General features: G+C 48.2%; 1 protein-coding gene across 1 annotated transcript; it reads left to right on the forward strand.

Annotated features, from left to right (window-relative positions):
• Positions 1-8302: 8302 nt before the first annotated feature.
• LOC136611042 (cyclic AMP-responsive element-binding protein 3-like protein 2) lies at positions 8303-57037 on the forward strand. The gene is made up of 12 exons (XM_066590294.1): positions 8303-8739; positions 36483-36699; positions 39897-40072; positions 40645-40732; positions 40812-40999; positions 43856-44002; positions 46672-46730; positions 47152-47220; positions 47417-47516; positions 54324-54453; positions 54533-54746; positions 55453-57037. The coding sequence occupies exons 1-12, from the start codon at positions 8644-8646 to the stop codon at positions 55526-55528; spliced, it is 1560 nt and encodes a 519-aa protein (XP_066446391.1). The 5' UTR covers positions 8303-8643; the 3' UTR covers positions 55529-57037.
• The last annotated feature ends 15052 nt before the right edge of the window (positions 57038-72089 follow it).

Here is a 72089-nt window from a genome sequence, read left to right on the forward strand (position 1 = left end):
GGCGTACAGGACAATGACATGCTGATACTTGGGGTACAGGACGACGACATGCTGATACTTGGCGTACAGGACAATGACATGCTGATACTTGGGGTACAGGAGAATGACTTGATGACATTTGGGATACAAGATAACGACACACTGACACTTGGTGTAAGGGATAATGACAAATAATAATTGGGGTACCAAATGACATGACACTTGGGGTACAGGACAAAGATACACTGAGATGTGGGGTACAGGCTAATGAGATGCTGATTCTTAGGGCCTCTTTCACACGGGCTACAAAACCTTTGCTACAAATCGCATGTATGTGAAGCTTCGGGTTTCCAATGGGTTCTCTCACATGAGATGTCTTGCAGCCCCTGTGGCTGCGGCCTAATTATAACAGTTCGTTACATTGTATCAATCCAGCCTGTTTAGATCACAGAGGGTTGTCTAGACTGAATACAATTGTAGCAAACGCTCAGCTGTGAGAAGTTACTCGTTTAGCTCAGAGTTGTGGATGAAAACACCAATGCCCTCCTTTCACTGACAGCAAGCAGAATTTTGGTGACTGAAGAGGCATTATGCTGGTGGATCCCGCTAATATCTGATCTCCTGGCATTAAGGGACGCCACCTGAGCTAATCCGGGTGTAATATGTCTCCGCAGATTCCAGGCCAGATTGCGGAGTATCACAAAGGATCTGATAATAGACACAACCGTCTGGTCTGACCTGGTAGACGGGTTATTAGTGCCTTGCAGGATGCCTTTGAAGAACAGCTGACGAGGCAGACACTTACCTTCCTATTGTATGCCCGGCACTATCACTTGCTTGTACTTGTGTGTTTATGTAATTTCCCCTTCACTCTGCTGGGATTATAAGGGACCGGATCACACTGCAGGGCCGGCGAGCTTTACGATTTATCGTGCGGCAAAGTTCGCTCGTGCAGCGTTTCTATACAGGCTGGTAAGTCGTTCGCTCGCAAATCCTTCACCTGCATCGTACCGGCGAATGAGGACGGCGGGACGATTGTATTTAAACCTGAAGATCAGCGAACGGGCAATGATGATTTTCATTCTTCCATGAAATGAACCATAAGCGAATGCTCCTCGTTTGTTCATTCGCTGCGTTCCTACTGAGCGATTGGCATTCAAATTCGAATCATCCAGTAATTTTTTGATAATCGTTTCGTGTAAAAGCACCCTAACCGCGGATTGTGATGCAGAATTGCAGGCAGGTTTTAAGCCATTTTCAATTCCGCCGGAATGATTATCGCTGGGACGTGTAAAAGGACCTTAAAGGGGATTTTACGGGCAGAAACTATTGATGACCTTAGGGATAAGTCATCAATACTTCACCCAATCCCCAGCGGGTAGGACATGCATCATGGGGGACGAGGGAGGAAGTGGCCTCGCTGGCTTCACACCTATTAAAGTCAATGGGAGGTGAAGCGGCCGGCCCGGGTGTAACAATGAGAGGCGAAGGAGCGCCAATCAGCCATAACCATCAACCACCTGTCGACCACGACATCAGATGGGCCAGATCAGACTCTATTAGAGGACAAATGATCAGCCGTACAATGGTTTGTCCCCCATACAGCAGTCCCCCCGTAGGAGAGGGGCGGCGGAAATAATTTTTGTGCTGTACAAGGGTGCTTTCATCCGGGTGATTTTACACACGATATCTGACCGACTGCGATATGGTCATATATTGCGCATCAAAATGATCAATTGATTTCAAATATGTAATTCACATGAGCAAGTTTACCATTTGACCGATGGTCCGTGGTAAAAAAAATCAGTGCGGGTCCTATTTTTGAGTGATTGCTGTTTAACCCTTTAACCCCTTCCCGCTCCATGACGTAAAGGTACGTCATGGACCGTCGGAGTATGTATGAAGAGTGGTCCCAGGGCGACCTCTCTTCATACAGCGTGGGCGCCAGCTGTTTATTACAGCTGACACCCGCAGGCAATAGCCGCTATTGTCTGTTTGTCCGATCACGGCTACTAACCATTTAAATGCCCCGAACTATGTTCGGGGGTCCCGTAGGGCCCCCCCTACGGTGAGAACGGGGGAGTTGTGCAGGTGTCATGGCAGCCGGGGGCCTTCTGAAAGGCCCCAGGGCTGCCTTAGCAGACTGCCTATCAAGCCATCCCTGTGGGGTGGCTTGATAGGCTGCTTGTGAAATTGCAGTATGCCGTAATGTTGTAGCATAACGTCATACTGCAGAAGCGATCGAAGCATCGCTGGTTGTAGTCCCCCAGGGGGACTTTAAACTAAAGTAAAAAAAAAATCAATAAAGTTTTTTTAATTGTAAAAAAAAAAAAAAGTTATAAAAGTTTAAATCACCCCCCTTTTGCCATATCTATTATTAAAAATCTAAATCATAAAATAAAAATACATATTTGGTATCGCCGCGTCCGTAAAAGTCCGATCTATCAAAGTAGTGCATTATTTTTCCCGCACGGTGAACGTCGTCCGAAAAAAAAAAAAATAAAGAATGCACTTTTTTAGTCACCCTGTCTCCCAGAAAAAAGGCAATGAAAAGCGATCAAAAAGTCGTATGTATTCCAAATTTATACTATCGGAAACTACAGGACATTCCGCAAAAAATGAGCCCTTGCTCAACTACGTCGATGGAAAAATAAAAAAGTTATTGTGCGCACAAAATGACTGCAGAAAATAATTTAAAAAAAATTAAATGTCTTTGAAAAATAAAAAGAGGAGTATAGTAAAAAAAACCTCTACAAGTTTGGTATCATATTAATCGTACCGACCCGTAGAATAAAGTTATCAGGTCATTTTTGTTGCCGTTTGTGCGCCGTAGAAACAAGACGCACTGAAAGATGGCGAAATGTCGTTTTTTTTCATTTTACTCCACTTACAATTTTGTAAAACTTTTTCAGTAAATTATATGGTACATTAAATAGCACCATTGAAAAATACAACTCGTCCCGCAAAAAACAACCCGCAGACAGCAACGTCGATGGATAAATAAAGGAGTTACGATTTTTTTGAAGGGGGGAGGAAAAAACGAAAATGGAAAAAGAAAAAGGGGCCGTGTCATGAAGGGGTTAAGGACCATGCGCCGTAAATTTATCATCGCTTGGTCCTGGGCTTTAATCCTGGCCAATAACAAAAGTAAAATGCGAGATTAAAGCTCCTGCAATCAAGCAGAAGCAGGTCGGGTCCTCGGCTGTTAGGACTCGTTCACACGAGCGCTGTTTGCGCGCACAAATAGCTGGTCTAAAAGATCGCATCGCGCTCATGCAAAAATTGTGTGAACGGGTGATTTCCAGTGATTAAGTCCCGAGCTTAATTAGCAGTGAAATTACCCATTCACACGCTCGGGAGCTGCGTGGTATGTGTTATCCAGCTCCCATAGGAGTCTATGGAGACTCCTGCGCATCACACACCAAAGATAGGTCAGGGCCCATCTGTTCACGCAGCACGGACCTTAGGGTGGATTCACACGAACATATATCGGCTCGGTTTTCATGCCGAGCCGATATACGGTGTCCTCATCTGCAGAGGGGGGGATGGAAGAGCGAGGAGCAGGAACTGAGCTCCCGCCCCCTCTCTGCCTCCTCTCCGCCCCTCTGCACTATTTGCAATGAAAGGAGGCGGGGCTAGTTCTGAGAATTAGCCCTGCCTCCGTCCCGCCTCTCCTCGTTTCAAATAGTGCAGAGGGGCGGAGAGGAGGCAGAGAGGAGGCGGGAGCTCAGTTCCTGCTCCTGGCTCTTCCATCCTCCCCCCTCCCCTGCAATTGAGGACGACGTATATCGGCTCGGCGTGAAAACCGAGACGATATCCAGTCATCTGAATCCAGCCTCAGATACGAGCTTTGCAGATCAGCTCTATTAGTGACTATTCTCACTACAGGGGACGTCCCAGCTGCAGTGGGAAAATGTGCAATAAAAAAAAGACAGTGTGAATGACCCCCAGAGGTCTTCTATGACGTCATGGGGGACACGGATGTAAAAAAAATAGTTACAGGAAATAGTAAGAAAAAACTTACAAAATGAAAAAAATATATATACATAAAAGAAAAAAAAACAGCTGATGCAAACCAAAACTGTCGCCGTATGCGCCCTGTAATATAATATAACTATACATATCATATTTCAGAACGTCCAAAACAAAACAAAAAACTCATTCCTGTACCTTTTTTTTTACATATCTATTTTTTTTTTTTTTTTTTAAATTGGTATATTAATGCTGAAATAATCTCGTGTCCCCCCCTCCCCCGCACCATACAATCTCCTCCTCCCGGCGCCCACAGCCAGGAGCACAGGAGACCCCCACCAACCAGAGTCTTATCGCTTGGCCTATGCACAGGTGATAAAACCTATTTGTGACACACAGATACAGAACAAGGGGCATCTTTGTAGGTAAGGTGGGCTCCTCCTCTCCACTAGAGGGCGGTGTCTATTATCTTTGACCTCCTTACACAAGGACGGCTGGCGGACTCCCAGCAGGTTGCTGAGCCAGAAAGCAGCGGTATTTTAATATAAATGATAATCAATAGATGCTAATTGTGACCTGGATGCTGGGTTCACACCTGCAATACCGTGTAGAATGCGGCCCACGCCCGTCCGCCCGCCTCGCCAAGGGCTTACGGGGATTTTACGTGTAACAATGTAAACAGGCAGACAAACTCTCGCAAATCCTTCAGTCCAGCGAATGAGACGAATGAACGATCGGTATTCAAATCGAACGATCAACGATGATTTTCATGCTTGCATGCACCGGACGATAAGTGAGTGATTTATCGTTAATTGTTCGATCGCTGGCCGCGTTTACACGGAACCATTATTGCTAAATTCAAATCACCCAGCAATTTTTCGAAGGATACTCGTTCCGTGTAAACGCACCTTTAGAAATCCTATGAAGCCTTTTCTCTGTTGTATCTGCCAGCATCCAATATGGCCGCTATTTTCCAGACTCCCAGACACGTATCACGTCCACCGCACTGTAGCTAGTTTGGGGGCGAAGAATCATAATAAGTCTGTATCACTTCCAGAAGGTTCCCAACCCGAGAGGTAGCTCCCTGTGTAATAGTCAGGACACCCCACGAAGACTGATGGGGACAGGGAGGGTATTATTGTACCTTGAAGCCACCAGGAACTAGGGGTTTGACAGGAGAAACGCCCCTCTCACACCCCCAGCTCCCGATAGGCTGATGTCGGCAAGGTCCTTGAAGCACAGGGTCTATAGCTATGTGTGTGCTGTGGACGATTACGGATTATGTTACTGTTAGCCTTGTATCAGCAGTTGTACATACTGTTTGTTACTCCTGTAACATGGAAGCATTAACAGTATAAAAAGTAAAGCTAACAGAAAAAAAATCCAAAATGTTAACCATCCAGGGCGGCTAAAAAAGCATACAGACGATGCTGCAAGACGTTGCTTCGCCTGTGTGTCACCTTGCACCCCCACCATTCCGTCCTTCTGCAGGTGCCACTACTACGGAGAAAAGCCACAGAACAGCAGGGATCTGCAACAGCAAGGTGGAAGGGGCACAGAAGAAGCATACAGTGGGGGCAAAAGTTTACTGCCGCCGAAGACAAGGAAAGCACTGGCACAGCGGGAGCTGCAGCAGCGCCAAAGGACATTGAGAGTGGCAGCAGCAGGGAAGGGCTGGGAACAGTTACTGCAGCAGCGGGGGGAGCTCAGAGCCGGGACACAAGTAAAATTGTGCAGTCACAGCATGGCGCAGCGGCAGCAGTAGTAGCGGGGAAGGCCAACGACACTTACAGCACCAGCAGCGGGGGACGCATATATCTATATTACTCCGCAAATCCACACCATTTGCAACCTGATTGGTTGTTTGGATTTACTCATTCCCGGTGATTGGTTATTTGGGTTGCCTCCTTCACGGTGATTGGTTGTTTAGGTTGGTTCATGTAGAAGAGCGGAGTAAAAGGCTAATATGCACGGGGGAGCCTGCCATCACGGGCGCATGGAAAACCAAGAGCTGAATACTGGGCTGCAAGGACCTGCAGGGGAGCCATCAAAGCATCCAATCACGTACAGAGGGCATCACCCAGCTGTCACTCTTGGCTCCACCAGTACTTCCTGGTGGCATCAAGATACAATAATACCGACAGAGAGAAGAACCGGACAGCGCTCCTAGGTGAGTTAACTTTTTTCTTTTCTACAGCTCGGGATGATTTTCGGGGAAGAGCTTATATTTCAAGCACCCCTCCCTCCCCCGAAAATCATTGCTGCGGGGGTTGCTTTCATCGCCTTGCTTTCAATGGGATAGCATCACTGTCCTCTGCCACAGCCGTCACAGAGAAGCGCATCTTCTCCCTATGTTTTCAATGGGGCCAACGCTGCTGCATATGGTGCTGGGCGATGAGCTGATCGCTCAGTGTAAGTAGCAGCCAGTCAGTACTGAACGGCCGCTGTGTTATGTCAATGGATAGGAGCGGGGGAGCGCGAGGAGAGAAATCTGCTGCAGCCGCCCCGCTGTGAGCCAGCGATACCAGCTCCCGTGCGATTTCCGCTTGCAGAGGAAATATCGAAGCACGCTCCATTTTTCTGTGGGTTCCGCACGGACGGTTTTTGTTGAAGTCAATGGACGCCGTCCGACCTGCGGCCCGTCCGCAAATAACACTGCGAAAGATCGCAGGATCCGTGTCATCGCCTAGCGATGGTGCAGGAGAATCTGTACTGCGCATGTGCGATAACAAGCCGGCCGGACCACCCGCAATACAGATAAAAGACAAGTAAGCGGGGCCGCCGGCCGCGGTCAGGGACGGATTCCATGCTAGATTCTGCAGCCGGAGTCCGGGCGTGCCGCGTGCATGCGGCCTAACGGAGGTCCGTCCCAGTGTTTGGGCTGCCAGCCGAATATACAGGTAGATGCCCACTGATATCGCCAGATATAGCCCGGTCTGTGGGCCGCATTATAACTAAGGGTGGCGCCATCTGATGGGTTCCCTGCTGTGCCTGCCCTCCGGCTGCATCTATTCCCATCGCAGATGAAACCCAATGAGATCAGTGATCCCCGCTGTTAACCCCTAACTGTTGTCCCGGCCTGCCATTGCCTATGAAGTCCTGCAGTACATCATCACAGCGATCAGAGCTGGCACGGTTCAAGTCCCCCACAGGGCCATAAAAAACGTTAAAAAAAAAAACAGTGTAAAAAGAACACGGAAAAAACTTTCTTGCACACTTTTGTATAAATAAAATGAAAAATAAGAAAAAAACCCCACATATTTGGTATCATCGTATCCATGACGACCCGCACTAGCTATCCTGCACAGCAAAAAACGCTAAAAAAACACCTCGTCGCTTGTTTTGTTTATTTTGCTCCCAAAAAAATACAAAAGTGTAAAAACCTAAAATAAATAGTAATAATTGTGGTATCACCGTCATCGGAGCGACCGGCAGAAAGAATATATTATATGTGTGATTAACGCTGTAAACAAACAACGGCGGAATGAATTATATTATTGTTTTATCCCGGTTCTAAAAAAATTACTAAAAGTTATACAATACACTAAATGCACCCAAAAATGGTGCCACTAAAACTTCAGCTCGCCGCGCAGCACCCCCCCTCGTGCGGCCGCGCAGCACACCCCCCCTCGTGCGGACGCGCAGCACACCCCCCCTCGAGCGGACGCGCAGCACCCCCCCCTCGTGCGGCCGCACAGCACCCCCCCCCCTCGTGCGGCCGCACAGCACCCCCCCCCCCCTCGTGCGGCCGCACAGCACCCCCCCCCCCTCGTGCGGCCGCACAGCACACCCCCCCTCGTGAGGACGCGCAGCACCCCCCCCCCCCTTATGGCTCTTGAAAAAGTGCACATAAAAATCCCCAAAGAATGGTTGCGTCCTTGTACATGTTTTATACGCAAGGACGCAGGATACGTTTTTTTCCCCCCAGACTGCTGAAATAAACGCCTGCTGTATAACGGCAGCTGCGTTATTGGATAAAACGCCACAACAAACCGCCGTGTGTGCGGGGAGAAGCAGCTGAGCGTGTGGGCGGAGCCTCCTCTGTGTTGGCTGCATAGATATTCTTGTCCTTATCTGATTGGTCGCTCCATCTGACCTCTCTTTCCTGTTGGTCCTTCAGGACGTCAGTCAAGTTTTCGTCGCCGGCTCTAACGCTCATCGCAGCCTCCGATTGGTCGGCGGAGTTATCAAACAAACGACGCCCCGCCCACATTCCTGTGAGCTCTGGCTGCGTTCTCCCTCAGGGCATAGAGCGCTCGCTGATTGGCTGAGAGTAAACTCGTTGGGAGTATAACGAATAGTGATTGGACGAGATGAAGATGAGGCGTGTTTTGTGTTCAGGTGGGCGGGTGAAGGGTGAGTGAGGCTGTCAGACTGATCCTGGACGTTGCCGCTGGAGGATCTGTGCACTGACTGTCATCCCCCTGACCTCCCACTGGACCCTCACCCTGGACTGAAGCCACTGTAGTCACCTAGAGTTCACCATAGCAACACTGCCAGCACTGCACTGCACCCAGACCCCGGAGGCTCCTCCACTGCCACAAACTAAACTTCTCTCCCTGCAGTCCCTTTAAACTGATCAGCTGATCTCCCTCCTCACTGCTGAGATCTGCAGGATTCCAGAGCCTATTAACCCCAAAAGTCCCAGAGCCTCCTTGCAATTAACCCTTCGTGTTGATCATCGCTCAGATCATGGAGATACTGGAGAGCGGAGACCCCGTCATACAATGGGACCGTAAGCTGAGCGAGCTGTCCGAGGGGGCCGACGGCGAATCGCTGTATAATACGGTAAGAAAGCCACATTGTTCATAAAGTTTACTTTATTTTTGCCCATCGCTTCAGTGATGCGATGTCTGACGGTGCCAGGAAGTGTTACAGTGGGGTCAGGTAGTTACTTAATTTTTTTTTAAATGCTCCATTTAATTAAAAAAAAGTTTGTTTATTTTGCGGGTTCGTATTTGCATTTCGGGTCGTATTCGCCTCCGCTGGCTTCTCAAATTCTTCCCGTTCTCTAAGCCTAAATCCTTAAAGGGGCAGACGCGCTCTGTACAGATGTTAACTCTCTGCAGCTGGATAGCGGCCAACATATGAGTGCAGCTGTGTCCATGAGACGGGATGAAGGAGGGGGGGGGGGGGGGGGTAAATATGAAACCATTCAAAAAACTTTTTCAAAACTTTTTTTTTTTTTCCCCCAAGAAGTTTCCTTTCAACTTTGTCAACTTTTTTCCTCCAGTTTTTTTCCCCTCTGCTGCCAACCCTGAGATCGATGAACGATTTTGTAGGGGTCCGGTTTCTGAAGTGGCAGCTACTTGCGAGCAGATATATAGGTGACAATGGCGCAGTATGTCAGGATGCTGCCGCCAAATGATATATATTAAAGGAAGACTCCATGAATCTATAGTGGATTTAGATCAGTAGAAGTCAATGTCAAAGGTCAAATCAATTCTGCCTTATTTTGGGCTTCAAAAAGGAACGAGGGACGTAAATCTGACTCGCATCTTGACAGCAACACGTAACCTAGCAACCATGACGGGCCGCAGGACGGAGGGTACGATGCTTGCTTCGCATTGCACCTTCACGTATCCAACCTCGTAGATGTTCCTAGAGATGAACATCTGATCTACTTTATGTATGAATTCTTGATCCTTTTCAAGATCTCTGCTTGCTGTCAGTGACTGTGGCTTCTGCACAGACCTAATGCTGATTGTTGGTATTCAGTCTAGACAATCCTTTGCATCAGGCCGTATATACATAGTGAATTGCGGCCAAGATTCTCGGCGCAACTGGCATCGCAGGGCACCGAACATGGCAAGAATGGCACGAAAACCGGAGCTGCGTCAGTATTTCCGTATCACGGTGGTCCGTGCGAGAGAAGAAACACCCGTGTAAATGAACACATTGGAAATGATGGGTTACTCCAATCCACGGGTTCTGTGCGTTGCGCAATTACCCAGAACCCCCCCTGATTGGCTGTGTGACTAAGCCCTTAGATATATCAACAGCTGCTCTTCTGCTACAATGTATCAGACTGAGGATTGTCTAGACTGGATACATTTGTAGCAAACTGTACGGCTGCAGTCGCATCGTTGTGTCATTCCTCCTCTATTATTGCAACCCGCTACTAGATCCGTCTTGGGGTCGCTTACACGCAGCGTTTTTATGCCGATCCGCAGTAGAATTTGCAGTGCAGATTTTGGTGAGGACCCTTATGCCGGGCAACGCAGAACGGACCCATGTGACTAGAACCGGGTTCATTGGGTTCCCATCCAGCTGTCTTGAGATTATAGTGCAGCATGCTGCGCTATTTCATCCGGATGCTCCTTTGGTCCGAGTGGAGCCTCGGCCGTGAGGAGTATTGGGCTGCGTCCGCAGCGGGCGTTCTGCTGCAGATCAGCCGCAGAAACTTGGTGCGGGTTTATTGCGAATTCCTATGTGGATTCACCCCCCTCGTTGAGAGGATGTGAGGTCCGCAGTGGGGACGGCGCTAAAATTGACATGCTGGGGAATCAAATGCGTCTTATTTCCCGGCGGGTTATTTCCGCAGCTTGTTAACTTTGCTCTTGCTGCGGAGGGTCCGCATGGAAATTCCACGGCAATTCTGCCCCGTGTGAACCCCACCATAGGTTTGTACAGGCTGTCATCATCTGGAGGTAAACAAGAAAGCTCCCAGTCACTGACTGCAAACAGAGATCTTGAAAAGTATATTAGAAAGTTACAATCATTACAGGTTTATATAAAGCAAGAAAACCCATTTTCCTAATCGTATTAGAGTTAATATCAGGGGTCCTCTGTCAGGACCCTCATCTGTCAGCTGGAGAGAAGAGCAACCATAAAGACAGGGTGTCTCTCTTTGGAGGACCTGTTATCCGTGCATTACACTAGACCGCTTATTGATTTAAATGGGAACTATGTAATGCTTCATTTCTCCTGCGGAGGTGCTGCAGGGGAATTTCAAGGGTTTATGCAAGCAATGCCGCCTGCATACGGGTAGATTCGCATTGTAGAGCGGGTGTCCGCATCCGGATTCCACAGCCGATTCCGCCCATGACATGCTATGGCAAAACGTGATTTCCTCTAGATGACCAGAAATCTTTTGACATTTTCCGCTCGCGAAGGAGAAATTGCAGCATGCTGAGATTCTGTACGGCTTCTGTGCGAACGGCTTCCGTTGAAGTCAATGGAAGCCGTCCGCCCCGCGACCCTTCCGTTGAAGTCAGTGGAAGCCGTCCGCCCCGCGACCCTTCCGTTGAAGTCAGTGGAAGCCGTCCGCCCCGCGACCCTTCCGTTGAAGTCAGTGGAAGCCGTCCGCCCCGCGACCCTTCCGTTGAAGTCAATGGAAGCCGTCCGCCCCGCGACCCTTCCGTTGAAGTCAATGGAAGCCGTCCGCCCCGCGACCCTTCCGTTGAAGTCAATGGAAGCCGTCCGCCCCGCGACCCTTCCGTTGAAGTCAATGGAAGCCGTCCGCCCCGCGACCCTTCCGTTGAAGTCAATGGAAGCCGTCCGCCCCGCGACCCTTCCGTTGAAGTCAATGGAAGCCGTCCGCCCCGCGACCCTTCCGTTGAAGTCAATGGAAGCCGTCCGCCCCGCGACCCTTCCGTTGAAGTCAATGGAAGCCGTCCGCCCCGCGACCCTTCCGTTGAAGTCAATGGAAGCCGTCCGCCCCGCGACCCTTCCGCAATCATCATTGCGAAAAGGTCACAGGATCCGCGTCATCACGTAGCGGCAGCGCGGCATAATCTGTACTGCGCATGTGCGCCGGCTGGCACAATCGCAGCACAGATTAGAAGACGGCGGACAGGTACGCTGGAGTCACCGGCCGGGCACCGGGTTGGAGTCCGATCCGGCCGTGTGCAGGGGGCCAAAACTTTCAAAAACTGTCGCATTGTGCAGTAGTGATGTGAAAGATGATGGACTTGTTAGTCATCACTGGATCCTTGAGCTGGAAGTGAAGACAATGTGACCACTGCAGCCAATCACCGCCTCCCTATAGCTGCTGATTGGCTACGGCCAGTCACATGACCTGGGTATTCGCTCTGCATCTGGAAGTGAAGCCAAGAGGGACACGTGAAACGAAGAAGTAGGCTGTCATTTTTTTGCATTGGGAGTGGGACGGACTCGGGTGAGGTAGTGGCATGGCTGACAGTGACTCGTGGCGATGTGGGGTCTCCCGCATATCGCACGATGCAAGTCCTATTCTCGCGTGAAGACGGGTCGTGCAGCGATTTTTCTATTTCCGTGGGTCTCGCAACGCATAAAACTTGTGCAAGAACATCAGCCGTGTAAATATGTGCCAACAGGATTTACTGAGAAGGTCAACTCATCCGCGGAGACGGAACATTGACCTTTCCAGCAAAGCCTTCGTGTTTTCCTTTGTGTTACACAAACCCCGCCCCCTATATCATTAACATACACAAATATGACCATGTGACTTGCGTGCGGTCTGTAGGCTGCTATCTGGGAGAACAAAGACCACCTGAACGTGTTTTTTTTTTTGCTATACTTTTTAGCACCCATCTAACACGCGTGACCTAAAAGTGTGATTTGGGGTAGTTCAGCCATCGACTGAGAACGAGGAGGTCCTGTTTCCCATCGGCTGTACGTGCGCAGTCACTTCATGTATGCTCGGCCATCCCTCCACTACAAATGGTTAATATGACCCTCCTACTAATCATGATTATGCTAATACTTCTGCATATAAAGCTCCCATGCAAACCTATGTGTTTCCATGGTAACAGACTACAAACAAAACCCTGTGTAGTCTGATCCTGCAGGCAATTTCTTCAATCTCTCCCAGTAGATTAGCAAAATATAAGAGCAGATGGACGGGAATACGGCTGCAGGATGAGGCTGTGAAGGGAATGTTAGTAGTGTGTTACCATGGAGACACATGGGACCACATAGGAGCTGTATACACAAAACGGTACAAGGTTTTTTTCATTTTTAGATTCATTGGAGCAATTAAAGGTTTCACTTTTCCTGTTGCATCATGGGAACAGGAAAACAGAAAGCTGGGTCTGTTCCATGACAGACACAAGCGCTGTCAGACGGGCTTCGTTGGCTATAAGGGGGTTCTTCTGGCTTCCGTCCTGCTGTGCTGAATCTGCGCTGGAGCCTCCCGATGCAGTCGTGAACAGAGCATTAAATCCAGACACTGGAGATCTGTCCGCAGTGTCTCCGTTCACTGACAGCAAGCGGCAGCTCATATGGGTTTGCCTAAGCTGGATACAAACCTTCTACTATGCAAAGTATTGGGTCGTTATAGATTTTCAGCCTCGAAAAAAAACCCAAAACACTGACAGCAAACGGAGATCTTGAAAACGGTGAGGAAATGATCGCAAAGTACTTTGGAAAGTTGCAGCCCAGCCCAGTAGACAATGAGAGGTTGTGCCGAGTTATAACGCTGCCCCCTGTCCACAAGATAAGTGAGAGCTTAACTCTTTCCAATCCAATTGGTATCCTGGTTTTCCTAGGGGGCTTACTCTTTTTCTGCCCTTGGACAACGGCGCTATCTGCTGGCTAAAGCCAGTACTGCATGAGGTGACACATTGGATAGGCTCCGACAGAGGAGAGGCTGGCAATGTACAGTAAGAGAACCCAGACAGATGTCTTCCAACATCGGAGCTGTACAGCCTTAAATCATAATGTCTTCAGAGGTCAGACAGTGGATTGGAAAGGGTTAATGATCAGTGGGGGTCTTGCTGATCCGGAGAATGGAGTTTTTGGAGGTCCCTATGTGAGTGGTCAGCAGTCGCACATGTACGCTGCCGCTCCATTCATACGGAGACCTTCAGGACCTCTGTTCTCAGGATCAGTGTAAGTCTCAGAGGTCTGACCCTCCCCACCAATCCTGAGAATGGGGGTCTCAAAAGTCCCAGCATGGAGCACAGGCTGCGCAGGCGTGCCGCTGCGCCATTCATATCTTGGCAGTGCTGGAAATTGCAGAATATTTGTACTCGGCAACTTGTGGTGCTGCCACTGATATGACTGGAGCAGCAGCGGGCATGTGCCACCTCCTCTGTGGGGACCTTCTGACTCCAGCAGGCATGCGCCACCTCCTCTGTGGGGACCTTCTGACTCCAGCAGGCATGCGCCACCTCCTCTGTGGGGACCTTCTGACTCCAGCGGGCATGTGCCACCTCCTCTGTGGGGACCTTCTGACTCCAGCGGGCATGTGCCACCTCCTCTGTGGGGACCTTCTGACTCCAGCGGGCATGTGCCACCTCCTCTGTGGGGACCTTCTGACTCCAGCGGGCATGTGCCACCTCCTCTGTGGGGACCTTCTGACTCCAGCGGGCATGTGCCACCTCCTCTGTGGGGACCTTCTGACTCCAGCGGGCATGTGCCACCTCCTCTGTGGGGACCTTCTGACTCCAGCGGGCATGTGCCACCTCCTCTGTGGGGACCTTCTGACTCCAGCGGGCATGTGCCACCTCCTCTGTGGGGACCTTCTGACTCCAGCGGGCATGTGCCACCTCCTCTGTGGGGACCTTCTGACTCCAGCGGGCATGTGCCACCTCCTCTGTGGGGACCTTCTGACTCCAGCGGGCATGTGCCACCTCCTCTGTGGGGACCTTCTGACTCCAGCGGGCATGTGCCACCTCCTCTGTGGGGACCTTCTGACTCCAGCAGGAATGTGCCACCTCCTCTGTGGGGACCTTCTGACTCCAGCGGGCATGTGCCACCTCCTCTGTGGGGACCTTCTGACTCCAGCAGGCACGTGCCACCTCCTCTGTGGGGACCTTCTGACTCCAGCAGGCACGTGCCACCTCCTCTGTGGGAACCTTCTGACTCCAGCAGGCACGTGCCACCTCCTCTGTGGGAACCTTCTGACTCCAGCGGGCATGTGCCACCTCCTTTGTGGGGACCTTCTGACTCTTGTTCTCTTGGACCCCCACGATCATAAAGCTGCCCCCTCTCCTCTGGATGGGGCATAACTTTATAGCTTGGCACAACCCCTTTAACTTGCACAGAATTGGCTTACATCCAAGATGGCGCAGGCTGGGACCAGAGGCAAACCGCTTGCCATCTGACAGTGGAGCCATATTGATCTAATGCCGGATTACCAGGCGTGCTGGATGAGCAGAGTTCTGTTACTTCTCAGTATTTGCTGTCTACAGACCTTGGCCCGTCCGCCGCTCACCTCTTCTCTGCTGCCGCATTCTTGGCCCCGTTACAGACTGTCTGGTAAGATCATTCCTGTACCAGGAGCCCCCGGCCTCGCGCCCGCACGGCCCGCTCTTCTTCATCATGCTTGTTCGCAATAAATGTCTTTGTTTTTTTTCTTGAGCATTAATAAAGATAACGTAGTTTAGTAATCACTTGTATTACAGGGCGGCGCCCAGAGGGGAACACGGCCGAAGATGGCATAACATGGGACTCAACGGGCCACTGAACTAGCTCTGCCAGCATGCAGAGGGTGATGCCCCCCATCAAATAGTTGGGTTCTGCCCGGCGCAAAGAGGTTCTGGGCGTGAAAACAAAAGTTACTTATTCAAATCAGTAAAACGTGGCTTTTTGCCCATTATGATGCCAATTTTCACACTCAGAACCACTTTGGACCGGGGTGTATTTAATAGCAGACCTGATATGGGGCATCGCCCTCTGTATGCTCGCTGTCTTACATCACTGGCCCAAACGCATTTCACCCTTTGAAAACGCCAGTTACTTATTCAGATCGGCAAAAAGTTGCGGCCTGCCCACTTTGGTGCCAGCCGTTCTGCACTGAACCTCTTTGGGTCAAGCTAAACCCAACTATATTTGAGGTGGGGCATCGCCCTCTGTGTGCTGCCGATGCTAGTTCAGTGGCCCAAACTAATTTAGACTTTGAATCACCCTTTTGGGTGCCCACATTCATGCCCATGTTTGCGCCCGTTTTTCACGCCATTTTCAGCTGTGCGCTCGACTAGAACAGCAGAGACCTATAATCATGTTATAATGACACGTGTAGCATCCCTGTAACACGCTGGATGTTATACCGGGATCCCATCCTGTTCTATTCAGATCAGGTTAGATAGGGAAGATCCTCAGCGAACTACAACTCCCAGCATGCCTTCACAGTCAAAGTGCTCATCTGGCGCAGCTTATCATTAGCATCCCGCTCTTCTCTGCCCGCGATTGACTGCTAATCATAGAGCCTTACATCTGGCGGAGGGTCTGCATGGACCGGTGGGCTTCTGTTGTATTGCCGACCCTTTGAAATCTGATCTGGGACCGCTTCTGTTTGCAAATGACTGAGTATAGCTAGACCAGATGCTGCTGGCAGCGCTAACCGTCTACTGCCTGTCACCAGATATACCGCATAGTGACCGGACTTAAAGGGACCACACTGTCAAAATGAATATCTGAATTTTTAGTTTTGCCCAACTGTGTTGGCCACCCCCCTGCCCATCCTGTAGTGACCCTGACTGTATGCCTCCTGGCCACCCCCAGCCCATCCTATAGTGCCCCTGACTGTATGCCCCCCCCCCCCCCAGCCCATCCTATAGTGCCCCTGACTGTATGCCTCCTGGCCACCCCTACCCATCCTATAGTCCCCCTGACTGTATGCCTCCTGGCCACCCCCAGCCCATCCTATAGTGCCCCTGACTGTACGCATCCTGGCCACCCCCAGCCCATCCTATAGTGCCCCTGACTGTATGCCTCCTGGCCACCCCCAGCCCATCCTATAGTGACCCTGACTGTATGCCCCCACCCCCAGCCCATCCTATAGTGACCCTGACTGTATGCCCCCACCCCCAGCCCATCCTATAGTGACCCTGACTGTATGCCCCCACCCCCAGCCCATCCTATAGTGACCCTGACTGTATGCATCCTGGCCACCCCCAGCCCATCCTATAGTGACCCTGACTGTATGCCTCCTGGCCACCCCTACCCATCCTATAGTCCCCCTGACTGTATGCCTCCTGGCCACCCCCAGCCCATCCTATAGTGCCCCTGACTGTACGCATCCTGGCCACCCCCTGCCGATCCTGTAGTGACCCTGACTGTATGCATCCTGGCCACCCCAGCCCATCCTATAGTGACCCTGACTGTATGCCCCCCCCCCTGCCCATCCTATAGTGACCCTGACTGTATGCCCCCACCCCATCCTATAGTCCCCCTGACTGTATGCCTCCTGGCCACCCCCAGCCCATCCTATAGTGACCCTGACTGTATGCCCCCCCCCCTGCCCATCCTATAGTCCCCCTGACTGTATGCCTCCTGGCCACCCCCAGCCCATCCTATAGTGACCCTGACTGTATGCATCCTGGCCACCCCCAGCCCATCCTATAGTGACCCTGACTGTATGCCCCCACCCCCAGCCCATCCTATAGTGACCCTGACGGTATGCCTCCTGGCCACCCCCAGCCCATCCTATAGTGACCCTGACTGTATGCCCCCCCCAGCCCATCCTATAGTGACCCTGACTGTATGCCCCCCCCCCCAGCCCATCCTATAGTGACCCTGACTGTATGCATCCTGGCCTGGCATTCATTATACATGGGGTATGATACCGGTCTGCCACTAAGGAAAGATCTTATATATGTTTTGGGTGTTTTTTAAACAATGTTATATACGGGTTTCAGAAAAAAACTAGTTTCCCGTTAAATATATACATATTTTTTTACCGTCCCTTTAATAATGGGTTACTTCCCCACAACCACAAAGAGCAGTGTAGATGTAACGGTGTCTGCAGCGCTGGTGCCAGGCGGAACAAGAGCCTTATAATAACACGGCTAAATATATATCTCGGCATCGGCTGAATCACTGTGTGGGGGAAGGGGCGAATATATTGGACAAAGGGCCCCTTCACACCCGTCTACTGTTCCTCTAGAACGTGTTGTTATAGCGATATGATAAATGCGCCCCGTAGCGGGTTGTGTCCCTATAAGAGATGAGGGAAAAAAAACCGTAACTACAAGAGCGTCACTGATCCTCTCTGTTGACTTACTGGGAAAGCTGAGTGATGATAGGACAAGACCCCCCCCCCCCCCTTCCTAAACAAATACAGACCCCAGACTGGACCCACTAAAGTAACCTTTCCACTCGCACAACCTGTGGGTCTGGTGGCAGCGGTGCAGTCTGACCGCTGACCTTGTTCCCCCGGCATCTGTGATCCGTCCTGTACGCAGCGCACACGCCAAGGGGAGCGGTCAGCGGTCACAGATTGCACCGTCGCTGGAATGGACCTGCAAGCTGGGTGATAAGAATGTCTGTAGGAAGCTGCCTGGCCTGAGGTTATTATTACTACTGGGACCACTAATGGGGGTCATTATTACTACTGGGACCACTAATGGGGGTCATTATTACTACTGGGACCACTAATGGGGGTCATTATTACTACTGGGACCACTAATGGGGGGTCATTATTACTACTGGGACCACTAATGGGGGTCATTATTACTACTGGGACCACTAATGGGGGTCATTATTACTACTGGGACCACTAATGGGGGGTCATTATTACTACTGGGACCACTAATGGGGGGTCATTATTATTACTGGGACCACTAATGGGGGGTCATTATTACTACTGGGACCACTAATGGGGGGTCATTATTACTACTGGGACCACTAATGGGGGGTCATTATTACTACTGGGACCACTAATGGGGGGTCATTATTACTACTGGGACCACTAATGGGGGGTCATTATTACTACTGGGACCACTAATGGGGGGTCATTATTACTACTGGGACCACTAATGGGGGGTCATTATTACTACTGGGACCACTAATGGGGGGTCATTATTACTACTGGGACCACTAATGGGGGGTCATTATTACTACTGGGACCACTAATGGGGGGGTCATTATTACTACTGGGACCACTAATGGGGGGGTCATTATTACTACTGGGACCACTAATGGGGGGGTCATTATTACTACTGGGACCACTAATGGGGGGTCATTATTACTACTGGGACCACTAATGGGGGGTCATTATAACTACTGGGACCACTAATGGGGGGTCATTATTACTACTGGGACCACTAATGGGGGGTCATTATTACTACTGGGGCCCCTAATGGGGGTCACTATTGGGCTTGTTCACATGGGTGTAAGCGCATTTTGGTTGTGCAAATACACTGCATATTTGGGAGATTGAAAATCGCTCTTACCTCACAAATGCGCAGTGAATACGCAGGTTTTGTGGGTATTTGCGCCAGCTTTTTATTTAATGGCCTATCGCGATGTGTAATACGCACTAAAATAGGTTATGTCGCGTATTTCTTTCCGCGATCACACATTGCGAAAAAAATACGCTTCTGTGAAGGAAACCATTGAAACCATTGGGTTGTATTCATTGTGTAATACGTGTAAACGAGCCCCTTATTACACGGTCTTAATATTACACTCTGCCCTTTATGGGCAACCAGAAGGCTGATGTGGCCCTCGGTGACACCCCTGCCCTAAAGTAATACAGATCTAAACTAGTGGGGTCCTCCACTAAAGTATTATGGATCCTTGGCCTAGAACTCTGGTAATAAGGACCCCTGAACTGTAATGCAGCCCCAGGACCGCCAGTAAAGTTAATGCTTGCCTCTGGACCGGACCCCCGGAGACAAATGAGGACCACAAACCCCCTAAATACAGACACTCTGATCATAGACCCCCAGACCAGGCCCCTCCTAAGCGAATACCGACCCCAGGAGTGAGGAGGACTACAGAAACAAGGAGAGGTGAGTGGATTGTAATGAAGCCCCCACAACATTCTGCAGCGCTGCCTCTTCCGCCCCCAGTCCGGGGGTCTCCTCGGTTACAATGAGCCCCCTGTAGACTCTGCAGAGTCGTCACTTATAAACAATGGGCCTGCAGGCTGGAGGGAGCCGTTGCCCATAGCAACCAATCAGATTCCAGCTTGCATCTCTCCAGTGCTGGTCAGAAGATGAGAGAAGCGATGGGATTGGCTGCCGCCTTCTCTGGGTCTGTGATTAGTTCGGCTCCATGACCGGCATTGTGGGACATTTCAGCAGATTCCTCTCCAGCTGCGGCCAGCCGGGGCTCTCTGCTCTCCTGCTGACATTCCCGCTGTGCCTCGTTGGAGGGGGTTTCTGCTGCGACGGTCACTCAGGCTATATATATATATATATATATATATATATATATATATATATATATATATATTTACATCCCGGCCAGGTATTGATTCGCTGGCCATAAGTTTGGCCTATCCTTGTCTAATCACTGCGACCCAGTGGTATAACATAATAGGACTCTACAGCTACCACCAAGCTTTCCTGAACCCCTGAATGGCAGATCGGCTACATGGGGCGAGGAAAGAGGTAAGGCTATAGGGCTAGACAGTCTTACCTTTCAGGGCTTTTAGAAAGCTTTGTGAAAACCCCTGCATGAGCGGTATGGTGGCCATTTTGGTTGTCACTCAGCTTTCCCAGGAACTGATAGACCTGAAAGCTCCTCTTAAAGAGTGGCGCAGTGACGCCGATATCTGTCATATATATGGATGTAAAGGTTTCTCAAGCGTCTTAGCGGCTCCCATCAGGGTCGGCACTCAGCTTTTCCACACTCCAGAATGGTAAACCTGCCTAGTTATGCAGCAGTATGGAAGTGAGAAGGCCACGACGGCCATATTGAATGTCACACAACTTTCCCAGGAACTAGCAAGGACAACGCCTAATCTATGTGTTTATATAAGAGGAGCCCCTGGATAGACGTTATATAAAGTTTTTGATTTTTGGAGAGCACTACAGTCACCTTTTCCATCTCCAAACTCCCCTTGAGGTGGCTGATAACAGGGAACACAAGTTTGTACGCTGGTGTCCCTTTAAGAACGACTTTTCAAACTGCAAAGCGTTACAATTTCCTGCATCCTACATTCCTGCTATGGGAAAATGTGAGGAGCGCTGCCAGAATCCTTCCGTCTGACTCATGGGGTGGGCCGGACGATTCCCCCCCCCCCCCCCTTCTTATTGTGGGAACCTTAGATTTTTTGCGTTTGTTTGGTTCCTCCTAAATTTCACTGGAATGCGTTAAAAAACGGCCCGGCTTGTTCCATCGCTCTGGAGAGACGTCAGCTGCGGTGTTTGTGCCGTGCTCCTCCGACTGTACTGTTACTCACATGACAAATGGCAACCGTTATGAGGCCATAAAGATGGCACCCAGCTTTCCCACAAACCCTGAACGGTAAAAGACATTTCTACGCAGTGTAATAAATAACACCGCCATCCACGGCTGGGGAAGACCCACTGCTTGTATCGGATCAGATTTGAGCGCAGCTTCAGAAATCGCTGTCCATCAGCTGTTCTCATCACCGTACATCTCTCCCCTACAATAAAGCGGAGCGTCCCCAGAACCATATAGTGTCCTGCTTGTATGCCCTTTAAGGGCACAGTAATGGCTGCCACCAGTGGTTGTCGCCCATCAGCTGTGTAGGAGACCATGATGACAGAGACATCTCGGTGAATTGCGCAACCTCCTCCACATTTACTTGAGGATAGATTGGATCTCCGTCCTCGAGATCAGTGGGGGTCCTAGCAGTCGGACCCCCACTGGTCATAAAGCGATCTCCTGTCCTGTGGATGAGGCCGTATTCGCATGCACGTATTTGCGATGCGTATTATGCGGTGTATCACGTGTGTATCTTGCGTATTTCAGTGGCATAATAAAATACGCCCCATGCTCTATTATGGGCACGAGTCCAATAAAATCAATGAGCTTGCATAAACGCACCCGACATACGCCGGAAAGCTGTGTGTCCACGGCGCGTATACTCACAAAATCAATGCGTTCGTGCAAAAATGCGCGGTTCATTTATGCAAAATACTCCGACGTAAATGCATTTCGGCCGTGCAAACATGCGGTGTATTTGTGCGACACAAATGCGCTTTCGCCCGTGTGAATCCTACCTAAGTGGTAACACAATTTGGCCCAACCGCTTTAAGCCCTTTTACGGGACCGAACATTGGGCACCGAAGTTGGTTTGCGTGATTGTCGGTCCATGTAAAAGGGACAGCGGTCCGCCAACAAGCGAGTAGCTCTCATTTGTCGCTAATCATTGATGTGTCGGCTGGGTTTTCACAGGGCGGATTCTCGGGGGAGATCTTGCGGTTTGGCCGCAGCAAAAAAACGCGAGATTTCCGCCGGGAGAACCGTTGCTGCAAAACCCGCGGCGGCTTTGAAGCTGCCCGGCCGCTCGCTCTTCCGCTCCGCTTCTGCCGGCTTAGCCGCAGCGGATTTGCCGTCCCGTGTGGACGAGATTTCTGAGAAATCCCGTCCACATGGCTGGCTAATCCCGGGATTAGCGGCCAAATGCGGATTTGCCGCGGCGAAATTCCGCACGGAATTTCCGCTGCAAATCCGCCCCGTGTGAACCTGAGCACTGATTGGCTGTATGTTACTTATTGTGAACAGGGCGATGAACAAATGATTGCACTAACGAACTTCGCATAGTCATGATTCTCAACCTGCGTAAGGAAAGTGCTGATCGCCATGCTTGTTGGCCGGCGCTCGTTACATCAGACTGCGAATTGGAGAAATGACCACATGGGGGCGATACTCCTTAGGACTTACATGTACCATGTATTGCTACCGCCCTACGTTGTGTATGGAGTACATTGGCGTCCTACCTATGGCTACATGGTGGACTTATTAAATGTATCCATAGGGCTGCCTTCACTCCACGAGGGTCAAGATTGCCATTTTGGCCTCCTTCGAGCGCGTAGAGGTTCGTATACCTCTCTCTTCTGTACAGGAAAACTACACTGCACTATATACTTTTTTGCAGTTGGGGTCAACGGGCTGCGTCTTCTCTTGGGGGTATACGTTGGGAGGATTTCCTCCAATGAGAGGCTCGAACGCTGTGTGCTCGGAGTCTTCGTTGGTTTTCTCTCGCCTCCAACCACCATCAAAGACCCCGTTGTCCCCTTACAGCACCACCAGTGTTCTGCGGGTGCCGGCTCCCTCACATTTGGGGTTGGGCATTAAAAGGGCAATTCAGACAACAAAGAGTCATTGACGGGCTGCAGATTTCCGTGTATGGCTCTTTCTTTCCGTACCGTAGTATGTTAAGCTTCACGTGACTCCGATCTGGGGTGAGGGATGCGAAGAGTCTGAGGAACCTCGATGACCGACCCTCGTGGCTACAATGGTTGTCACCAACCTTCCTGGTATATAAGCACGGGCTCGATGGCTTCTGCCCCGTTGTTTCCTTTCTGTTACCTTTTTGTACCGCAGTCTAAAGATCCATATTAGTTCATTCCTAATATCAAATCCATGATCTAATCCTCCAAACATTAGTCTAGGAACCGAAATAGTGAGACGAATAGACTCTCCCTTAGAATAGAAAGTCCTCCTGTGTCGCGGCTATCCATGGACCGCACCAACCAGAGAGAAGAGATTGCAGAAGTTTTACAAAAAGTTGTCTTGAACTTCTCTGACAGCTATTTAGCCTTCGGCATGCTTGTCGAGGTATTTGCAGAGTCAGCTCCTTTGTACCGCATAGACAACAATCGGGCAGGGGGACTCTAATATATACCTCATTCCAATATCCACTTTCCATACCGGGCCTTGTAGGGTCACAAAAAGGGGAACGTAAAGAGAGCTCTTCAGGACGTCCAACTCCAGAGCGTTAGTTAGTTGTCTAAATCAGATCAATTTTACTTAACATTCAAGTAAGATTCAGGAAATTCATTCAAACTTTTTTTAGTCAATGCAACTTTTTGTTTTCAGGCTCTTGATTCTACTGGTTGACTTTCGAACCAAGAGTTAATAAAGAGTAACCTCAATTGTAAATTCTCCCGATGGTGGATCCTCCCCCCCGTGACTCTACAGTAGATGTTTACACTCTTCTTGTTGACCCCCCTGATGGACAGTTTAGCCAAGACATCTGTATTTTCTTTCTCATAAACTTTTTTTTTTTCCTTCTTCTCAGTCTGTTCCTGGTGGAGGATGGGGGAAGAAAGTTGAAAAACGGCCAAACCAAATACAGATGTTAGTGTTATATGATGGAATTGGTCACTAATGGCTGCCAGATGCGACTATACAGTAATTTTACCAGGCTTGTGAGGCTGGCAAGGTGGGTTGGGGGGTGGAAGTGCTGTCACTGTAGTACTGCCAGTCCTTGCAGAAAACAAAACAGTCTGGTAGTGTCCCGGGTTGGGATGAACTGTCACTTCTTCGAATCGTTTAGACCTCAGGGTGGATTTGATGTGTATCCCCCCCCCCCCTCCACAGTACCTTGGTACAGGCAATTTCTAAATGACTTTTTGGGTACTTCTGTTGCATTCAGAGTCATACATTCCCATCCGTAGATTTCTATTTAAAGGGGCTCTCTGGCATGAAAGTATTGGTGGCCTGTTCTCAAGGTCCTTGATATCATCCTGATGACGAGCGCCGGTCAACACTTATTTAAGTGGCCTTAAAGTGGCATTTAACTGGAACAAGTGGTCATTGCCCCCCAGACACTTGCTGTCGCCAGCGCATCTCCCGCTTGTATGGAATAGATGTGCTGCTCATGGCGATCCCTTTTGGTGTCCCGTTAAAGATACGATGACCAGACAAACGAGCAGTTGCCCATTTGTTGGGTTTTGGCAGCACCTCCACATGGCCCAAAGACTGGGCCAACAAATGTTCTTACCGGATCGTTGGGCCACGTAAGAGGCCCTGTAGGGAGACTATCAATGTTTGATCGGTGGGGGTCTAACCAGCTGAACCGCCACTGATCAACATCATGCGGGTCTGTGAAGGTCCCACCGGTTGCCTGTCCTCTTCATTGTTTGCGCAGACAGTGATTCATCCACAGAGGTGGCGGTGCTTTGTACTGCTGCTCAGTCCCAATCAAGCAATGATAAGCGGAATTACTGGAGTTCGGACCCCCACCGGTCACAATTGAGGACTTTTCATCTCATCACAATATCTCAATGCCAACAGCAAACCTGTATTTACATACAATCTCCAGGGATGGGCCAAAGTCTCCTAGACCATTGGGGTCCTTAAAATGCCCCTTTGGACAATGGTGACACATTTGGACTATCAGGAACGTAATCCCATTATATGCTATTTAGTATGAAGTATTTTGGATGCAGCTGTATGTATTTAGTGGCTTCTTTCTGCTCCTTGGAACGTCTTATTCTTTCGACAGATGACCCAGTGCCTATTATCTCAAGGACTTCCTATCGCTGGAGGAATAAGATGCCCCTTGTCGTTAAGCTGATGCACTATTTTTGTGGACTGTGATTGGCTGAGCTGCCCATTCTTTTCAATGGGCGATGCAGAGCTGAAAACGGCTAAAGATAGGACATGCATCGCTATCAAAGCGCAGTGTTGCAGACCATGTTTTGATGCTTGTGTGAACAATCCCATTGAAATCAGTAGGAGCTGTACAAAAACGTCCAAGTGAGCGAGGCCTTACTCTTGCAGGAAGCAGACAGCTCTGTTCTCGCTGCAGTGGGCAGGCTTGGCATTGCAGGCCAGTGTCCCAATGAAATGAATGGAAACATTGTGTGTAATACCAAGATTAGCCACTGCAGTAAGAACGGAGCTGTCTGCTTCCTTCAGGAATCTGCTGAGTACACAAGAGCACTGACCCAGACAACAGCTGATCGGTGGGAGTCCTGTGCAATAAACGCCGCCTATATACTATTGATAACAAAGGATGGGCCATCAGTAGTTTATGGTTCCTTTTAACAGGACCATAAAACTTTGGCTGCTTGGTGAAAAGCATTATGGGGGTCTATAGAAGCAGTCCTACAAAAACTGCGACTTTATATAAAGCATACCGACAAAATGTGTCTAGAAAACGAGGTGTACTTTGGATTAGGCAACTGCCGACCGATGGGAGTCTGGTTTTACAAGGACTACTTTTGGGTTTCTGCTTTTAGTCTCACATGTTTTATGTTTTGCCAATATTGCCATGATCAATAAAGTTGTAGCCTTAAAGGGGTTTTCCATGGTATTCTACTCCCGCTATAACTGTCGGGTCTCCTTGTATTTCACACTCGGTGATGGCGGTTATGTCGGCTATGCTTGCACGTCTCCACCTGCCCTCCCTTGACATTTCCCCTGTGTGGAGACACCCTGGCACACTCAATGGGATTAGTTCAATGACAGACAATGGAAATGTCAGGTGCCCTCGGGCAGCAGCGGTACCTGGTGGGTTAATTAGCGGTCTGGCATTTAACTCTAGTTGGTGTTTAGTTCTGTGCTGCAATATAGGCATATAGGGTGCTCTCTGCTGAGTCGCTAGTAGTGACCCCTCCAGGCCACATTCTACAACTGCAGGTCGTTAAAATAAAACTTATGCATGACTTTTTTGAAATGTAACTTTTTAAAAAAACTCCAAAAACAACATTTAAAGGGGCCGTAAACACGTTGGTTGTGTTTTATTTTTGCTTGCTTAGGCCATTGAAATAACTCCAGGTGACTTTTGGGAAGCGGCGCCTTTAAGGTAACAGCGTTGAATCAAGCAGGCTTTGTGGCGTACAATAGATGAGGTGTGTTTGGCTCCGTGTTCCGCCTCCACCCCCAGGAATGCGTCTGGTCTGTCTTGCAGTCCTCATTTTTGTGAACCTGCCATCCTCGCGACGCTTCTGCTGAAATGCTCTAAAAAAAATAAAAATCTAGGCTGGCACCCCTTGACAACCGTTCGGAATTAACCCGGCTGCACATGGTAGAACACCAAACCCAATACCGCAACCGGAGACGTGCGCCGCGGTACTCGCCAGAATTGGCAAAAATGCCAATCTCTATTAACATGTATGATGCAAACATTTTTAAAAACCTTTAATATGGCTTCCTAAAATAATAATCTAGAGTATGCTATAATAAAGCACCCATAATGCACTTCTGTGTGTCCAGATGGGGCCGCACACCCATTCGTATAGTGTTGGCATTGTATTACCGCCACACATGGGTTCTGCGAATGGTGGTGGCACCATAATAATGTAATAGTACTGTGGACCATTTCTGCAGTTGGTGGCCCAGTTTTATAAATACTGCTACCCATGGGTTTTCCATATGGTGGTGGCACCATAGCAGTAATGCCACCCATGAGTTCTGTGGATGCTGGTGGCACAATAGTAATAACCAAGGCTTTGTATCCTGGTTTTCCTAGGGGCTTACTCTTTTTCTGCCATTATACAACGGCGCTATCTGCTGGCTAAAGCCAGTACTGCATGAGGTGACACGCTGGATAGGCTCCGACAGCAGAGAGGCTGGCAATATACAGTAAGAGAACCCCGACGGACGTCTTCCAATATCGGAGCTGTAAAGCCTTAAGTCATAATGTCTTCAGACGTCAGACAGGGGATTGGAAAGGGTTAAATGTTATCTCTTCGTTCGCATTCGTTTCCTTCTACATTTCAAGTTAATTTCCATTCCTTGAAAATTGGCCCTAGTTTAGGTCTGTAGGAGTGAAATTGGTTATGGAAACTCTAAAGCATCTCCTCAGCACATCTCCGGTGGCTCGATGGCAGCATAGTCCTCGCTGATGGCAATACTAGCCAAAATGGGCAATCCATTGTTTGGCCCTCCAGTGAAACACAAGCTATGGAGAACAGGCAGGTTTTGGTTGTTTTGCCTTGGATGACGGCTTGTTCACCCCAGCGGGAAGCTGGGCACCTCAGGCATCACTTAGAGAGCCACCAGCTGACAATGGAGGAGTTCAGGGGATGGACCCCAGATCTGTAGGCATGTATGGCATGGTCCTATTGCCCAAACACGGGCTGCTATATGGTCTATGAGCATCTTCTATAGAAAAGTCAGACATTCTTTGACTCTCTGATTTTGAGGCCAGAAGGAGTTAAATTTTTCTGTAGCTGCGTCTTAAGATCTTCTCCAGCCCCCTCCATAGTTTGTTTTTCTGGTTAAGTCATCCAGCTTGGCCCACAGGACGTTTGGCTTTCTGGAAACTTCAGACTCGACTCAGCCGATATCCAAAGTGACTCAATATTAATACCCGTTCTTTCAGCCCTTTCAATCCTTGGCCGGCTCCAGGGGTCTCTAAGGACTGGTAAACTGGACAGCGCCGTGCTAGATGGACGCCAAGAAAAATGATGCCATTGCATAAGAAAACTCCATCTTTGTCTCTTGTGTTTGAAGACACTGCGACCATTGTCCCCGGTGAAGTTACTCAGAAATGTTGCCGTAGTTTTTAATTAATTTTTGGAAATGTATTAGAACACACCCTTGTAGACCGAAGCCCGATTGAAGTGAGATCGTACTTGGGATAAAGGCCATAAAGGCCCTTTAATGATAAAGGGCCATTACGGCAAATGACATGACCCCGTGGGTGGGAGTAGGTCTTTGCAATTCCCAGCGGTTTGCCATGAGGTAGCCATATCAGTGGGCCACCTTTTTTTGGTTGCATGTCCTGCGGCACATTCTCCACCTCTGAGTCTACTTCATCGTACCGGGTTATGTCTGCTTTCTATCTGGAATTCCTGGTAAAGGGACATTGCGCCCCCGCTATGGACTCTGATATAGGAAATTAGGGTCACCTTGGACCGCATTAGATTTGGCTCAAAATCTGCAGATACAACAATAAATAACTAGATAACGTGTGCCTGTCATCCGCAGATACCGCGGTCACCGGTGACATAAACCTCTACCATCTAGGAACATTCCTTAAAGGGGCTGTACTAGAATTTCAAGTGATTCCTTATACACAGGATAGGGGATAAGTTGATTGCTGGAGGTCTCGCTGCTGAGACCCTTGCTGGTCTCAAGAATAAGGGTCCTATGTCCCCCCATTCTTCACACTATGGGGTAACTGAAACACCCCACCTCTCCCACGGAGTGAGGAGGAGACTGAATGAAGCGTTGGTCATGCAAGTGGAGGGGAGGGCCGCACCCCCACGCTGCTCAAATAACAGACCCATACATACAATAAGAAAACTGATTTTTAGAGACCCCATTAGAGAATTCGGAGTTGGCATTAGGAGGGTTCATGACTCTGTTAACCTTCTCTTGCTCTGGGGAAACCAACACATCTGTGCGTTACAGACATCCTCTTGATTTAGTATGCCCAATGTAATACTTCCTGCATCCTGTGGAGGCGCTGCAGGGAAGTTGAACACTTTCTGCTAGATTTCTCTACAGTGGACAATCCCTTTAAGTATCTGGGATGTCACCATCGTAATATCAAAAATATTCACTTTTTATAAAGGGGAACTAGATTAAATCTACAATTTACAGAGGTGGTGTCACATCTGGCCCCGGTGCCTGAGGGCGGCTCTTATGCCACATCAGAAGACCCCAGTGTTACATGGTAGGTGGGAGCTTGTTCCAGGTCTTGCATCGGGGCCCAGAAGCTTCCATTGTGGTCCCATGTGTAGCAGAATATGGAGTAGATTTGCTTCTCTTTGCTCTTTTACTCTCTGACCTCATGTGGACTTTGTTAACCGTACACACACGGACGCAAATTGTTTTCAGTGACATAAAGTTGATAACTCGCTTGCATCACTTTTTTTTGTTTTTTCTTAAAGGGCCAGCGCACACTTAGCCAGATGCAGTATGACTACATTTGTATGAATATACAGCAAACCTTACAAGCAGCGTTAATTGTATGCATTGATGTTTCCCAGAAAGGACACAATGTACTGTAATATGACCGGTGACTTTAACCCCACGGCTGTGCCTCCTGTCAGTGCGGGCTCCCCTTGTAACGGCTCATTGCTTCATATTTAATATTAGCTGTTATTTGTGGGAAGACTCTTCTTCCAATGTCACGTTTGCCCCGGTTTTTCCCAAAAACGTTCATAACCAAACAGGCTTGGCCTTCAGGAGCCTTGGAAAGCTGGGTGACAACTTCTCTGGTGTTTTTACTGGTTGTCAGACAACTTTCCCGGACTTCTGATTGGCAAATCTGGCTAGATAGTTGCTGCTGGACGCCAATTCCCTTTTTTTTATAACTATACATAATGTGCCCTGGGAACTTGTATTGGCAGCCATACCCGCTTCACCCAACTTTCTGGGAAGTGGTATTATTAACGATGACACTTGGGTTCTCGGTAATTACCGCCGCCCCTCGTAACGCCGGACCCCCGCTGTGCGTTGTAAAATCATCATGTCCAGGGATTACGAATGTCGCCATTTACGCCTTCGTTGCCTGTGGAAGGCGATGCCTCCTTTATGAGTGACGCTCTTGGAAGCTGGTTTTCAGTTGATCTGTTGATTCCAGCGGCAACTAGCACCTCCTCCCCTGCGGCGGGGGGCTCGTATTCTGTTACCGGAGGGGAGGTATAAGGGGGCAGCGCTCGTACACCTGCACATTAACCCCTGATGCAATGCAGATCTTTGGATGATCTGATATTGGAAAGCTGGGTGACAATCAGTTCATGACTGCTCTCCCATGCTTCTGAATGACAGCTGGGGCCGCCTTTTGATTGCTCTGTGCACTAACTTCTGCGGTGTACAGATATTGGAAACCCAGCGCAGGTGGCGGGGCAGGAAGGGGCGCCCCCGCCAACCCAGGTGGGGGTGAAAGGGCCCCCTTCCCCCCCCTCAAAGGATGGAGGGGCGCCCACAGATTCATACATAAAGCAATTGAATAAAACTGTAATACAATGTCTAAATAGAGCTGCTATGCAAATATTTAACCCAGCTTTCCCACTGACTGTTTGGCAAAAGGGCGGAGCTCAAAACTTTATCTGTCATTGGAGGGTTAAAGTGAAGCTCCTCCCAGATGATGTGGTTTTCTCTGGCCCTGCGATCTTACAGTGATTGTTCTTATTCCCCCCCCCCCCCCCCCCCCCTTGCAGCCGTTCCTCGCTGGGAGGGATTCTCCTCTGATGGACTCCAGATGTTGCTTCAGGACGGCCGGTGCTGGCGGCCCGCTACACGAGATCTGCTCCTCCTGCTCATCGGTGTCCAGCCAGGTCCTAGAGATCATCTGGTCGACCTCATGGCCTTCATTCCTGCTCTCTGTAAATGCAGAAATAAAATTCCTTTAATCCAGAATTTGCTAATCTTTTCACGGCACAGAACCGCCCTTTAATGTAAAATCTCATCAGAGTAGCGGGAATCCGAGTGAGTGTTATATTACTGTCTGATAATCTAGACTATCTGATAATGTGGCACTTGAAGGGGTTTCCAGTTGGGACAGACCATCATTAGTAGATCAGGGGGGTCTGCTGCCTAGGACCCCCACTAATAAGCTGTTCTCTGGCCCTTAGTGCTGATACTGTTTTCCGCAGGAAGCCGAGGGCTCTATTCTCACTGCAGTGGCCAATCTTGGTATTGCAGGCCAAGGTACCATTGAAACAAATGTGTAATACCAAGCTTGACCACCGCAGTGGGAACAGCGCTGTCTACTTCCTGCAGAAATCAGCTAATTGCACCCTCACACTGCCCTAGCAAACAGCTGATCAGCAGGGGTCTCCAGCAGCAGATCGCTACCGATATACTACTGCTGTCCTATCCGTCAGTAGTTTGCAACTGGACAGCCCCTTTTAATGCTGAATTAAAGTGGTATTCTCATTTTAAACATATGGTTATACACACAGAGCTTCAGTCAAGAAGGCTGCTTTCCCTTGAGCACGTGCTGGTGGGGTGGTAGGTGAATAAGGTCACTGGACCCGTATTCTCCCAATCTCCACCGATCAGCATTTTCGCATAGTCTGTGCATCCGCCATAATTATGTAAAATGGGAATATGCCTTTAAGAAATGATTAGCAGTGCAGTCATTTTTGGGGTGTGCTCATGGGGGGTTCATGTATGCAGAAATGTACTGCTCTCACAACCGGAAACCTGCTGTGAGAGAGGAGATAAAGAGGTGACAGATAAATGGCTATATATTGTGATGGCCACACTTAACGGTCGTAGTAACCTTTGCCTAGGAGGACTATTCGAGTCACTCTCCATGTTGGCTCGTGGAGGGGTACTGAGCAGGCACTGGTAGGGTTTTGTGGGCATGCCCCTTTAAGTCCCCTTTAAGGAGCAAGGTTTGAGGTCTTGAGGCACTGCCACCAACCGACATCTCGTGAACCGATACATAGATATCATATGACTGCATATATACCGCAGCAACATGTATGAAACGCGGCAGCTGAAAACTGTACAGATGATGCATAAAGTATTCGGAGGGCGCACAGCCATCAGTAACGTGGACCCGGCTTACTTCGGGTTCCACAAAATTTCTAGGAAGATAGAGAGCGAATTCCTTAAAACCTGCGCGTTGCGCCTGCAGGTACCCCGGGCAGGAATGTCTGCGCCTCCTCCGCCGGACGATGGAGTCCCGCCTCATGAAGAGATTCTTTGTACCAAACACCTGGGCTCACGTTTCTGCGTTCAGCGAGTCTAGAGACCGCCCAGACTTGTCTACTTACCTCAAGGCTTGGAATTCACAACCGTCGTTCAGTGGTATGGCCAGGCTTGGGGGCTAGCTTAACCCCTTCCCTTCCTGCCCGGACCGGTTTACAAGGGGGCGTTGACTTCAATTTGAATTCATCGTTTTCTAATTTTGAGTATTTATCTCAGAGTCCATCAGCCTCTTGTTCGAGGTAAAAATAATTCTGCCGTCGTCCTTTAGGGAGCGCTGTGGAAGAATGCGATCGGTAAGGCAATATGGCCGTTCTTGCCCTCTCCATTACTCACAGTGGCATGAGTAGCCATTGAATGAATATTCTTAAAGGGGCCCACCTCTTGGTCAAGGCGTTCACACAGTGCAGGTTTTGCAGCGGAGTATCTGCTTATTTTCAGTGCAGAAAATCCGCTGCAGCAAAGCTGCTCTAAATCCGCGGCTACTGCTGGGGTTTGGGGGTTGACTTCCTGCAAATTTCGGCACCCCCATGGAAGTCTATTGGACAAAACCCGCCGCGTATGCTCGGCTGTAATGGACTGCTGAATCGGCGGGTCCGTAACGGCCCTTTTGATAATGTCTCTTATGGCGACAGAAAATAGTTTTACGTAAACTCCACTCCACTCAGCAGAGCCCTCTTGCAGATCACATGACCTCTTCCTGCTGCTCTGATTGGAGGAGAAGGTTCTTAAATAGTCTGCTGGGCGGGACTAGCTTTTTAAGGGGTCCTTTAATACGTACATTTGTCCCCATAGTTCTATTTGAAGAGCTGATAAGTCACCCAGAGGACTCGCAAATGAGACTTTTTTTGGTTTGTGATAATATTACTGACGGCAAATTAAAAGGTGGCCGTGTTCGTTAATTTTAGTAGAGCTAAAAATGGCCGCCTACTTGATGGGAGAAGTCCGTTAGTCCCAGTGATGCTGAATGCACCGTTAATATCCCTTCACCAGCATCGCCATCCTGAGCTGTTAATGGCTCTACAACCCAACTCGCCATAGTTTTGGGTTACAGCTAGTTGGAGAGGCATCTCCACTTGATTGTTTCTGCCCATTCATGGCAAACTCTGCCTATGCAGAAGGGACCAAGGGTCGTAGGTGATGATGTGACCACTAGGTTACACCAGCTAGGATCAAGTAGTCGCCATTTAACCGGTGGTAGCGGCGTATCATGTGACTCGTCTTCGTGAATTGTCTGGTGGCGGCGCAGAGATTCCCCAGACAAACGAGTTTCATTATTTTGAGCGTCCGGTTACCGCTGACTTCTCTCCGTCGCTCCGGCCGTCAGCCGGGCTCCCTTTGGTCCACGGCCAGGAACAGGCAGAATGTGGATGTGGTCAGGAGATCCCTTTTGGGAGGGGGCGGCCCTGGAGTCCATTCCCGCTCGTGTCACGGGGTGGGGGGCGCGGGATGGACGGATGATGCAATGTGAGCCGACTCAGTGCAATCCAGATGTGGAAAGTGTGTGCAGCCTCCAACATCTGCTCCGTCGCTCCTCGCCTCCTTCCAGCCGTCACATCTTCACTAGTGTCTGGGAATCTTTCCATTTACTGACAGCTAGCAGAGATCTTGAACGTGTTGCAAAGTTTAGAAACAAAGTATATTAGAAAGTTGCAACCTTTTTGCTTCCATCCCCATTTCCTGCCCCCTCCCTTCTGCGGTCCCTTATAGATTGTCCTCACGCGGCGCCCAGCGATAAGGCCGCGCCGGCTGCTCCCAAGGCGATGTCCTGGCTTTCATTATCCGCCTTTCCCACAGCTTCCAAATTTTTTATTTTTTTTCCTTTTTGCCGACAAATGTGCCGTGACTCATGGAAAGCCGCTCGGGTTTCAGACCGGGGGTGTTTGTCTGGATTTGCGGTTGCTCTGCGCAACTGTCTGGATTTGCTTTTCATCCGTGGATTTGACCCCTTAACGCCGGCGCTGCCGCGGATCTCTGCTGCTTCATTGCTTTTCCCGTAGGGGCTGAGATTAGTCAACAGTTAAACCTTGTAAGATTCCAGTTGACGAGGTGCCGATCAGCCCCTGCCCGTTACCGGGTTTAAAGGGACCCAGGAGAAATGTATGAATGTGCAATGACGTTATAATGGAAGTGGGGGAGTGATGGGGTTTCTGGACTCTCAGGCTGATAACTGAGAACAATAGACTGTAATTGTACATAAAATCGGAATCGGATAGGACTTTAGATTTAGCATTCCCCTAATATCTATCTAGCTGTGACTTCTTGTCACCTGCATCCGCCCGTGTGACTGAGCCCTAAATGTAACTACTCCTCACCATGGCACTATGATGGGGTTTCTCCCCTTCCAGCTTTCTAGCACAGAGCTTCCTACCTTGCCGGGGTGCCCGGGTAGGGCTGGCAGAGCTGAGCCACCAGCTGCTGAACAGAGCGGTGTGGATGTGCGCCGGAGCTCAGAATCCAAGATGGTACCCGCTCCCTGTGCCGGCGCCATGCCCTCTGCCAAGCTTTGGCTGTGACTTCTGAGGATAGTGGAGTCGGTCCTTCTGCGTCCAGACCTTATCGCGGGCCATGTAAGGGGACGCGGTGGGCCGCTTTGGCCCGCGGGCCTTGAGTTTAAGTAGTCATTAAGTAGGACGCAGGGTACTCTGGTGACTGGTCTGCTCATCCAGGGGTCTCCCGCTTTTTTGAGGAGCTCTCTGAACATTTCGGGACACTTGCCCCTTCGGCCCATCGGTATACCTGCAGCATAACGACTGCATTGCACGAGTTTCTGAATTGTCGCATTCACTACCGGTTAGAAAAATGTGATCTTTTTCCATTCCACACCCCAGAGGCTGATGGGAGCGCCCCCCCCCCCCAACCCCCCATTTCCTTATCCCTCCCCCAATAAGAACTTTGCACATGTGTTTGCTGAGGCTGTTCACACGATGGGCGGCTGTTCATGATGGGTCACACGTCTGTGTGCTGAACACACAATGGGGCATCATAAAATGTACTCAGCGGGGAGACGGCTGTTTACCCTGGAGGGAGGGTGGCATCCTGTCCTGCCCTCCAATGACTGCACACCAAAAATGGCGCAGTACAGTCATGCACTAGTTCTATCCGTTCCTGGGAAAGCTGAGTGATGATCAGTTAGGCAGCAGATGTAACTCTTACAGACGCTTAACTAGTAATGGCGGACATATTGCTTGTAAGCCAGTTTTACTTGAAGGCGAAAGATCATGGAGGAATCAAATTCCCTGCGGCGCCCCCTAATGTAATCAGGGACCTCCTAGCAGCAATGTAATGCAGATGGTGTTGGGGGAGCAATATCTATATGTTGGAGAATTACTAATAGTGCAATTCCCTCTGCCATTGGAAAAACCCCAAAGAGGGAGCTTCACTGCTGTCCACCATATCGCAGCAACTAGAGAGACTTTCAGGAAGTTGGGCTGTCAGCCGCTCTGTTTTCTGAACGTGACTCAGTGGACTTATAGGGGAACTCCAAAAAAAAAATGAAAAACTGAAAGGGATTGTCCAGGTCTGAACGGTGATGATCAATAGTGGATCGGCGAGCTCCGCCGCTTCAGGACACCCTACAATCAACTGATGTGCATCCCACTATCAGCTGACGGCTCCATACACTCTGCAGTGGCCCGGGTAGGTGTTACTTTAAATTCAATAGGAGCTGTACCTGCAGTACCAACCTTGGGCCACTGTATGTACGGCGCTGTCTGCTTCTGGCTCTGTACACACCATGACAGTGGGGCAGCTAATCCTTAGGGATCCTGAGTAGCTGACCTCTACAATCAACAGTTTATGACCTATCCAGTGGATAGGTTATCAGTTGTTTTGACTGAACAGCCCCTTTAATTTTTCATCATGGAATATTTTTTTAGGGACAGGGCTTGATGTCCCAATGAACCATCCGCCTGGCTCATCTTTATCCTAATGGCTGCCTCTCCGCCAGAACTAAGGGCATAGTTCGACTCCAAATCATCATCCACATCCTAATTACCATTTGGACATTGATGTGCGTGGTGACTTACTTCCATAGTGTGTGCTGATGGACGAGGCTGGGTGACTAGAGCACAAGACAGGAAGGGTTATCATGGGGAGAGGGGAGAAAAAGTGCAGTAAAGGGGGGTTTGTGCCGATCAGGCCGATTCATGTCTTCGGTTTTGCATATATGGACCCTTTAGGAGGTTTTGCCGAGAGCCTTCTCCTTCCCTCGCTGGGTGCAGCAGTGATGGTGGTTTACAGCATTACTTAGCGGGTAGTCGTCCTGGGTGCGACTGTTCTCTCTCTGACCGAGTCCTGAAAAGAAAGACTAAATCTCCTGTCTTGTCTTTCCCCAGCCCTTCTCGGAGCTCCTCGATGACAACGCCCTGCTGGACGCCCTTGGACAACTCATCGGAGACCCGTTCCTCACCGAGAAATATGAAATGATGGAAGTGGAGAATCCGAGTTCACCGTCGCCCATGATTAAGGCGGAGCATAGCTACTCGCTGTGTGGAGACTCGCGGCCGCAGTCGCCCTTCACTCACGGATCCACCGATGACAACTTCAGCGATGGTATAAATAATGTGCTTTTCGTATGGGGTGATGATGACGTCATCATTTTGATTGTTGTAATAGGTATAAAGGCACCTTGTGACCACTAGGCGGCCCTCGAGCGGGATAAGGTGGGCCACAATTACCGCTAAAGTGGCCACACACTAGATTACTGCTGACTGAACCTACCGCTTACAGGAGGCATCAGATGTGTGTGGCGCTATACCAACTATGCCCAAATGGTAGGAGTTGAGTAAAAGTAGCAGTGGGCTGTTGGAGGTCAACATGCCGGATCCTTTGGTTCTGTTTTTCAGGACAACATTCTGTCCTGCGACCCGACCGGGGGGGGGGGGGGGCGGGGGGGGTTCTCAGCAGCCCTGATTTTGGCTGTCCGGGGTGACTGTAACAAGCCTCAGACTACCCAATCCTCATAGTGCAGGGGCGTAACTATAGAGGGTGCAGGGGATGCGGTTGCACCCGGGCCCAGGAGCCTTAGGGGGCCCATAAGGCCTCTCCATATAGGGAGCCCAGTACTATGAATAAAGCATTATAGTTGGGGGCCCTGTTACAGGTTTTGCATTGGGGCCCAGGAGCTTCAAGTTATGTCTCTGTGCAGCATGGTTTAGGTATGGGTACGGGTACAGATACAGATAGAGGGGGGGGGGGGCAGCTCACGTTTTGCACCCGGGCCCCTGAGCCTTTAGTTACGCCCCTGCCATAGTGCATTGGTAGCGTTAGACTACCAAGGCATTGTACCTGCTTTCTAATTGGCCAGCATTGGTCACATGAGTAGCTCTGGCCAATCAGAGAGTCGTGTATATTAGGTAGATAGAAAATTGTGAAAACCATCTCGGACAGCCGGAAATTGGACGTGAAATCGGTGGATTGGAGGGACGACCGAGAACAACTGCAGTAATCTACCCTCTTACCCCTCCGGTCCCAAGAAAGAAGTTCATCCTGAAACCGTAGGGTTGCTATGAAGCTGCGCGCACATGTAGTGGAAACGCACAGACCTACGGCAAAACCCGCAGCACTTCCACATCAGAAAACGTCCCAGAATCCACGTTGGTGCGGCTTTTGACTGGCATTTTGCTGCGCAGCCTCAGCTGATTTGAACCTGCAATGCCGCTCCTCATACCAGCTCCTCGCTGCGGCGCACACCCCTCACCCGGCCACCACTACAAAGCAATGTTGCCGTTGATCAGGTGATGCGCCCACTGCGGCGGCTGCGATTAGTAGTGAGGGGTGTGCGCCGCAGTGACGACTTAGTATGAGGAGCGGCATTGCAGGTTCAAATCGGCTAGGGGTCTACAGAGGAATGCCAGCCTAAACCCATACCAACGATGCCGATTTTGATGCGATGATGTAGCAGAATTTGCAGCCGATCTGCAACATTTCCGCTACATGTGACCCTAAGGGTATCCAAGGTACCAAAAAATTAGGGAGAGGGCAGGAAATGACTCAAAATGAAGTTTTACTTCTCACTCCCATCCAGCGCTGCCGCTCCTGTCCTCTTCGCTGGACTTTGTATACGGATACCACCGCAGTTTGTGAACTAAGTCCACGAGCGGCAGCGCTGGACCGGTGGCCGTCGGAGCAGGGAGCACAACCTAGTTTAGTTTTCACCATTTCCTGACCTCTCCAATTTTTTAATAACTCAGGAAAACCCCTTTAAGGGATGTAAAGCTGCTGCCAGAGGTGCCCGTCAGCGACTGGGTGGGTGAGCATGCGTGGGCATGGGGTTGTCAAGGCAATGGGCACACAGATGCCTAATGTGTAGGCCAGCCTAAAGACCCCAAAAAACAGTCCGCCAATTATGGTGGTTTCGGGATTGGAATGGAAGGAGGATCGTTGATGTTGAATTGCAGCGCCCCATCCTTCCCGGAGCGGCGAGGATCTGCGGGTGTAACTGGGCTGCGTTGGTTGGATAAGCTGACGCTCGCATTGTGAAACCTGATAGATGCTGACATCAGTGTGTGTATAGAAGTGCGGACAGTCAAAGTCCAGGCGAGGGTTAAAGTCTCAACACACAAGACACCCGGAAGCCATAAGGTGTTGCGTTCTCCCGCTGACGTCAGGGCAAATGTCTAATTCCTTCCTTGCTGGCCGGCTGACAGGTCCGCAGCGCTTTGTCCTGGATGTGGGTCGCTCCCGTATTTCACAATATCGTCCCATTGTTCGTCATACGAGGATGTGACATCCATTGTCGGTCAGTAAACACTGCCTGCTCTGTGTCCGCCGCTTGTCCTCGTTCGCGGGGACCGTCCCCTGATGGAAGCGGGATGCGTTTTCTCTCCCGATGCGCCTGTTTTTAGTTAAAGCGATTCTCCGGTCCCGGCGCCAAAGTTTGTCCCAGGACCAGAGGTGGGATGATGATACCGGTCAGCCTTCGTTTTTGCCACGGATCCGCCGGGGCCCCTCATTGTCGTCCAAGATGGCTGCAGCGCCCCTCTCGCTGCTGTGCATTGGTAGTCTGAGACACTCCGCGTGGCTTTCAGATTAAGCAGCGCTGCCATCTGACCGCTCATGTATTGTCTTAGACGGCCAATGAACTGCAACTGTACAGCGTGTGGTGCGTAGACGAGGTCGGGCCGCAGCCATCTTGTCAGATCTGAGGGGCCCCAAGCAATGGTGTATTAGCGACACAAAAGGAGGACAACACATAATAATCTATTCTGTGCTGGGGTCAGGGGGTCTCTGGAAGGGGGGGGGGGGGGACCTCCGGGACTCCTGCTATTCCTTAGGTGAATTCAATCAGAGTTGTGCCTGAGCACCAAACTGGGCCGCTGCGATGCACACAGCGCTGACCACATTGACAGCGGACCTGGGAATCGGCTGATCGGCGAGGATCCTGAGCGGAGGACCACCCCGACGATCAACTATTGAGGGCCTGTCCTTTAATAGTTGAAGTCCTGCACAACCCCTTTAACTGAAACGGGACAGGAGTGACCGGTCCTCTACAAGAATCACTTGGAAGTCCCCGAGCTGGCCTCTAGTGTGAATGGGGACATGGGTGACAACCACCAGTGGCTGCCATTACAGTGGCTATAGGGGTGCCACTCTACTTGCCCCAAACCCAAAGTGGCATATAAACCTACATGGTGGCGTGGGTCATAGTGTCTGTCGGTCACTCAACAACCTCCACAATATTGCGTTCTCCTTTAATATGCTCTTAAATCCATCTGTCCTGTTCTTAGTGTGTACCCTTCCCTCTGCAGGGGATCTCACCGGTGAGGACTGGTGCCTTGGGGGGCAGCTCACTCCTACCAAAATTAAGATGGAAGTCCCCGTTGAAGAAAGCCCAGGCTTGGCTCCTTCGGTTACACTTACCACCAACCCGGTGACGGCACCTCTTCAGGTGGAAGCGCTGCCACAGCTGCCGGAGCCCGACCAGGTAAGTGCCACATCAACCCGTTGTACCCTCTTACGCTGCCCACAGTAGCCATCAGCTGTGTGATGAACAACCATCTCCCCCTTTAAAGGTCTGTTCTCACGTAGCAGAAATGATGCCGCGTTTCTGCATCGAAAACCCCGTCAAAGTCCGCATCATTGGCTGGTTCTTGACTCGAAATCAGGGCAGATCTGCGCTTGATTTCAGCCCGCGCCGCGTCGCTCTCACCTCCGGTACTGCAGTATCCAGAATCCTGCGCAGACCGGCAACTGCTGCTGAGCGCCCCTGCCGCCGGTCATGCGATGCCACTTCCACATCACATGATCGGTAGCAGCGGTGCTCGGTTGCCGGTGTGTGCGGAGCCCCGGCTGTAGTGTTGGGAGATGAGAGCGGCGCTACAGCTGATTTCGAGTCAAAATCTGCACCAATGCTGTGGGCTTTTTGGTGCCTACAGCATACCCCACGGGCTCGTTCTCACCGCTGGCCATGGGGGTCTGTGTTCCTGTTCCGTCATGGGATCCAGAAAATGGAATCCTTGCTCATTGTCTTACATATCCCCCTTTATCTCCTTGCAGCACAAACCTCTGAGCCCAAAGTCTCTGCCGCAGATTAAACTGGAGCCCCATGAGGTGGATCAGTTCCTGAACCTGTGTCCTAAAGAAGGTGGGGTCCTCGCCGCGTCCCGGACCAGACGCAAGTTGTGCCATCTTTACTTTACTTAACTTTCCCTCCCTTTCTGCAGCTGCCTCATCCGATAGTCTGCAGCTGCCCCCGACGCCCCCCAGCAGTCACGGGAGCGATTCTGAAGGAGGCCAGAGCCCCAGCCGATCCCTCCCGCCCTCCAGCCCTGTCCAATCACAGTCCGGGAACAAAGGCGCCGCTCGCAGTCCATCAGCACTCTCGAATTCTCCTCTCCTGACCGCTCCCCATGTAAGTTTATTGCAGTGCAGGAGCTGCAGATGTAGCAGAGCTCAATCTGTCCCTTTAAACCAGTTCTTTCATGATCTGCTATCTATAGGTGTTCTCACTATAGTTATCATTGGGTTCAAAGTCTCCTCTGAAGACGTGCTAGTCACAAGCTAGATAACGCCAGCCAATAGGATCAGCGCCAAGATGTAGCTTGAAATCTGATGCTACTTTGTGCCGCGAGTTCCAGTATTTGTTGTGGCGCCTCACTTTAAGTGAATGTCGCATTTTAACATTTAAAAGGGTTATCGCACCAGAAGCCTTTATCATCTATCCAGAGGGTAGGCGCCGAATGTGTGATCGCTGCGGCCCCCAGGGATCATTAAAGCGGAGCATTCCAATTAGTGAATGGAGTGGCGGGGCGCAGGTATTAGTGTACCTTGACGCCACCGGAAGCTAGGGGTTTGATGGGGAACGCCCCTGTCACACTCCCAGCTCCTGATAGGGTGAAGGCACCAAGTTCCTAGCTGCACACTGCACACATTGCTTAATGGCTGTCCGGCATTCATAGCCTCACAGTTACTTCGGTTCTTAGACGTACATTATGAGCTGTCAATGCTGGTATGTAACCGCAGTTACATGGCAGCATTAACATGTTGTAATGTACGCCGAACCGAAGTAACCATGAGGCTGCGGCCCAGCCATAAAGCAATGTGCAGTGACAACTGTACGCGTACCGCCCGGTGGCCCCTGACTCACTGCTGCATTAACCGGCAGCAGTTGCTGAGTCTGTGCTGGGTGACGGGCGCTCCCCTGCTCACCCCGATGTTGAAGCTGGGCCCTCATGTGTTGTCCGGCTCTTTTGGGACAGCCTGCTGGCCAGCGCCTCTCTGCTCCCTCACGGCCGCCCCCCTGCTCAGTGCTCGCAATTGGGTCCACCGCAGTGAGAGCTGGGCAGCCGGCGCTTGTGTCAGCTGACTCGCTCCTGTCCGATTTCTTCTGGCCGGTGCCTTGGTGGTGATGAGCGCTCACCGCTCTTAAGTCACCGGCACTCCACAGCTGGCCTCATATTTCTTCTGGGCGGTGCCTGGGTGCTCGTGAGCGCTCACCACTGCTAAGGCACTGGGGCTGAGCAGAGGGCTGCCAACGGGGCAGCAGGAGCAGGGAGCAGAGGCCCACGGACACTACACCAGGACCGCTGAGCACAGCGGCGCCGAGAACACAACAGCTGCTGCCAGATGAGGGGCAGAAATGGAACAGCAGGAGCACCGAGCACTGTGAATGAGCGGGGAGCCAGGACACTACAGTTACACTGGCCTGCCAGGACCTGTAGGCAAGTCTTATTTTGCAGCCAATCAGCTGCAGGGGGCGTCACCCCCCCCAACCCCCCCCCCCCCCCGTCACTCCTGACTCCACCAGGACTTCCTGGTGGCGTCAAGATACACTAATACCCGGTGCGCATGTGTGACCAGGGCTCCATTCACTTCTATGGGCGTGAGGAAGATGACTGAGCACATTGCTCAGCTACCTCCATAGACAGTGAATAGAACGGTGGTCCTGCATGTGCAGCGCCAATCCATTGGCCACGTGGACCCAGGGCGCACCATTTATAGGATCCCTGGGTGGCTCAGCGGTCCTACATTCATCACCCAACCTGTGGATAGTCTAAAAGTTCTATGTTTTATTTATTTCCAAATATATCTTTTCTGACACGGAGCTCCAAATCCTCTGCCTCTGCTTACAGAACCTTACAGGTACCTGATACATTTGTGGCTTTCTCCAGTCTCCTCTAGGGGAAGCTGCTGCATATAGATTTATTATTGAATTTAATCTGTGTGTAGTGAGCTCCCCCTAGTGGTGACTAGAGGAGCCAGAATATTATATATCTGTCTATGCATAGAAGTGGAGCTTTGACTTTTTTTATATTGCCACTTTATTAGAGACCCCATCTAGTAGCGCACTGGACCTCTTTTGGCCTTCAGAACTGCAGCAATTTGTCGTGGCGTCCATTCACAGGTATAGGAGCACCCGCTTCACCTCCCCAAGCCTGATGGGAAGGGTTAATAAGTTTGTGCTGCTTATGCTAAAGTTTGCCCTCCCAACAGCATAGTGCAAGTTATCTGGATTCATCTGACCAGGAGATGTTTTTCCACTGGTCATTGCTCCTATTTTTGCGGGGTTTCTTTGCCCACTGAAGTTTTGTCTTTCTGTCGTCCGCTGCTATAGCCCATCCGTGCTTAGGAACGGCGAGTTGTGCGTTCGAGTTAGTTGGAGCACCAACATTGTATTTGGCTGCTCTTGATTGTGCAGTGGCTGTTCATCAGCACGATTCCTGACATCCTCCTCTGACCCCTTTCGGTGGCGGGCTGTTTCCATCCACAGGATTCCCTTTAGCTGGATATTTTTCCTCGATCACACTGTTCTCGGTTACACAAGAACCCCCCCCCCCCCCCCCGCGGTTGGCAGTGACATCCTGACCCAGGCTAGTCTAGTACCGATGACCTCGTTGGAAGTCACTCAGACCGCCGGATTCACACTGAAACTGATCCATGGAAAACTTGTCACATGACTTCTGTGCTCCTCTCTGGGGTCACAGTTCTAATTTCCACACAGGGAAACGCGAGTTGAGCGAGGAACGGGGGGTCTAATAAAGGGGCGGTCAGTGTATATTCTAGACAATATAGCCATGACTTCAGAAGCCGGCGCACAAAGGGTGCATATATGCAAGCTGTTCAATATGTAAACATCTCCTATAGACTTCTGTTTTATAGTAGATGCACACTGCCATCTATAGGTAATTCTTAGGTATTGCATAGTTTTTATTTAGGGAGTTTCAGTCGATTGCCTATCCTTGGGGTTGAAACAAGGTTTTCTTTGCAGAAGCTGCAGGGCACCGGACCCCTCATGCTCACGGAGGAAGAGAAAAGGACCCTGGTGGCTGAAGGATACCCCATCCCCACTAAACTGCCGCTCACAAAGGCCGAAGAGAAGGCGCTAAAGAAAATCCGCCGGAAGATAAAAAACAAGGTACACGGCTTTCACATTATATACTGGTGGCTCTCCAGCGGAGTCTTCTAGTACTGAGAATATATACTGTATATACAGACTTGTGCTGCTACAGCCTTGATCCCTATATAATGTATATACAGACCTGCGCTGCTGCTACAGCCTCGATCCCTATATAATGTATATACAGACCTGCGCTGCTGCTGCTACGGCCTCGATCCCTATAGAATGTATATACGGACCCGCGCTGCTGCTACGGCCTTGATCCCTATAGAATGTATATACAGACCTGTGCTGCTACGGCCTTGATCCCTATATAATGTATATACGGACCTGCGCTGCTGCTACGGCCTTGATCCCTATAGAATGTATATACGGACCTGCGCTGCTGCTACGGCCTCGATCCCTATAGAATATATATATGGACCTGCGCTGCTGCTACGGCCTCGATCCCTTTAGAATGTATATACAGACCTGCGCTGCTGCTACGGCCTCGATCCCTATAGAATGTATATACGGACCTGCGCTGCTGCTGCGTCCTCGATCCCTATAGAATGTATATATGGACCTGCGCTGCTGCTACGGCCTCGATCCCTATAGAATGTATATACGGACCTGCGCTGCTGCTACGGCCTCGATCCCTATAGAATGTATATACGGACCTGCGCTGCTGCTACGGCCTCGATCCCTATAGAATGCATATATGGACCTGCGCTGCTGCTACGGCCTCGATCCCTATAGAATGTATATACGGACCTGCGCTGCTGCTACGGCCTCGATCCCTATAGAATGTATATACGGACCTGCGCTGCTGCTACAGCCTCGATCCCTATAGAATGTATATACGGACCTGCGCTGCTGCTACGGCCTCGATCCCTATAGAATGTATGTACGGACCTGCGCTACTGCTGCGGCCTTGCATTGATCCCTGTTGGCACCAGTGTTTGGTATATACTGAGGCTTCAGCCTCCATAGTGTAAGATGAAGTAGTAGTAAAGTACCTGCGATGGGCACGTATGTATGATGAGTCTACGATGGGAATGCCCACTGCTAGCTTTCAGTACAGAAGCCCCCTCTCTACAATAAACCTCGACTATCAGGTAATTTACATTTAAAGGGCTTGTACTAGAATTACAGGTTATTGCCAATCGAGGGGATAGGGGACTATTTGCTGATTGGTGGGAGTTTCAGCTGTGAAGACCCCCCACCGTACCTGAAAAGAGCGATAACTTGTAATTCCAGCACAACCCTTCAGGGCCCGTTCGCATTTGCATTTGAAGTTCCATTTCGAACCTCCATCGCTGAATTCCCCTTAACCCCTTAATGACACGGCCTATTTTGGCGTTGAGGACCAAGCGATTTTTGGTATTTTTCCATCTCCATTTTTCAAAAGCCATAACTTTTTTTATTTTTCCGTCGACGCGGCCGTATAAGGGCTTGTTTTTTGCGTGGCGATCTGTAGTTTTTATCAGTGCCACTTTTGGGTACATAGACTATATCGTAAAACTTTTATTATTTTTTTTATGATAACAGGGAGAGAAAACGCATCAATTCTGACATAGATTTTTTTTTTTTTTACACCGTTAATCATGCAGCATACATGACACACCACATTTTTTCTGCGGGTCGGTACGGTTACAATGATACCAAAATTCTTATATTTTGTTTTAGGTTTTTACCCTTTTTTGCAATAAAAACGCTTATTTTTGGAAATCTGTTTTTTTTTTCTCTATAGCTGCATTCAAAGTCCTGTAACTTTTTTATTTTTCTATGCACGGAGCTCTATAAGGGCTTATTTTTTAGTTTTTCTTGGTACCATTTTGGGGAATGTATGGCTTTTTTGATCACTTTTATTGCATTTTTTTGGGAGGCAAAATGCTAAAAATTAGCATTTTGCCTCTGTTTTTTAGCGTTTTGTTTTACACTTTTAGCCGTACAAAATAAAAAGCATGTTCAACTTTTTGTACACGTTGTTACGGACGCGTCAATACCAAATATGTGGGGTTTAATTTTTTTTTACCTTTTTTTATGCTAATATTAGAAAAAGCCCATTACATTTTTCTTTTCTTTTTTTTTTTTTTTTTTTAACACTATTTGAGTCCCTCTGAGGGACTTGCAGCACAGCACTGATGATTGCTGTGATAAGGCATGGTAGAGCTACTGCTCTGCCATGCCTTATCGCTTATACAGTGTCTGGTGTCCTGTTGCCATGGTGACAGGCCGGGCTCTCGGGATAACATCGCGAGAGTCGGCCGGAGACACAGAGGGAGCGCGCTCCCTCTGTGAACTCTTTCCCTGCTGCGATCTACTTAGAAGGGAAGGGGTTAATGTTCAGCGGGGTCTGTTCAGTGCTGTCATAAGAACTATCCGTTTGGCCAATGGAAGCCCCTTGCCTGCTCCATAACAGAACCCATGAGATGTGAGCTAGCCTTTAGGGCTAACCCCAAATGGATAGGGCCAGAAAACCACCACATGGGCAAAACCGCCAAGTGTCTGGTCCTTTGGAGTCGAAACACTCTGGTCTTTAATTGGTTAATTTGAGAACCTTTGGGGCGCCAGTTCTCAGGTTTGCTGGGGGTCCCAGCGGTAAGACCAAAATAGATAATATGGTTCTGATAACTTAATTTGATGCGACGACCCCTTTAACAGCGCCAGTCTCAGTAATGTATACGGATATCATGTCTTTTCAGATCTCTGCCCAGGAAAGTCGCAGAAAAAAGAAAGAATACATGGACAGCCTGGAGAAAAGGTAAGTGCGCGTCGTCTGTCCGCCCGCAGGATCTCCGCCAGTAGTAGCGTTTCTAGGAAAGCTGAGTGGCCGCCAATATGGCCAGTGAAATGCCTAGCTACATGGATGGGGATGGAGATACTACAATACATAACTAGGCCTTTACCAATCACTCACATATGCTGCCGGACTTGTCATCCAGCTTTCTGAGACCCCTGAACGGTAACCCTGCTGAGTGATACATCCTCTGCTCACATGTTACTAGAGAACTGCGGAGTCTGGTGAGATGCCCCATAGGCTCTGTAATGGCGCCTATATTTGGGTCACTCGGCTTTCTATTTTAGGTGGAGTCGCCCTTTAGTCGCCCCAACCAGATCTCAACCCTCCGTTTCTTAGGTCCTAAGGAGTCCTCTTCTCTGATGTTGACTTTTTCTTCCGATAGGGTTGAGAACTGTTCCTCCGAAAACAGCGACCTGCGCAAGAAGGTGGAGGTCCTGGAAACCACTAACCGGTGAGACCATCACCCCAAAATAGTTGTTTTTTCTGTAAGTTGCCCCCTTCTGTAGACTTCACAATTGCCTTACATTATAGGGGCAAACCCTTTACAAAACACCCCTTTAAGTCGAAGATCTTAGCGGAATCCAAGAGCTGCCCCTTTAATAGAGGCGGGACATGCTGAACTCCTTCCCTTGTGATTTATTCCTCAGGACCCTCTTACAACAGCTGCAGCGTCTACAGGCAATGGTGGCCGGAAAAGTGTCGCGCTCATATAAAGCCGCCAGCACCCAAACAAGTACCTGCCTCATGGTGAGTGAACGGCTGACCTACCTGGCTGCGCCCGAGTTAAGTTGGTGCAGGTGTTTACCCGTTAGTCACACGGAACAGTTTATGACATTGTGGTTACTTAAGAGGAACCGAGGGATACAATGTTCACCGTTTTGCTTGGGTCTTTGCGTTATCCAGGAAACCCGCGGAGCTGACCATGTGGTGGTTGCAGATTTTCACGCTTTAAATTGAATAATCAAGTTGCGACCCCCCCCCTCCCCCACCATTTCAATTTAGGAGCTAAAGAGTGTTCATGGGAAAATTTCAAGTTTTGTACAATGACAGAAAGTTAGAGAATTAGTGATGAGTCGGTCAGTGAGTGAGTGAGTGACGGCTTTCATGCTTATGTATGCTTTATTATATACAGATAGATACCTTAGATTCTCCTCAGTATATAAACAGAGCTGAGGTAGATTCTCCTCAGTATATACACATAGAGGTGAGGTAGATTCTCCTCAGTATATACACATAGAGGTGAGGTAGATTCTCCTCAGTATATACACATAGAGGTGAGGTAGATTCTCCTCAGTATATACACAGAGAGGTGAGGTAGATTCTCCTCAGTATATACACAGAGAGGTGAGGTAGATTCTCCTCAGTATATACACAGAGAGGGGAGGTAGATTCTCCTTAGTATATACACAGAGAGGGGAGGTAGATTCTCCTCAGTATATACACATAGAGGGGAGGTAGATTCTCCTGAGTATATACACATAGAGGGGAGGTAGATTCTCCCGAGTATATACACATAGAGGTGAGGTAGATTCTCCTCAGTATATACACACAGAGGTGAGGTAAATTCTCTTCAGTATATACACATAGAGGGGAGGTAGATTCTCCTCATTATATACACACAGAGGTGAGGTAAATTCTCTTCAGTATATACACATAGAGGTGAGGTAGATTCTCCTCAGTATATACACATAGAGGTGAGGTAGATTCACCTGTGTATATATATGTAGAGGTGAGGTCGATTCACCTCAGTATATATATGTAGAGGTGAGGTAGATTCTCCTCAGTATATACACATAGAGGTGATGTAGATTCTCCTCAGTATATACACACAGAGGAGCGGTAGATTCTCCTCAGTATATACACACAGAGGTGAGGTAGATTCTCCTCAGTATATATACACAGAGGAGCGGTAGATTCTCCTCAGTATATACACACAGAGGTGAGGTAGATTCTCCTCAGTATATACACACAGAGGTGAGGTAGATTCTCCTCAGTATATACACATAGAGGTGAGGTAGATTCACCTCAGTATATACACATAGAGGTGAGGTAGATTCACCTCAGTATATATATGTAGAGGTGAGGTAGATTCACCTCAGTATATATATGTAGAGGTGAGGTAGATTCTCCTCAGTATATACACATAGAGGTGATGTAGATTCTCCTCAGTATATACACACAGAGGAGCGGTAGATTCTCCTCAGTATATACACACAGAGGTGAGGTAGATTCTCCTCAGTATATACACACAGAGGTGAGGTAGATTCTCCTCAGTATATACACATAGAGGGGAGGTAGATTCTCCTCATTATATACACACAGAGGTGAGGTAAATTCTCTTCAGTATATACACATAGAGGTGAGGTAGATTCACCTCAGTATATATATGTAGAGGTGAGGTAGATTCACCTCAGTATATATATATATAGAGGTGAGGTAGATTCACCTCAGTATATATATATATAGAGGTGAGGTAGATTCTCCTCAGTATATACACACAGAGGGGAGGTAGATTCTCCTCAGCACATATGCATAGAGGTGAGTTAGATTCTCCTCAGTATATACACATAGAGGTGAGGTAGATTCTCCCCAGTATATACACATAGAGGGGAGGTAGATTCTCCCCAGTATATACACATAGAGGGGAGGTAGATTCTCCTCAGTATATACACACAGAGGTGAGGTAGATTCTCCTCAGTATATACACACAGAGGTGAGGGGGATTCTCCTCAGTATATACACATAGAGGGGAGGTAGATTCTCCTCAGTATATACACACAGAGGTGAGGTAGATTCTCCTCAGTATATACACATAGAGGGGAGGTAGATTCTCCTCATTATATACACACAGAGGTGAGGTAGACTCTCCTCAGTATGTACACATAGAGGGGAGGTAGATTCTCCTCAGTATATACACATAGAGGTGAGGTAGATTCTCCTCAGTATATACACAGAGGGGAGGTAGATTCTCCTCAGTATATACACATACAGGGGAGGTAGATTCTCCTCAGTATATACACATAGAGGTTAGGTAGATTCTCCTCAGTATATACACATAGAGGTGAGGTAGACTCTCCTCAGTATGTACACATAGAGGGGAGGTAGATTCTCCTCAGTATATACACATAGAGGGGAGGTAGATTCTCCTCAGTATATACACAGAGGGGAGGTAGATTCTCCTCAGTATATACACATACAGGTGAGGTAGATTCTCCTCAGTATATACACACAGAGGAGCAGTAGATTCTCCTCAGTATATACACATAGAGGGGAGGTAGATTCTCCTCAGTATATACATATAGAGGTGAGGTAGATTCTCCTCAGTATATACATATAGAGGTGAGGTAGATTCTCCTCAGTATATACATATAGAGGGGAGGTAGATTCTCCTCAGTATATACACATAGAGGTGAAGTAGATTCTTCTCAGTATATACACACAGAGGTGAGGTAGATTCTCCTCAGTATATACACACAGAGGTGAGGTAGATTCTCCTCAGTATATACACACAGAGAGGTGAGGTAGGTTCTCCTCAGTATATACACATAGAGGGGAGGTAGATTCTTCTCAGTATATACACACAGAGATGAGGTAGATTCTCCTCAGTATATACATATAGAGGGGAGGTAGATTCTCCTCAGTATATACACATAGAGGTGAGGAAGATTCTCCTCAGTATATACACATAGAGGTAAGGTAGATTCCCCTCAGTATATACGCACAGAGGTGAGGTAGATTCTCCTCAGTATATACATATAGAGGTGAGGTAGATTCTCCTCAGTATATACATATAGAGGTGAGGTAGATTCTCCTCAGTATATACACATAGAGGGGAGGTAGATTCTCCTCATTATATACACATAGAGGTGAGGTAAATTCTCCTCAGTATATACATATAGAGGGGAGGTAGATTCTCCTCAGTATATACACATAGAGGTGAGGAAGATTCTCCTCAGTATATACACATAGAGGTAAGGTAGATTCCCCTCAGTATATACGCACAGAGGTGAGGTAGATTCTCCTCAGTATATACATATAGAGGGGAGGTAGATTCTCCTCAGTATATACATATAGAGGTGAGGTAGATTCTCCTCAGTATATACATATAGAGGTGAGGTAGATTCTCCTCAGTATATACACATAGAGGGGAGGTAGATTCTCCTCAGTATATACACACAGAGGAGCGGTAGATTCTCCTCAGTATATACACACAGAGGTGAGGTAGATTCTCCTCAGTATATACACACAGAGGTGAGGTAGATTCTCCTCAGTATATACACATAGAGGGGAGGTAGATTCTCCTCATTATATACACACAGAGGTGAGGTAAATTCTCTTCAGTATATACACATAGAGGTGAGGTAGATTCACCTCAGTATATATATGTAGAGGTGAGGTAGATTCTCCTCAGTATATACACACAGAGGTAAGATAGATTCTCCTCAGTATATACACACAGAGGGGAGGTAGATTCTCCTCAGCACATATACATAGAGGTGAGTTAGATTCTCCTCAGTATATACACATAGAGGTGAGGTAGATTCTCCCCAGTATATACACATAGAGGGGAGGTAGATTCTCCCCAGTATATACACATAGAGGGGAGGTAGATTCTCCTCAGTATATACACACAGAGGTGAGGTAGATTCTCCTCAGTATATACACACAGAGGTGAGGTAGATTCTCCTCAGTATATACACACAGAGGTGAGGTAGATTCTCCTCAGTATATACACACAGAGGTGAGGGGGATTCTCCTCAGTATATACACATAGAGGGGAGGTAGATTCTCCTTAGTATATACACACAGAGGTGAGGTAGATTCTCCTCAGTATATACACACAGAGGGGAGGTAGATTCTCCTCATTATATACACATAGAGGGGAGGTAGATTCTCCTCATTATATACACACAGAGGTGAGGTAAATTCTCTTCAGTATATACACATAGAGGTGAGGTAGATTCACCTCAGTATATATATGTAGAGGTGAGGTAGATTCTCCTCAGTATATACACACAGAAGTAAGATAGATTCTCCTCAGTATATACACACAGAGGAGCGGTAGATTCTCCTCAGTATATACACACAGAGGGGAGGTAGATTCTCCTCAGCACATATACATAGAGGTGAGGTAGATTCTCCTCAGTATATACACATAGAGGTGAGGTAGATTCTCCCCAGTATATACACATAGAGGGGAGGTAGATTCTCCCCAGTATATACACACAGAGGGGAGGTAGATTCTCCTCAGTATATACACACAGAGGTGAGGTAGATTCTCCTCAGTATATACACACAGCGGTGAGGTAGATTCTCCTCAGTATATACACACAGAGGTGAGGTAGATTCTCCTCAGTATATACACACAGAGGTGAGGTAGATTCTCCTCAGTATATATATACACAGAGGTTAGGTAGATTCTCCTCAGTATATACACACAGGTGAGGGGGATTCTCCTCAGTATATACACATAGAGGTTAGGTAGATTCTCCTCAGTATATACACATAGAGGTTAGGTAGATTCTCCTCAGTATATACACATAGAGGTGAGGTAGACTCTCCTCAGTATGTACACATAGAGGGGAGGTAGATTCTCCTCAGTATGTACACATAGAGGTGAGGTAGATTCTCCTCAGTATATACACAGAGGGGAGGTAGATTCTCCTCAGTATATACACATACAGGGGAGGTAGATTCTCCTCAGTATATACACATAGAGGTTAGGTAGATTCTCCTCAGTATATACACATAGAGGTGAGGTAGACTCTCCTCAGTATGTACACATAGAGGGGAGGTAGATTCTTCTCAGTATATACACATAGAGGTGAGGTAGATTCTCCTCAGTATATACACAGAGGGGAGGTAGATTCTCCTCAGTATATACACATACAGGTGAGGTAGATTCTCCTCAGTATATACACACAGAGGAGCAGTAGATTCTCCTCAGTATATACACACAGGTGAGGTAGATTCTCCTCAGTATATACACATACAGGGGAGGTAGATTCTCCTCAGTATATACATATAGAGGTGAGGTAGATTCTCCTCAGTATATACATATAGAGGTGAGGTAGATTCTCCTCAGTATATACACATAGAGGGGAGGTAGATTCTCCTCAGTATATACATATAGAGGGGAGGTAGATTCTCCTCAGTATATACATATAGAGGGGAGGTAGATTCTCCTCAGTATATACATATAGAGGGGAGGTAGATTCTCCTCAGTATATACACATAGAGGTGAAGTAGATTCTTCTCAGTATATACACACAGTGGTGAGGTAGATTCTCCTCAGTATATACAGACAGAGATGATGTAGTTAATGAAGTTGCGACCCCTTTACCTTTCCCATTTACATACACCATTTTTAAGTTTCGCGTTTTGATTGCAAATTATTGTGGTTGGTCAATGAAGTTCTCTAAGGCCTGCGTATTACGCCTCCACGACCTGCTGATGTGCCGGTCTTGTAACATCAAGGACTATGCCGATGACGTGAGGACACAACTGGACTGTTTACCTGTGGCTGTGGACTTGGACCAGCAGGGGCACTTAGCCGGGTTCTCTAGTACTGTCTGGGCATTGTAGAGGGCACATCCATTTAAAGGCTAACATTCCATCTGACACCACTAGAGGCGCTCTCTAGATTGGGGTTTTTTAATTGTAATTGGGGCAGTTCTCACACCATGCAGTGCCCCATGCCGACCCTTCTGCAGGTGAAGGCTACGCTGCTCCACCGGGAAGTTTTTAGTATAAGATGACTGGAGCCAAACAAACCGCGTCTCTGTGGTTTAACCCTTCTTCGGATATGTATTAGATCATGGGGGTCTATCTGACTCTAGCATTGTTGATTGCAGTTCTGCACTTTTGATCTGTTAACCCTTGTGTGGTACCCGTGTCAAACGCTTCTAACATGCCTGAGAGCAGCGCTGAACCTGTAGACACTTGCATCTGTGGAAAAAGTTGTATCAAAGGATATCTTTTTTTTTTTTTTCTCTTCGTCCACGGAAGTTTAGCTCATGAGTTTATACCAAATCCTTTATAGCTTAAAGGAACAATAAATGTGTCCTCTTCATTTAAAAAAAATTAACTCCTTTTAGAAATTGATGGCAGTAACACATCTTACTATGAAAAATAAAACGGACCAATGTCTCCCCTCCCCCTCTGATATGTTCTATATTCTACTGGAATAAAAAATGGTTAGAAAAGATTACAAAATCATTGCAGTTTTTTTTCTTACATTTTACCCTGTCCCAACTTTTTGGGAATTGCCATTGGGAGTTGTACTGTGATTCTTCTCCATCTCCCGGTCATTGTAACAAGGCTTGTATACAAAGTCTGACTTTGGCTTGAAGGAATGCTGCCTTTCACTAGGTGGCACTGTGGAGGATTTATTCCATCTCCCTTATTTGCATATTACCCAGAGGAGCGTGCATGGCCATTTGAGTCTCCTTACCTAGTTTATAGTTGCTCTCCCTAAGGAGAAAAGATAGTGTTTCTGACCCACTTCTCCATCTGATATCCATGCCATTGCCTGAGCCTCTCTGTCTCCCTCAGGTGGTCGTCCTGTGCTTTGCAGTAATTTTTGGCAGTTTCACACAAACCTTTGACCCCTACCCATCAGCCACCAAGACATTACCAGAACCAAGTGTGCACTCGGTGCCGGAGTCGTACGCAGCATCGATAGGTGAGTGCCGTTATTCAGATGTATTGAAGACTCCTTTACTTCTGCAACCATCAATGATCATGAATGGTCTCTCTTGTAGTGAGGTCTAGAAGCATCCTTTCCTTCGAGGAGCATCATGCCTGGGAAGAGTTATACAGCTCCGCAGTCACAGTGGATTCTCCAGACTCCTGGGAGAGGAGCAAAGAGATCATCTCTCAGCATCACACAGCCATACTAGAGGAGTTCCGCCTGTCACAGGAGAAGCCTAATGTACTGTTTAATGACAGCAGCCGGGACCCAGAAGTACGGCACAGGTGAGCGCAGAAGATTGGGGTTCACCAATAGAAGTTATGAGAAGTCGGGGACACTAGCAGAATAGAGGAGAGCAGTAGAGCGGGGATCAAGCATGTGGGGGGCAGTATTGCAGAGATGGGGGTGCTGGGGGAAATACAGCAGAGATGATGAGTGCGGATGGCAATATGGCAAAGATGGTGGGGTGCAGGTTGCCCAACTTATAGCAGAATAGTAGATAGTAGTGCAGCAAAGATGGAGGGTGCAGGGGGCCAAATATATAGCAATATAGAGTAGAGCAGTACGGCAGAAAAGTATAGGGAGCAATATATATAGCAGAAAAGGGGCCAATACAGTAGAATTGAGGGGTGCAGGGGGCCAAATATATAACTGAACAGAGGGTAGCGGCGTGGCAGAGATACGGGGTACAAAGGGCATATTGTAGAACAGAGGGGAGCAGTACAGCAGAGATGAGGGGTGCAAGCGGCGGTATGGCAGAGATGGGTTTTGGGTGGCAATATGACAATATATTGCAGAATGGAGGAGAACAGAACGACTGATGAGAGGTCCAGGGAACACCTTACATTGAGGAGTAGTGAGGTGCAGTATGGCAGAGGTGAGGGGTTCAGGTTACATATTACACAGAAGAATAGTGGGGCGCATCGTGAACATGGAGGGGACTGATAGAACCTTCTTCCTGCTGACGATTGCTTCTCTCTCGCTTTTCAGGTTCCATTCGGATTTTGGACAAACTGAAATGACGAAAATAATAGAACTGGAGAGAAGAGTAAACACCACGTCCTAATATCCGCCTCCTTCCTCCTTCTCTTCTTCAACCCTCTACTTCCAACCGGCGCAGCCGCCCCTCAAGTTCCCACACTGAGCCGCCCTTCGGACTCTATGCCTGTCTTGTCAGGTGGAGGAGGCTGGGACTCTAGACTTGACACTGGCGGATCATAAAAACAAGTCCTGAAAGGAACACCCCAATTTCCTGGATGTCCGAACATGCAACTTGTAAAGCGGAAGGTTGCAGGATAATTACGAATTGAGACGTGAAGGAAACCTTTTCCGCAGTCCATCGCCAAATGGCGAATAAGATGGGAGTTTTTATTTATACCATGAAATAATTAAAGGGGTCGTCCAGGACTAGAAACACATGGCTGCTCTCTCCCCAAAAAACAGCCCTTTGAATGGGAGGTAAAACTGCAATACCAGCCACAACACAAATACAAGGGTGGCGCTGTGTTTGGAAGAAAGCAGCCATGTTTTTCTAAGCTTGGACTACCCTTTACTCTTTCTAATCCAAGATGTTACATTAATATTTGGTGGATAAGATCTTGCTTGGTGGAGAAGATCGAGAGGAATACATTCCATAACAGACATCAGCCCACCCAATATGTTCAGCTCTAGTAGGCACTGCCAATAAGACCCTTGCTGGGACTTATAGTTCCACTCAAGTTGGGTGCTATAAACTGCCTAACATTCCCATAATCCCATGTCCCTTCCTCGGATTGTCCTGTATCAGTCAGTGCCTTATATACCGGGATTATATTCGGAACCCTTTGCCTATAACCCCATCACTGAGGCTCTCCACTGCTCCGTGTGTACTGAGACTTCCCCTGGGATTTTCTCTCTCTAGTCCGTTGAATTGAGCTGTCCCTCCTGCTGTTGTAAATAGTATTTATTAGTTTTATTTGCTACTTCATCATTGTTAGCCCAAAAGAGGGCGCTGCCCCCCCCCCTTCGCCCAATGATGATGATTAACGCCCAATAATCAGCACAATGCCCCATTGACAATCCACTGAGTGAGATGCAGGACCGTGACATTGCAGTTAGTTTTCTTGGTAGGGCAATTGCTATCTCCGACCCTTATAGTTCCCAGGATTCTTTGCAGATCAGCGGTCGGATAATCCTGCGATTTGAGGGTTCATCCAGAAGATGTTTTAGTAATACAGATATCTGATATTAGGGCTCTTCTATCTCCTCTTAAACCATCAGGTCTCTACTGGATTCTTCTACCTCGCTGATGCCACCATGCAGCTGTAGGATGGAGTGGAGGACCAGTTGTTACTACAGTGTCATCATCAGAGGGGGCTGTAATGGAGAAACCCTTTAAGCTCAGTTGTTGATCGGTCAGCTACCCATGATTTGTTCCTTACTATCCTGTCTTGGTACATAAGATGGAGTGGGCATCTTACACATGGCACTAAGGGGTGGATACATTTCTATTCCTTGTTTTATTTTATGCTTCTTTTTTGGTATAATAATTTTTTATAAAATGAGAAAACTCAATAAAAAGTAGCAGCATATAAAATGGTGTGTGGTTGTTTGATCGGGAAGGGGCACGTACTACAAATGCAAGATCCTTGGGTTACATCCTGTATTGTTCTTCAGAGCTGCACTCACTGTTCTGCTTGTGGAGTCACTGTGTACATACATTACTTATCCTGTACTGATCCGGAGTTATATCCTGTATTGAGCACTTCAGATTACCCCTTACATATAGTCTCTGTGAAAGTAATGCCAAGTCACAAAACTTCAAGGGGACATGGTTGTATTCATAACCCTCCCTCCAGGTTCTCACTTGGGCAGTCTTTGAACACCAGGGGCTTCTGAAAATGGGTCCACAGGACTCTATCATCAAGGAGCTTTCTCGTCAGACTACAGATCTTCCTCTATATCCTGAGACTCCACCGCTGTATCCCCTTCAGAGCCTAGGTAGCGTAAGTCAGGAGATATCTGTGCTGCAGGTGAAGGTCCTTCACTCGTCGTCCTGTCTCCCATTCCTGGAACAAGGGCCAAAACCATTCCTGGCAGGAGTAGACCCACGGAGGAGCCCTCTCTTGCCAGATTTTACCTATGTTGGAAAAAAATAAAATTTTACAAGAAACACCACAGGGTTGACCATAGATAACTTCCCCCAAGTCATCTTGTGCGGTACGTAACATCTTCCCTGATTAGGTTCAATCTATTTCCCCACGACTTTAGAAAGAACAGGTTGTAGACCCGGGTCCAGTGAGGCTCTGGCAAAATTCATATGCTGCTCAGGTAGATTAATAAAAAGATCAGGTATGTTTTGATCAGACTCTTTCCTGAAGGGTCAAAGACCAACCCTTCCACTGATTCACTTTCTGAGTGGCTACCTAATTTTGTAATCTCCCTGGCCAAATTTGATGCCGAGGACTTTTGCTGAAGTCTGGGGCACATGAAGGGTGTCCGGGAGATCAAATGTAAGATCGCTCCTTCCTAACCAGAGACTCACACTTATCTCATTTGACCTCAGACCCAGATGCCTCCAAGTAGTGGTCTGTCTCCGAGTAGCGGTCCCCCTCCAACCCCACAAACTCCAACTCCCCTCTCGTGGACACGAAGAACGTGAGATGCCCTGCGTATGCTACCGCTTTCAGAGTGGGCCCCGTCACCGCCCAATCTATCCTGACCATAATCAACCCTCCTAAGGAAGGGATCTATTGAAAACACATACAACACGGGACTTAGAGGACAGCCCTGACAGATGCCGGACCCAACCACGAAAGGACGACTAAATCAACCATTAACCAGTGGGAAAGCCCATGCATACAATGTTCGAAACAAATCGACAAAGGCTGTATCTCAGAAGGACTAACCAGAGGTACTCATGATTAATCTGATCAAACTCTTTTGCTTGATCCAGGGATGAGCCCTACCCTGCCTCATTGCCTCCTGGTCACCAGCCGATTAAACAGCTCTTTTTGCCAGAACCTTCCTGTCTGTGTTGAGAAGCGCTATGGGACACAAATTCTCAATATGCCTTGAATATTTACCTTCTCACTATGCTTCGCTCCATCTGCCTAAAGGACACTGCGCTCTCCTCGTTCTCCTCCTACCTCTGACTACTCCTTCAGAGTCTCCTTTGCTGGCTCTATCTCCTCTCTGCTCCCCCTCGCAGTTGGGGTCCCCCAGGGCTCGGTCCTTGGCCCTCCCCTCTTCTTTATCTACACAACTCTAATTGGACAAACCTTCCGCAAATTCAGCCTCCAATACCACCTGTATGCTGACGACACCCAGCTATACACCTCTTCCCGTGACATCTCAGCACGATTGCTCCTAAATCTCACCGACTGTATGCGGTCTTGACACCTTGTTCTTCCTTTTTCTCAAATTGAACTCCTCGTCTTTTTGCCCGCAACCAGCCGACCTCCCCCCAAGATCACCATATCCATATCTGGCACCACCATAACCTCCAGACAGCACGCCCGCTGCCTTAGAGTAACTATGTGTTCTGACCTTTCCTTTACCCCCCACATCCAATCTCTGGCCCGGACATATCACCTGCACCTCAGCAATATTGCTAAAATCCGTCCATTCCTCACCACGGTCACACTTAAGACTCACGTTTTAGCCTCTATTCACTCCCCACTGGACTACTGCAACTCGCTGTTCTTTGGCCTTCCCCACTCCAAACTTTCTCCTCTTCGATCCATACTAACTAGGCTCATTTTTCTATCCAGCCGCTTCTCAGATGCCTCTGCACTATGACTTTCATTGCATTGGCTGCCCATCCACTGCTGAACTAAATTTAAACTCTTCACCCTTGCCCACAAAGCTCTCCATGGCGCCGCGGCCACTGTACATAGCTTTGCTCCTGTCCGTACACCACCCAGCTCACACACTGCAATTTGCTAACACACTCAGACTAAACCCTCTAACACGAACCTCACATGCTTGCCTCCAGGACTTCACCAGAGCAGCACCCATCCTCTGGAACGCTCTACCTCAAGGTATCTGGGTAATCCCTGATGCACAAACTTCAGATGCGCCATTAAAATGCACCTCTCCAGTGAGGCATACCAATTCTCCTGACCTAGTCCTCCTGCCCCTCGCTGCTGCTTCCCGCACCTTCCACCCTGCCTATCGCATATGACCTCCACTTCTGCACCTCCTTACCGCCCCACCCCGTTTGCCTCCTAGTAACTGATGTCCACATGTAATTCCCATACTGCCCATGTTCCCCCGTGCCTCATTCCCCCCTCCTTGTACCTCTTATAATCACCTCCATCCCGTTTGTTTCAAACTGATTGCATATTACATGTAATTGTTATATTGCCTGAGTTCTCCCACGCTTGAAAGCGCTGCAGAATAAGTTGGCGCTATACAAATAAAGATTATTATTTGTAGCATTCACTATATGCTCAGCCCTTGGCTATGAAAATCATATATAATAAGAGATATTGGGGAATGTGACTTGGCAAGCTCAGGGAGAGGACGCACGCTGCTGAGCTCCGCCACTGTGACCTGCCTTTTTGCCCAAACCCAGGCACATAAACTGAAAAAGGACACTGGTGACCACTAGACATCCTGCCTTACTCCTGTGGGGCACCTTGAAGGGTCTCCGCCACTGCATGAAGGGTGAGGGGGCCGGGCTCAGCACAGCTGCATACATCCCCGGCCTGGAGTGATGGGATCTCCGTCCGGAGGTGTCCGTTGCAGTCACCTTGCAGGGTCCACACAAGTCAGAATGGGCATCTGGTATCCCCCCCCATTGCCCCGCCTGAAGGTGAGGTTGTAGAGCACAGGTGTCAAACACAAGGCCCGCGGGCCGAATCTGGCCCCTCACCTCATTTTCTGTGGCCCGCCGGCTGTGCAAAAAGTTCCCTCGCTCCTCTGTGCTGCTGTCAGTAGGCGAGCCTCTATCGGCTTGTTCTGTCTAGTAATAGAGGAGTGCTGATAGCAGACTGACAATGGCCGCGGAGGAGGGAAAAAGACTGCAGAGAACATGATCTCTGGTGCCAGGAGAGCGACGCTGAGGAGGAGCAGCTGCAGAGTGAGAGCCAGTCGGTGCTGACCTCCTGTCACCGGCCCTCTCTCTGTTCATGGCTGCAGGCCTGGGGAGACCTCAGGGGCCTAAGTATACAGGAGGGCCCCATGAAGAGAGCAGCCGGTATACCTGCCAGTGGGACCACATTGGATGCAGGTAAGTATAAAAATGCAAAAGTGTCCTTGTGTGTGTGTGTTATATATTATATATATTACACATGTTATTGTGTGTGTGTGTGTGTGTGTGTATGTGTGTATGTATATATATGTATGTGTGTGTGTGCGTCTGTGCGCGCGTATGTGTATAATAGTGTGCGTGTATGTGTATAATAGTGTGCGTCTGTGTGTATAATAGTGTGCGCCTGTCCGTCCATATATATATATATATATATATATATATATATATAAAATGTGTGCACCTGTGCATGTGTGTGTGTGTGTATATATATTTATTATTAGTGTGCGCCACTGGCCACCATGGGGAACCTTATTACCAATCAGGCCACTATGGGGTTCACTTTTATTATACTGTCTTACAATTAACAATTAGAATTGATCCTCTGAGGTCCTGCCTACCACATGTCAGGACCTCTGGTGCCAGCTCTCTCTGTGCTGCCCTCCAGAGCAACAGGGTGCTATAAACGGAAGAGCTCCACAGGATCAGCAGCGACTCCCACTTTCCTGCAGGGTAACTGCCATCTGGGCTCCCAGAGGAGTGGGCTCCCAGTGCTGCCCTGGAGCAGAGAGTGTGAGGGAGCAAAGAGGAGCTGCATTTATCTCTTAATGACGCGGCCCCTTTTTATTTTTCCATTTTTGTTTAATCCCTCAAAGTCGTTGTATGAGGGCTTGTTTTTTGCGGGACGAGTTGTATTTTTCAATTATACTATTTACTTTACTGTATAATGCACTGAAAAACTTAAAAAAAATTCTAAGTGGAGTAAAATGAAAAAAAAAACAAATAAAACGACATTCCGCCATCTTTCGGTGCGTTTGGTTTCTACGGCGCACAAACTGCAACTAAAACAACATGATAACTTTATTCTACGGGTCGGTACGATTAGTGCGATACCAAACTTGGATTGGTTTTTTTTTCGCTACTATTTTTTTTTTCACACATTTAATTTTTTTCAATTATTTTCTGCCGCCATCTTCTGCGCACAATAACTTTTTTTATTTTTCGTTTGTCGTACTTGTGTGAGGTTGCAGGATGTCCTGTAGTTTACGTTAGTACCAATTCGGAATATATCCGACTTTTTGATTGCTTTTTTCTAGGAGACGGGGACTGAAAAAGTGCATTTCTGGCGTTCTTTTTTTTTTCTCTTTCAGCTGACGTTCACCGTGCGGGGAAAATAATGTGCTACTTTGATAGATCGGACTTTTACGGATGCGGCGATACCAAATATGTATTTTTATTTTATGATTTAGATTTTTGAATTATAGATATGACAAAAGGAGGAGGGGGGGGGGGGGAATTTAAACTTTTTTGTAACTTTTTTTCCCTTACAATTAATAAAACTTTATTGCTCTTATTTTCACTTTTCTTTTACAACATGCAGTGCTTTGATGGCTCCTGCAGTATGACATAATGCTATAGCTTTACGTCATACTGTGATTTGACAGTCTATCAAGCCAAACCACGGGGATGGCTTGATAGGCATTCTGCTAAGGCAGCCCTGGGGCCTTTCAGAAGGCTACCCCGATCTCACCGCGCATATGGGGGATTTAAATGCCGCTGTCAGAATTGACAGCAGGCCCAAGTGTCCTTTCAACCGGACGGACAGCTGACTTTACAACTTGGAGAAGATGTTCCAATTCCTGCCCACATCTTCTCACTCACAGTTCCTGTCATTCATGAGCCAGATCACTCAGGCCCCACCCTGAACCAAATAATGAAAATATCAGGGGTATGGGCGGAAGATAATCCACCAGGACTCGCTCAGAATATACCCCCAGTCGCAGTACAGCTAAAACCAGGGGCACAATCGGTGCCCATGAAGCAATAGTGTACGCCATCTGCTGCCTGCCATAGCATTGTACTGCATCTGGAGAAGTTTGCAAAGTATGTGCAGCATCCGAGGAGCAGGCCCTCAGCCGAGGAAACAGCGGGGTAGAGTCTTAACCTTGTCAAGGGGCAAGGCTACCGTCTCTCCCTAAGAGTAGCTCGGAACCTGACCTCTTACTACTAGGGGGAGATCACAGGGATAGTAACCAAGGTTACCTGTAATCTAACTTGTCACTCGTGATGCCAACGTTCCATGCTTTTTGGTGGATCCCACCGATGTCAATTCCGGGAAATAAAGTAGTCCACGCACAAGGTACACTTTTCTGAACAGGAACCAGTAACATTCAGTTCTGCTCGTTGACTTAAGTCTCTTTAGACAAACAACAATACAACAGACTTAACTAGTAAACACTGTGAGAACAGTGCTGGATCAGGGAGGACCCTCGGGCATTACTCAACCACAGTCCCAATGATCTGTCAGTTCTGTCTCTCCCGGCAACTCTCTCTCTGTCTCCTGCCAGTCACTTACATTTCTCTCGCTTATTCCTCTCTCCCTCTCCAGACTCATGCGGTTTCAACTCGTTTCTTTCAGTCCGGGTACATTCGCTATTTTCTAGAGATAGAAGCTAAGGGGAGTTCCTCTACAAGGCTAGGCCCAGGCGGGAACAACGGACCACCTCTCAGACTCTTCCATTTTCTAATCATCCGGTTCTCTTACTCAGGCAGACTGAGTCCTACATCGACTCGCTCTCTTTTTCTCTCTGGCCTGGACAACAGCAACAGCCGCAGCAGACTGACAGACTGAACATGACTGCCCAAACAGAAAGCTAGACAGGGGCAGCCTTACCACGCATCACATGACTATACTTTTATACCACACCAGACAAAATGATACACTTTCCAGACATTAACCCTTTCATGCCTGCAGCCTGTGTGCGCACCGACTTCACGGAGACACAGCGCCGGAACGAGGCCCCCGGTGAGTGTCAAACACAACTTCCCGGACTCCCCGTTCTCTCACCGCCGAGCCCCGTAATGTAGTTTATAAGGCTGACAGGTGGTGACCGCTTCCCTTTAACCCGACTGTGGGGGAAGATCAAGAAAGCCAGAATATTACCGCAGATCCATCCCGTTTAGAACGCTGCCGGCCCGTCATACCAGGAGACTTAGTGTAACTGTACTTTCTAGCAATCGGTGGGGATCTCAGCAGTTGTACCTCCAGCAATCCAAACTTTTGACATGTCCTTATGTAAGGTGACCAGATTTTTCCAGGGTCAAAGCGGGACAGGGGTGTGGTCAGGGGCGGGGCTTATCACAACGTATGATTTTACCTCCATCGTTATAAAATGTACAGGGCCGGTTCAAAAAAAGAGACAGGGAGCAAAGTCCGCAGCATTTCTGCCTCCAGAAAACAGAGTCTGTACCATTTTTGTGGATTTTGACTGGAAATCAGCTGGAGATACGCAGTGGCGCTCCCCCTCACCTCCTATGTAGGCTTCCCAACAATCCTCTCAGCACTGCTGCTAGTGGGTGGAAGTGTGTGTGCAGCAGCGCCTCCTGCCCTCTGCTCTAGCGGAACTGCTATCAGTATGTGCATCAGGCTGCGGCACTGCAGAGTGATTACCGGGCAGGGAGCTGCGGCACCTCGCCCAGTAATCACTTTAACCCCTTCAGTGGCAGGTTTTCTACCCCCCTGTCAGACCCACCAGGGCAGGTTTTTTAAATGGTCTAATCATTTAATATTAACTAATTTTCCAGTCGCGTTCCATGAGGCATGCGTTTTTCATTTCTCCACTGACACGGCCGTATGAGGGCTTGTTTTTTGCGGGACAAGTTTTTCTTTTTGAGGGCATCATTTTTGGGTATATATAATGTATTGCATAACTTTTGTAAAAAATTTGTGGGGAGATTGGGGGAAAAAAAGAAATTCTGCCATTTGTTTTTTAGATTTCATTTTTACAGGGTTCAGCGTGCAGAATAAATAGTGTGATAACGTTATTCTCCGAGTCACATGATTCCGGCGATACCGAGTTTATACAGGTGTTTTATGTTTTGCTATTCCAAGAGCCGTATTAATTATTTTTTTCCATTGCCAGAGCCCCAGAAGGCCGTGTTTATTGCGGGATGAACTCCAGTCTTCATTTATCTAATTTTTAGGAACACGTAACATTTTGATCGCTTTTTATTCCATTTTTTTTCTAGGGGCAAGATTAACAAAATCTGTAATTCTGGCATGTTTTTTAATTTTTATTTTTCACTGCATTCTCTGAGCAGTATAAATAATGTATTAGAGTAATTCTACAGGCCGGTACGATTATGCCAATACCAATTGTAATCGTGTTTTGCTTTTTCGCGACTTTTTCACAGTTTAAAAAAAAAAAAAAAAAAAAAAAAAAGAAAAGTAATAAAAGTTTAAATCGCCTCCTTTTGCCATATCTATAATAAAAAAAATCTAAATCATAAAAGAAAAATATATATTTGGTATCGCCGCGTCCGTAAAAGTCCGATCTATCAAAGTAGTGCATTATTTACCCCACATGGTGAACGTAGTCCGAAAAAACAATTCAGAGCGCCACAAATGCACTTTTCCATTCACCCTGTCTCCCAGAAAAAATGCAATAAAAAGTGATCAAAAAGTCGTATGTATTCTGAATTAGTACTGTCGGAAACTACAGAATATCCCACAAAAATGAGCCCTCGCTGAACTATGTCGACGGAAAAATAAAAAAGTTATTGCGCGCAGAAAATGCAACAGAAAATTGTAAAAAATTAAATGTCTTTGAAAAACAATACAAGTTTGGTATCGCAGTAATCGTACTGACCCTTAGAATAAAGTTATCAGGTCATTTTTGTTGCAGTTTGTGCCCCGTGGAAACAAGACGCACTAAAAGATGGCGGAATGTCATTTTTTTTTTTCATTTTACTCCACATAGAATTTTGTAAAGGTTTTTCAGTACATTATATGGTACTTTAAATAAATAAAGGAGTTATGATTTTTTAAACGGAGGGACAGCCAAGCACCAGCTCTCCCTGCCACAGAGACCTTCGGCTGTCTTCTGACAAGCTGATGGTCTCTATAGCAACCTGTAAACCAAGCAGTGCAGGACTTTGAAAATAGAAGCAGGAGATTGCCGGAAGATCGGCAATATCTTCCTGCTTCTGTTTTTCAAAGTCCTGCACTGTTCTGTGTGGGCCTGTGCAGGCAGAGCACACTGCCACAGCTTATGGCAATGTGCTCTGCAGCTCCCTTAGTGAAACATAGCCCGGAAATCTTCCGGTCTATATCGCTAAGGGCAGTGGATGGTGACTAGACGTCACCAGAGAGCGGGACAAATGATCCCGAAAGTGGGACAAATGCCTGTCCCACTGGGGTCCTGGTGGAAGTCAGGACACAGGGTCCCAAAGCGGGACTGTCCCGCCTAAATCAGGATATATGGTCACCTTACCTTATGGTATGTTAAAAGTTTTTAGAAAGCTCAGTTACACGTTAACCTTTACTATTATCTAAGTATTTTCGATATTAGGGCAGTAAATATATTACTAATCAGAATGTCAGTAAATAGAACCCATTCTGTGAATTACCCGTAATCTGGTGCCTGATAATCCAGAGATTCTGATAATCCGGCCCTTGTTTCCAGCACAGAACCAGAAGACGGAGCATTATGTGACAGCAGCAGATTATGTATGAGCATTTCATCTTCCTTCAGCTTCTCTGCCAGAAAGTTTTATAAAGTTTTTTGCCAGTTCAGTAACTCAGAACATCTGATAATCCGGCATCAGAGCCTGTTAATGTCGGACTAAGGAAATGTAATTCTATGTATTACTTTAATCTTCAGCAGTTTGGGTTTTAGGTTAATTTCCGCTTGTTTCTTGCTTACTATTGTTATAATGACCCAATCACATGAAATGCGCCTTATTTTTTCCCCAGTTAGCATTATTTTGGTCTCTCTCTCTCTCTCTCTCTCTCTCTCTCTCTCTAAGATGAAGCAATAAGTGTTAGTTTTTACTAAGCCTGCCTACCCAATATATAAACCCATGTATACAATATAATAGCCATTCAGAGATTTGGGATCATATTGTCCCTCTAAGTGAGTGACGACACAGGAATAAATCCATTTCCTACGTGACCCGGGTGTTTTGGTAGATGTTGTTACATCACTTTCATAGGCTTTCCAAGGTGAAGGTTTTACATGGTGGGTCGCCAGGTCTTTCCCTAACCCTTCCCATTTATCTGGGCTTGGGACCGGCGTATATGGCTGACTCCTACATGGTTGGGTTATAATTATTGTAGTGCTGCGCGATTCTGCCTCAGACGTATATGCTTATTTTCTGGGCAGAGTTAGGCACTTTCAGCTGGGTGGTTATGGTCATGATTACCACAATGGCTATCGGGCCGCTATCTTATCACCTCTAGAATAAGACCTATCATAGCTGCGCTCTGCTTGTCATGCAGGGCATCGTAGTGTAAGATGCCCCCATTAGCCCCCTCCTTCTGAGGGGCAAATATCGTGCTGCTAGACTCCATGTCTGAACAGACACATGGCTTTCCGGTGTCTGGCATCTTTTTTTTTGCACACGCAGCGGTTATGTAACTTCATTGCCTCTTCTAGGCTAAGAACAGCACTACTGCCCGGCTCTAGATCTGACATGTTTAGGCAATGATTGTCATCGCAGGGGCTCCATTCCCCTTATTCACACAGCAGGAATAAGTAGAACTGGTGGCCTCTAGATACACCATGTGGACAAATTGGGCGCTGCATGTTTTTCAGAAAAAGTGCTTTATTATTCTCTGTAGTAACGTGTCGGCCCTCCTTTTTGTTGGTATTACAGCGGCCGCATGTCGAGGCATACTTCCCACAAGGTCTCTGTAAGACTGGGCAGGAATAGCCGCCATTCTTCGTACGAGGCTGTGAGAAGAGATTGCTGTGAGGATGGGCGTGGGCGGCAGTGTCGCACCCGTCGCTCCAGTTCGTCCCACAAGTGCTCGATCGGATGAATGAATGGTTATTACAACATAAGCAGCTTTTTATTTTACCCATGCCCTTCCCAGCATGCCGTTCGGCAAACTCAGTATTTGCATATTTACTGATTTTCCGCAGTGTCCAAATACTTTTAGCCCATATGGTGTATTATGTGTGATGATTGCAGCATCAATCACTCACATTACTACTATTTTCTGCCCTGGAGGTTGACTGTCACATTGCACCCCTACACAAAGCTGTAACTCTACTACACTCTGGCTTGGTATCTACGGGAAGATTAACGGTCTTCCTACTACGTTCTACATGGCGCCCCTCTACAATCCCAGGAGCTTCAAGTTGCATCATCATTTTCCATAAATTATCTAGTTTTCGGCAATACTTCAAGTATCTACCTTTTACTTTCCATGGATGGAACAATTCCGGATTGTTAACGGGCTGCAGCAGCCTATGACGTCCTGTAAGTAGTCTAGTATAGCTTGTAATCATTACATCAGCGAGAGGACTCGGACCGGTCCGCGGGGGAGGGGCATGAGCTGGTTTATGACTTGTAAGCATGAGGAACACAAATATAAAATAAACCTTTAAGTCAGACAACCCCTTTAATCTGCGTTACAAATTCCCTTTGGAGCCTCCATCAAAGATTCCATCAATTCTACTGTAAACAATGCAGCGTTATTACCACTGGTAACATGAAGAGTAATGGCTACTATGTCCATCATGTGACACATCGGGCCGTCCGTCATGGTTGGTTTTCTGTTCCTATGATGGCACAGAGGAGGATAAATGTTTAGCTCAGATGTAACCCTGGCCTTGTGCTGTGCTGATAATGTATTCATATATTTAGGTTCCTGGTTTCACCCAAGAACATCAAGACCCCCCCCCCTCCCCCCACCGGCTGGCAGGATGCCGATTGTCTAACTGGCAGACACAAATGGGATATGCAAAATCTCTGGGCTGTAAATGGGGCCAGAATCGTGCGGCAGCATCTTATTACATGCCGATGTGTCCCGCATTACATGTCCACCAGTGTAAATATAAAATGCTGATGACTTATTTTCACTCTCGTTTCTTTGCCACGTTTTCTCTTTAAAGGGGTTTTATTTTATTTCCATTAACCCCTTAATGACGGCCCCATTGGGAAACTACTTCCTGGCCGGCTGGGCTTTATTCCTAGAGGGCGTAGTTTTATGCATCCTCTAGGAATGACAGCCCTGCAGGCTCAGGACGTGATAGCTCCATGCTGCCGGTTACCGGAGGTAGCCGACAGCATGAAGCTGTCATCCGTGGAGCTGTTATCCTCGGACCCCACCCCCGGTAACGCGATCGCCGGTATCCACCGGATACCGGCGATCGCGTTAAAGTCTATGAAAAGTTCAAAACAATTAAGATTTCAGCTCCCCTTACGGATCGGATCCGTAAGGGGAGCTGAGAGTACTCACCCCCGGTCCTCCGCAGCGTCCAGCATCCTCACTGTTCTCCCCGGCCCCGCCACCGGCGCCAGACGCATTACGTCACGCGCATGCGCAGAGAGCCGGGAGGCCCGGGAAATTTAAAAACTCCCTGCTCCCGGCTGGAATGAGTAGCCGAGAGCAGGCAGCTGTCACCGGATAGCAGTGATCATGTAAAAGTAAAAAAAGTGTAAAAAAAAAAAAAGATAAAAAGTTTGTTTCATTTCCCCTCATGGATCATATCCATGAGGGGAGATGAAATTAGGTACCTTAAGCCCCCAGATTTATCTGCGGACCTTGCCCAGCTTCTGCGCACGCGTCTGTCGCCAAAATGGCGGACGCAGGCACAAAAGCCGCAGATTGTAGCCAAGAGCCTGGAGATTTCATGGGGTGCCATGGTACGCTTTTTCCAGTCAACTGATCGACGTTATCCAATGGATAACGGCGTTCACGTAAAAGTAAAAAAAAGCTCAATTTTCACCTCCCGTCACAGATCGGATCTGTGAGGGTAGGTGAAATTACTTAAATAAGGCCACCGGCGAGGTTCCCTGATGGGATCCTTATCCGAGGACCTTCCCCCAGTTTTGGCGCATGCGCCCGTCGCCAAAATGGGGGACGCAAGCGCAGAAGTTGGGGAGGGCAAGAGGAAATTTAAAATCTCCTTGCTCCTGGCTACTAAAGGTAGCCAAGAGCTTAGAGATGTCACGGGGGGCCGCGGTGAGTGATCTTCGGTCACGTGATCACTATTATCCAATGGATAATGGCGATCACGTAAAAGTCAAAAGACAGTTAAAGTTTGACGCTCCGTTCAGTTTGGGCCCTGTTGTGCATCCAGACAGAAGATTAGGGCCACAATGGGTATGTTTCTGAACACGGGATAAATGGGGGTATACATTTTGGGGTGAACGTCTTTATTCCTATGTATGCTGTACAAAAAAGACTATTTTTAAAATGACATAATTGCCAAAAAAAACAAAAATCGTAATTTTTTCCTTCTGCTTTGCTTCAATTCATTTAAAAACGGTGAAGTCAAAATACGCAGTACACCTCTAGATGAATGCGTTAAGGGGTCTAGTTTTTAAAATGGGGTCATTTGTGGGGGTCCTCTCACGGGGTCTACAAGTGGACAATGGAGCCTAAAACGCCTTCAAGCAAAATGTCTGTTCTGAAAACCACCCGCTGCTCCTTCCAGTTTGGGCCCTGTTGTGCATACGGACAGAAGATTAGGGCCACAATGGGTATGTTTCTGAACACGGGACAAACGTGGGTATCCATTTTTGGGTGAAAGCCTCCATTCATATGTCTGCTGTCCAAAAAAACCTGTTTTTAAAATCACATAATTGATAAAAAAAACTAAATCGTAATTTTTTCCTTCTGCTTTGGTTTGATTCATTCAAAAACTGTTGGGTCAAAATACGCAGTACACCCCTAGATTAATGCGCTAAGAGGTCTAGTTTCCAAAATGAGGTCATTTGTGGGGGTCCTCCGCGTTTTGGCCGCTCGAGGGGTCTACAAGTGAGCAATGGGGCCTAAAACGCTTTCAAGCAAAATGTCTGATCTGAAAGCCACCGGCTGCTCCTTTCGGTTTTGGCCCCGTTGTGCATATGAACAGAAGATTAGGGCCACAATGGGTATGTTTCTGAACACAGGACAAACGGGGGTATCCATTTTGAGGTGTAAATCCTCGTTTTCATGTGCACTATAGAAAAAAATTCTGTGTTAAAAATTACGTAATTGCAAAAATATTAAATTTTATTTTTTCTACTCTAAATTGCATTAATTCCTGAAAAGAAATTGTGGGGTCAAAATACTCCTGACCCCCCTCAGTGAATACACTAAGGGGTGTAGTTTTTAAAATGGGGTCATTTGTGGGGTTATCTTTAATTCTGACACCTATGAGCCTTTGCAATCTTGGCTTGGTGCCGGAAAATAAAGTGTTCCTCAAAATGTTGATAATTAATGTTAAATTTGTACGTCTCCTAAATGGTTAAAAAAAAAACGAAAGTTTTTCAAACATGCAATCAGAATAAAGTGAACAGATGGAAATATATATCTGAGCAAAAATTTATACAGTATGTTTGCACATATTTGAGATATTACAGTTGAAAATGTGAAAAAATGACATTTTTTCAAAAATTTCCCATTTTTGGCGTTTTTAATAAATATACACAAATTCTATGGGTCTATTTTACCACCTAAATAAAGTACAACATATGGCGAAAAAACAATGTCAGAATCACATGAATATGCAAAGCCTTTACGGAGTTATGATATGTTAAGTGACACATGTCAGATTTCCAAAATTTGGCTCCGTCACTAAGGCGTAAACAAGCGTCGTCACTAAGGGGTTAATGCCCTGTAGAGTAAAAGCATCCTACAATACAGCATTACACATAAAAAACGGGATTCTGCTAACCTTTTTATTCCTTATCTTCTCCTTGTAAAGCTGACCTGCAGAATATTTCAAAGATGGCGCCGCCGAGGTAGTTCCCATGATGCACTGCTCCCTCTCCTCCTCAGTGTGTGCGCTCCCGATGACACCCGTCACATGAATGGAAGACCGGCGTCATTATGAGAGACGCACGCTGTGATGGGGAGAGCGATATCGGGCTGTGAGTGATGGCCTGATATAGCTCCCTCCGTGCGAGTCCCCACTGCTTTCAATGGAGCCGGCAGCGCACCAGCCCCATTCAAAGAGAGATGAAGGAATCTCCTGCTACAGCTGTCACAGCAGAAGCAGGAGATCGCGATCCTCTCCCATTGAAAGTAATTAAAAGTGAAAGTAACACCATCTGCTCTCACACAGTGCCCCCCCCATGGTGCACCTACTTAGTGCCCCAACATGGTGCACCCACAGTTCCCCCCAGACAGTGCACCCACTGTGCCACCACATAATATATTGCCCCTACATAGTGCTCCCACAGTGCCCCCACATAGTGCCCACACATAACATAGTGCTCCCACACTGTCCTCACATAGTGCCCCCCAGATAATGTCTCCAAATAATACACCTACATAGTGCCCACACATAGTGCTCCGACAGTGCCCCCGCATAACATAGTGCCCCTACACAGTGCACCCCCATGGGGCACCTACATAGTGCCCCCACATGATACTCCCACAGTGCCCCCCAAGTGA

The sequence above is a fragment of the Eleutherodactylus coqui genome, chromosome 2 (assembly GCF_035609145.1).
Source record: "Eleutherodactylus coqui strain aEleCoq1 chromosome 2, aEleCoq1.hap1, whole genome shotgun sequence".
NCBI classification, from domain to species: domain Eukaryota; kingdom Metazoa; phylum Chordata; class Amphibia; order Anura; family Eleutherodactylidae; genus Eleutherodactylus; species Eleutherodactylus coqui.

Coding starts and splice junctions, on each gene's coding strand:
- LOC136611042 (XM_066590294.1), top strand. CDS start 8,644: ATGGAGATACTGGAGAGCGGAGACCCCGTCATACAATGGGACCGTAAG. Junction 44,003..46,671: donor GCCGGAAGATAAAAAACAAG/GTACACGGCTTT, acceptor ATGTCTTTTCAG/ATCTCTGCCCAGGAAAGTCG. Junction 46,731..47,151: donor ATGGACAGCCTGGAGAAAAG/GTAAGTGCGCGT, acceptor TTCTTCCGATAG/GGTTGAGAACTGTTCCTCCG.